Consider the following 71,389-nt stretch of genomic DNA (forward strand, 5'->3'; position numbering starts at 1 on the left):
TTTGTTGGCTAAGGGAAAATCGGTGCGGCGAGGCATGTGAAAAGAGGAAAGTTGGTAGTGGTGGGTTGCGGCGCTGGAAAAAATAAGGTGGACACGTTTTGCATATATTATATTACTGGAAATGACTTGCTTAGCGTTGGACTCTTTCTCTATGTGAGTTGTCTTTCTTTTGCTTCCAACTTTTAAAAAATAAAATATCACTCCTTCCGCTTTTATTTATGGTCTTTAATTTTGTATGTGTGCAAGTAGATATTTAAATTTGTATAAAGTTAAACAAGTAGATATATGAGTATTTATCCTACGTGGCATAATACATATAGAATGTCATATAGGATTCAAAATGTTATATAAGATGTGTGTGTCTATCTGTTCAATTTTATATAAGTTTAAGTGTCTGCTTGTGCACATTCAAAATTGAAGGGTTTAAATGTGAATTGAGACCAAATTAAAGGGTATATTTATGTATTGTGTCTTTTATATAAGTTAGTTTGAAAGGCATATAGTATAAGAGAGAGAAAAAACTTTTGAAATTTGTGGAATAAAATAAGTGATAGAAGTTTGTGTGACTATAAATTATTTCATTAAAGTAGAATAGACATTTTGAGACCGACTAAAAAGGAAAGTGAGTCATGTAAACCGAAATAGAGGGGGAGTACTAGTATCTCCATCCTAATTTGTATGATACTTTATGTTCTTTCGAGTTAACAATATAGTAAAAAATATATCTGAAATATTATTTTTTTTGAATTATTAAGTTAAACTATTAGGTATTTGTATTATGTGGTGGTGCATGATGTACACTCTCTTTTTTTATTTAAAAATATTGACAAATGAAGAAATGATTGTTAGAAACATATTTGAAGCATCATTTTTTGTTTTTGAGTTTTCTACCTAAATTATTTGATATTTGTATATTCTATTTGAAAACATGCCTCAAAAATTAATGAATCAATTTTTATGTGGGCGGAATTCTATGGACAAATTAAAATATCATGTTGGCGATTGTGTTTAAACACTTGATATACTAGTTATTTTCTAAGTATGTCTAAATACTTGATGATAACTCAGATAAAAATACAAACACACATGAGTGGAATTTGTTTGAATAAGCTATAAATTAGAAATTACAATTTACAACTTTTTAAAACTTATTTTTATTATTTTAACAATTAAAACACTTTTTATATTACTCGAATAAAAATACGTAAAAACACAAAATAAATCGATTCAAACCGACTCCAACATATAAAATAAAGGTCCCACATTTACTTTGTAATTCTACTGTCTTTTATTACTTTTTACAAATTACAAATACAAAAGCATAAACAAAAACACCAATCAACTTATTTATACATTACATTAATAACAACAATACAAGCAAATATACTACCAAAATAATACAACAAAATTACATAAAAGTATAGTACTCTCTCAACAAATATATATCCTCACCAACAATTCCCCTCAAAAACATTTTCTTTATTTTTTTCAGTGAAATAAAACAACCAACATTGAGAAAAATACTGAAAAACAAACCATTTCCTCAGAAACGGGCAACCCGAATCCGTTGTTGCCCGTGTCCATGCCGGTTTCCATAGGCGGTGTTGGAGCCACTGCAGTGTCTTGAGCCATCGCGGTTGACGAGAAAAATAAAATAATTATAATCATGGCTATGGCTAGCAAAAAACTCATAGTTGAGTTACCATTTTGTGCCATTTTTTGCAAACTAAGTTTATTTTGCTTTTGTAGTTTTAGAATAGAAAAGGAACTAGATTAGTGGAATAATTGTTGTTAGAATAGCCACAATTTATACTATTTTGGCAAAAGTAACCACTTTTATTCATTTTATGTTTTTTTAATTTGATTGGGTGAAATTTAAGGTATAGTCTTTTTAGTCACGAAATGTGGGAACCACAAATCTGAAATCTCAGGTGAGCAGTAGGCCTCTCATCTTACTGAAAAAATAAAAAGTTTTTGATATTTATATTAGAGTCTTTGATTAATTTGGATTTGTGTCGCGTAACGCTTATTTGGGAGAAGGTTTTCTAACAAACAAAAAAATCATAGTAAACGCTCGAAATTGAGATATTTGATTAAGGAAAGAGGAGTCTCATCCGCGGTTTTACATTCTTTATTAATCTCATAGTATGACAAAATTGCACTCTCATTTATGTATAGAAGGTTCAATTTTCTATTGGAACTTGGTGAGAAGTAATTTTCTTGTAGTCCTCATCACAACAATAGAAATTGACATTTGAATTTCTTCCAATGCATCTGTCTAGAAAAATCTACACTATTTCTATTGTTAAAACAATTTTTTTTTATCTGTATTAAATATGAGCGAGTCAAATATTTCATTCTTTTTATCTAATTTGTGGTCAACCCACACATATTCGATCTGACCCGTCCATTTGCCAACACTAGGTACATTTTCACCTTTGTCTATCAAGACTAGATCAAATAGTTTGCAAAAGGTCTTTAATTCATGTATATATAGATCAAATATGGGGATAATAATAGTTTGATGTATACACACTCTTTTAGGCGTCTTTTAGGCGGGTGAGAATGAAAAGAAAAATAAGACTGCTATAATAACGAGTTAGTTTCTCAAATGGCCACTTAAATGATAGTTATTATTTTAGAAAGTCACTCTTCTTCTTGAGTGTGAGAAAGTGACTTTCTAAAATAATAACTATTAGTTTAGTGATCGTTTGAGAAATTCAACTCCTGTAATAACACAATCATACCTAAGAAGCTGAGGAAATGTGGTAAAATATCATAGAGTAGAAATCAACTAAGAAAGTACATTATAATCTTCACAACTTCATCAACTGTCCTACAACAATAGAATCAAAACTAAGGGAAGCTCAACGTTACGTCGAGTCTCTAGCAATAATTGAGTCCAAGAACACTTGCTGATTTACGTAAAATAGGAGCTCCTTCGATAGGAAAAAAACATATTTTGTGCAACATCATGACCCCTTGGACAATTTTTGTGCAGTCATGAGACTTTTAGTCAACCAGATTGCTGTCTCTCTAGATGACATTCCATCATCTCCGAATGGTTTCAACACACCAGCAAGCTCATCGATTTTTTCCTGCTTAAGTAGTCGTGCACAGACCTCCAAAAGAGACTCTAAAGCTTCAGCTCTTTGTAGAGTAGGATTCCCCCAATCATCTTTGTCCTCCTTACTAGCTAACGCGGCTAGTGACTTGAGCTGTGAAACCTTATCATCCAGTGCTCGAAGAGCATCTTTCTTGGACTGTTTGGTGTCACAAACCATGGTTGTTTTCTTTTCTAGCTCGTCTTTATGTAGAAGTGAACCATCGCTTTCAGTTGACATGCAGTCAATAGCAACTTCTCTACACTCGTTACCATTTTCAGTTTCAGCAGCATAGCATCTTGGTGCTGCCTCTGTATCTAGTTTTGCCGGCTGTGAATTTGATGAAGTGCTTTCTTCATCAAAGGATCGTGTTTTATTGTTGGATCTTCCATTAGACAATGTCATTCTGCTAGACTTTCCGGAGATACATTCTACTATATCTGCTTCCTCATTGTCCAGTGGACTGCTAAACATCTCAAGCTCTTTTGTCTTGCTACTCTTCCTATCATCCTCTTCAAATTGTCTAACATGCTGCGGCGAAGCATGCTCTTGTTCCTCGGACCATATTTTTGCCCTTGAACTTGAAGAGCTTGGAGTAATTGTTGTTTCAGTTTGCGAGATTGTCTCTGGTTGATCATATCCATTGTAAACAGCTGCCTCACTCATCTCCCCACTTTTAGAATCCTCACTATCTTGAGAGATCCTAACTGAGTAGCTTGTTGGATCAACTCTCTTAGTCTCAAGTTTAGCTCGGAATGTGTTATAATTATCTGATAAGTTTCTTGGTTGGATGTTATCACTTTCATCAAAGTAAAGGACAGTTCTTTTCTCTTTTAACTTCAGCTGTCTGTCTCTGCTATCTCTCGGAGTGATAGATTTTCCAGGTGATGGTCGTGTTTTCTCTTTCGTGCTGCTTGGGGACTTCACAGGAAGAAACACAGATGAAGGGTTGTGACACGACAGGAGGTTATCTGATAAGTTTCTTGGCTGGATGTTATCACTTTCGTTGAAGTAAAGGACAGTTCTTTTCTCTTTTAGCTTCAGCTGTCTGTCTCTGCTCTCTCTTGGACTGATAGATTTTCCAGGTGATGATCGTGTTTTCTCTTTCGTGCTGCTCGGTGACTTCACAGGAAGAAACACAGATGAAGGGTTGTGACACAAGAGGAGGTGTGGTTGCAAATGTTGATGCCTTAACAACTCGGCAGCCTATAAGTTGAGGTAAAAAGGATATCAGGATGAATGATGAATCTTAATTTAATAATACCTCCGTTTCAATTTATTTGTCTAGTTTTGACTTGACACAGAGTTCAAGAAAGTAAAGAAGACTTTTGAATCTTGGAGTCTTAAACTACAAATATGTAGAATGTAGCAAATTCCCTTTAATCTTGTCTTTTTAAACATGTCATGTGGAAAGTTGAAATTAAAAAGGAAATGAAGACAAACAAATTGAAATGGAGGGAGTAACACAGTTGAACATATGCAGATTGAACTCACTGTTGGTCTGTGTTCTGGATTTTTCCTTAGCATGCTTTTTATTATCTGTTTCCTGCAAGAAATTAAATCCAGTATGTCAATTGACTGATCAGTTATACTTGTGGCGTGATGAGAAGGAAGATACTTACAAGGTGGAGGAGTATATAATCGGAAGTGGTGAGAACAAACCCCGGTTTATTTTGTTGATAAGTCCAGTCTTGTCCTGTTGGATTTGTATCTTGTCAGTATATCATATAGAAAACATCAGGATAAAGAATATCTCCATTTTTATCGTAACAAGGATAACTTTTCAAGGTATTGTTTTTCAAAGTTCAGATAGCTCAAAATTCAACTTACAGCAGCTCTAAATGGTGGTTGATGTGCAGCAATCTCAAACATGCAGCATCCTAAGATCAGGTTAACGTGTTATACCAGAATTAGGGACATTATGTGAAAAGTGGAAATACATTGCTTCGTGTCGAATTTCTTACCAAGCGACCAGATATCAGATTTGTAGCCATAGGGTATACCGGAAAGGAGCTCAGGGCACATGCCGTTCGGAGTGCCAGGTACCTGTTTGAGCCAACAAAGTTATTGCATGATACTAGTTCCAAAATTAAGGATTAGCTGTACAACTCAACGTCTTTTTCTCAAATGCATTAAGCTAGGTGGTGTGGCGGCGGGAGCTTTGTAATATGATGTCTACCACAGTATTTTTATTTTTTTTTATGTAATGAAAGATGACTACCACAAATTTTAGTCCCTATGACCGAAAATAAAAGCAACTTAGGTTTTCTCAGTCTTGGATCAATTGTTTAGGTGATAGTAGTTGATTGGGAGTAAGTAAAAGGTGCATTTTGCTACTAGAGAAACTCATACCGCGGAAGCAAGGCCTTCTGCATCGAGCAATTTTGCTAAGCCAAAATCACCTATCAAAATCAAGTGAATTTGATTATGGATAATAAAGAAGCAAAGACGCCTCAATCGAGCAATTGCTCCGTCTTTCTTACCTAACCTGATGTCGTTGTCCTTTGTGATGAATATGTTACATAACTGAATTCGAAATAGTTCATGTTAAAAACATTTCATACCAAGAAGGCTTTTCTATTTCACTGATTACAGCATGTTTATACCTTGAGGTCTCTATGCTGAACACGTTTGGAATGCAGATACTCCAAAGCTAACAATAGCTGAGTCAGCCATTTGCAGAGTTTCTACAGAGGCAGGAAAAAACACAAAACGAAAACACATTATCTTTTAAGCTACCAGGAAGGTGCAAAGAAGCTTCGGAGTTATTGAGATTTGAGATTGCATTTAACTACCTCTTCAGGGAAAAATGCTCCTCTAGACTTCTTTATGATCTCTGCCCTGAATAAAAAGAAAACATGCCACTATCCTCAGATTACACCGAAAAGAAATTCTATAATCATCCTATTCATTTCTTATTTTCAACTTCATTACCCCCTCTATTTTTAGTGGCACTATTACTATTTGGAGAGCAAACAGTTAACTCTTTAACAGCCAAAGTTCCGGACATCTTAAAAATAATTTTCACTATAAAAACTCTATATATACTCCCACAAATGGGGTCTGGAGAGGGTCGTGTGTACGCAGACCTTACCCTACCTTGTGAAGGTAGATAGACGTTGTCCGATAGACCCTCGGCTCAAGTAAAGCATATAAGCAGGTTTGAAAAGAAAATATAGTAGTGAAGGGAAATGTTAGCAAAATCAGGGATAATCACTCACACATTTCCATCTTCGCAATAATCGGCTACCACGCATATACAACTTCCCTGAAAGAAAAAGAAAGTCAAGATTTTCTCTGGTGCAGCTTATGTATTAGATAATTGCTCCTATAAAGGCTACTTGTTGCACTTTCAGATCCTATAAGCAAAATCTGAATGATAGGATACCTTGTCCACCCAAGCATCTTTGTACTCAAACATATATGGATGGTTTAGTTTTGCTATCAAATTCATCTGCAACAAAAAACAACTGTCTACCATCAGATAGAAGAATATTTTTCAAGCATATCTTGCCACCAAGTTAAACTTTTCATAGAACCAATCATAAGATGAGTTAAGATTTTGTATCTAAATGTGTTTGGGTTCAAAAGCAAGACTGAAGTAACTATTTGATGACATAACTTCTTCCACTCGACATACAAGCGTGGCCATAGTCTACATTATCCGCTTCTAGAAACTAGAGTTATTCATTAAGGGAAAATCTTGGGTGCAAAGTACTAACTGGTCCTTCTTTTCTGTTTTGTTAAGGCAAAGAAAACTACTTCACTTGTGACTCCCAAAAGAAAGTTCTAAGTTTTTACTTTAGTTCAATCCTACTTGTCAGCTCATGTCATTTTTTTTGGAAGTTCGTTCCAAAAGCTTTTTCCTTCCAAATCAAACCTTGAGTTAATACACTAGGGAACTATATTTTGTCCTGTCGAAATGATCTTCTCCAAAACCTAAGCTCATCGAGTGCAAACTGGCCTTCACACAGAGAAAATGCCGATAAACGGTGTTTAATGTCTACTCTACTGATTATAGGTTTCCACCAACAAACCACATAGGATGCTCCACTTATTTCCTCAATGTATTGGTCAGGACTATCACTCCTTTACATAGTCCAGCATACTAAACACTTGCAGTTTTATCCCATGATTCAACTATTAAGAAAAATTTCTTGAAGAAATAAGGTTTAGCATGGAAAACACCCCTCCATAATACACAATAACATCAAATCGTGAAAATGTTGAAACCAATGGAAGAATGATGTGGTATGAGAGTGATGATCCAGGACGTTTAGACAAACGCACCAATTGAAATAGCAGATTGTCATGCAAATTAAACTGCCAATCTTTGCTTAATATCACTTTGTGTTAGGAGAGATGGGAACACAAATAACTGACCATTGGATTGTCGGTACCATTAGAGAAAGAGACAGAATAAGATTAGTACATCAATAAAAATTAGTTTGTCAAATTCTTTATGATGGAACACCTCAAACAGTGCTCTCTATTCAATTAGACAATCTTACAGTTCAGCAACTTAAAAGAATAATGACCAAAATATTATTGGTTTTCAATTAATCATAGTACTATTTTTTTCACAGAACAAAATTAAGAGAAGCACTTGAAATGACCTCCTGATGTGCAGTGCGCTTGGACTTTTCTGTTTGTTTTGCTAATGGTATCTTCTTCAGAACATACCTATAAGGAAAAGGAAAATCAGAACTCCATAAAATGGGATTTACATTATTCGTCTTAAAGTCAAAGTAATTGTTTTATTGAAAGAATGATAAGTCAAGATAATCTTTTCATCACAATTATAAAAGTCGACAACTTGGATGTTAATAAACAACAGATTTAGTTCTACTTGCTGTGCAACTTTGCATCAGTAAGAAATAGGATCATTTACGGTTTTATTCTCAAGTACACTGCATTTTGTCTGTTCTTTGATGAACACTAACTAACAGAAACAATCAAGCTTTAAGTAGAAGAAAGATTATTGGCACAAAACAAGTTTTCCTCTATTTTCTTTTCATAGATAGGACCAGCCTATATATTTGGCTGAAACAATACTTCATGAGACTGAAGTTCAGAAAAGCAGATGCCAAGTTCAACAAATTTGTAGAAATGCTTATCAGAAACCTTACAGATACAGTAAAAATAGACATCCAGTTCCTACATGAAGCAAAATCCAAACTAAAACATAAAATGGTCTCTCAGACAAATACTTATTAGCTTACTTCTTCTTCTCAGTTCGATGGAGAACAATAAATGCAGTTCCAAAAGTTCTTTTTCCCAACTGTTCTAACACTTCATAATCATCTATCTTGTTATCAGTATCACTCTTCTGAGTCTCCATTCTGCCACTGAAAACACAAACATTACACTGTTTGGTCAAATTACAGTTAATTGAACAAGTTCTTGAACTCACACAACTCAAAACTTAGGCAAACATTACACTTTACAGTAAAATTACAGTTAAAGATTCAATATTTCTGTTAATTGAACTGATTCTTGAACTCACCCAACTCAAAACTTAGGCAAACATTACACTTCTCAACAAAACTACAGCTAAAGAGTCAATCTTTCTGTTAAAAACTGATTCTTGAACTCACCCAACTCAAAACTTAAGCAAACATTACAATTAACAACAAAACTACAGCTAAAGATTCAATCTTTCTTTTAAAAACTGATTCTTGAACTCACGCAACTCAAAATTTAGGCTAACATTACCCTTCACAACAAAACTACAGCTAAAGATTCAATCTTTCTGTCAATTGAACTGATTCTTGAACTCACCCAACTCCAAACTTGAGCAAATCTTTACAGGTTCAACAGTGAAATCCCTGCAACAAGAACAACAAAAGCAAATCTTCACTACATTTCAGCAAAAAAAAAAAAGCAATTTTTTGAGAGTAAACTAAGCAAAGCTGCAACTACTACTTACTGTACGTGTGTTGTGTGAGAGGAAATGAGAGGGCCCTAAGAAGGAGGATCTGTTGTGTAGGGGCTAAGATTTTAGGAAGGCAACAATACTAATTAAAGCAGCATTGGATTCGCCAATATCTATATATTTACTATAGTTTATAATAGAAATTTAATCCACACTGAAAACAGATAAAAATGAAACAAAAAAAAAAAAAAGTTAATTCAAATGCTGACATTAACATAATGCACCAATTCTACAGTGTTTTTTTGTTAGGATGTACTAGAATAGTGTTTAATAGAAGTATTATTGTTAAAATAATTATAATAATAATATATTCAATGAAATATTACAAGTGAAGTTCGGGAGGGTGGTAGACCTTATCATTACCTCGCAGAGATAGAGGGGTTGTTTCCGTAAGATCTTCAATTCAAATGCAATAAATTCAGCTACAAAGAAGAAGGAAACGGTGAAAAGAATATAGCATGTAACAAGATAACCGTGCAAAGTCTATTTATTTTATCTGACCGTGTTTGACAGTATTGATTCTAATCCTGACATTAACATAATGCACCAGGTTGCAATGTTAAATTCAGACAAATAAATTGAAACAGAAGAAGCATTACAAACAATATATAATAATTATTATAAATTGGCAAAAGGTGTGCATGAGGTGAATTATAATTTTATAATATAAAAAAAAACAAAAACTTAACTTTTTGGCAAAAATATTAAATTCATTGCCTTTATTCATTTCACAAGGGGCTTGAGATTGGGGAATGGAATATTTTGTTAGGTCATTGTCATAATGTCACCAATCACCATCCTCAACTACTAGTCTACTATGCTATTATTTCTTTTTAAAATATTAAAAGTAATAAAAATTGGTGTTATCTCTTTAATTATTTTTCTTTATTTAGGCTATTAGCTGCCTATATTTGCATCTAATTGACAATAGTTCTCATTGAACATGTAATATTTCTGGTATGCCTAAATTGCTGTTTTAAGAAGAAAAAAAAAATTAAAGTCAAATTCCAATTACCAAAGTACAAGAAGTCAAATATTTAAACCTAAAAAAAGAAGAAAAGGATAAGTATTAATTGTACTATAATTAAGTGATAAATTGATCACGTGAGATTATATATTAGCTAAATTATTACTTTTTTATCCAAAGAAGATTATATATTAGCTAATCTTGATTACTTACACCAAAAATCTAATTAGAATGTTTTAAACTCATATTATTACAACAACAATCAATCATATATCGAGAGAGTGGTGTGTATACAGTTTTACTTACCATATGAAGATAAAAAAGTTATTTTCAATACACTATCGATTCAAGTATGTAATTTTATTTTATATTAACGAACAAATAGTATGATGATCGAAATCAAGGAAATAATAAAAACAAAAAATACAATAACAAAAAAATAAATAATATTAATAATAAAAATTATGCAACGCTCGACTATCTAATTACTTCGTTCTCAAAGTTATTGTCCACGTTAATTGTGGATTAGTTTTGCATTGTAAGGATTATGTACTTAAATTTTGTCGGTGGAATAGATAAAAGGGCAATTTCCTTTAAAAGGTGACATTGAAATATGAAAATATTGTGATTGGATTTTGTGACCCACCACTTGATGATAATGCTAGAAAAAAGAATAAATTATTTAAGAAATCAAATGTTGGACACTATTCATAAAAATAAAAGAAAAATGACATAAATGACTTTGTTTCTTTTTTTCCGGAATAATTTGATATTTGAAATTTAATGATCGACTTATTTAGATTCATGATTTTATGATATATAAAGCTTATTTGAAATAGAAGCATTACACGATAAAGCTTTGATCATTCTAAGAATTTGAATTTTTATTCACGCAATCTAGTACTCATTTTTAAGAGAAAATATTTACGAAAATTGAAAAGGTTCATATAACTAAAATAACATTTGTGTGCAAATAAAATTGTTATGTTATCAAGTCATCTGGTTAATTATTACTTACAAGTTACAACTAGTTATCATTAAAATTAAGATATACAATTTGATACAAATTATATAAACAGTTCTAAAAAATTACACTATAAGCATGTGTAAGACTAGTTTTTATATGATGTTTGACGATTCTTATAGCTCATGAGTTAGTTTTTAAGTTAAGTTTAGTTAGATTCAAGATTTATTTTTCATATCATGATCAATAACTAAAATGTAGACTCCTCTCAACTTTTAATAACTCAATATAAAGTATCGTATTCTATTATTCACGCTTTAATTATCAGGCATCAATGTACGAAATGTTAGATATCCACAATTACCACATCATAGTAATAAGTATATAAGATACTTATTGGTCTCCTTGTATTCATGAGTGGTGTAGTTACCTGTAGTGAAGGGTGGTCAGTCAAATATTCTTTGTCAAAAAATTATATCATGTATATAAAAAATAATACAAAGTACATATATTAAATTTTTGACTCAATCATATTTGGATGAAGCGTGAAAAAAGCAAGAAAATATATACATCATGCATGGGTCTGATTGCTTACAATAGACACAAACAAATGCATCTTAGGTAGCCCATTTGCACTTATGTTTACCATGTTGCTTGAAACTTGTTTTCTTGTTATGGTGTCATGGTTCATATGTTCCCTAAAGATATTTATAACAATGGAGATTCATGACAAGTTCATTCATCAAATCAATAAGAGTTGTGATGACATGAATAGGGTGCAGACTTCAGAGGCAAATCTACATGGAAGGGTGGAGGTGTACGTACACAAATATCTTTTATTTGAGCTTTGAGTATGAAAAGAATTTTGATAGGAAGCGCTTAATATTTTTTGTTTAAGAAATAAGGATGAGCACTGGTCCTAAGAATATATATATAGAATTTATTTAATTTTTTCTTTTCTTTTTTAGAAGAGCATTTAATTTTCAAATTGTGGATGGGGTTAAAAAGGAAATGAACATAATATTTTATTTTATTTTTTTAAGAAAAACAAAAGATACAACTAGCAATATACTAGTCATGGTTCTTTTAATGGAATCTCCTTGCATGCGTTGTTATTTGAGGCTACTAAGGCAGGCGGTGAACGCTTTTATTAAATAATGAAAAAGGGGTCTAAGCACGACAGATGTCCTATTTACTTGTGTAGTTGATTTTGTCTGTTTAGTGTAAAAGTGCATAAAATAAGTCTATCGTTGATTTATAATAAAGATCTTGATTTTTAGCTATCTTAAATAAAAAGCCTGCCTACCCTGCCCAATTTACCTATGCCTTGCCCTCCCCCCGCACCCGCCTCAATTGTCATCCCTATATTTATAAAGGCTTACACCAAATGTATGGTAGTCGGGACTTTGATTTAGTGGTAAGAGTCCAATCCATGGGGTAATTAGTCTATTAGTGCAATATTGGTCACTGTTGAATTAGTCTAACAATAAAAACATAACACATGATGTGTGGATTATGCATGTCATGATGGAGTTAGTCTAATAGTAAAAACATAACATATGATGTGTAGATTACGTATCTCACATATTCAAATCATGCCATATATAAAAGTTTAGTGGCCGATCCAGCAAAATAGTAAAAAAACAAATACTCGTAGTAGAAATTTAGTAGTTAGAAGTATTAATTAATTAATTACGAACTTATAATCAAGAAGATAATTCACAAGAACTAAAGATAAAAAAATTGACAAATTCCTTATACATTATTAAAATCCTAGGCCGGCATAGCCTGCTGTGACCTGAGCTCCATTCTAAACAATAAAAATATCAAAAATTGACTGCGTATATAATAGCGATTTAGAATTTTCACTAAAAGAGTTTGAAAAAATAAAAACATAAGCTTGAGTTTTGAACTTAAAATCTCAATTAGTCCCTTAACCACTTAGTTAACTTCTAATCTTAAGAAATATAATCATAATACCGTTATATATATATATATATATATATTGTAATTCTTTACTGAGGGGACCCCTCACCAATGTCGCAGCCACATATAGCCCAAGGTAGCCAAATGGATACCTTCATTGAAAAATTATATTATATATAGAAAATTGTACTTAATACACATAAAGGTCAAAAATTATTTTTCATACATAAATATTAAAATTGGATTCCCTCAACGAAATTTTTAACTTTACTGTTGTCTGGATCCACCCATATTTGTGTGTATATATATTGCAAAAGAATCAACAAGTATTATAGAAGAAAAAAAAAAGCTATGGCTAAGAGCTTGCCAATAATAGACATGCAAGATATATCAAGTGATAAAAAAATAGTGAAATCACTTGAACGTTGGGGTTGTTTTAGGCTTGTTAATCATGGCATTCCACCACAACTCTTGTTGGAAATAATGGCGATTGGCCGGACGTTAATGGAACTTCCGGTGGAAATAAAGGGGCTAAATGTTCATAAAGATACAAGTTTTGGTTATATTCCGGTAAATATGACTAGTTCCATGTTTGAATCTTTAGGGGTTTATGATGCAACTTTATATGAGGATTTAGATTATTTTTCCTCTCAATTCAATCTATCTCCTCATCAAAGGTATGTAGTTTGTTTGTCTCGATTTACGTGACATTTTTTATTTTTACGATATTCAAGTTACTTAAACTTTGATTGACATTTTAAAAGGTACTTTTTTTAAAAAAATATACTTTGAAATGAGAATAGTTGCAAATTATATTCTATAGCAGTGCTTATCGTATAATTTTAAAATATTGAGTTGATGTGGTTCAATTTAACTTTTAAACTTAGCTAAATTGACTTTCGAGAGGCAAAGGACTATATAAATTAAGACGGAAGGAGTAATTCCTAAATTTAGTTATTTTAAGCCATGGGAATTATGGGTCAGATTTATAGTGTGTTTGACCAAATTAATTTTCACAATTTGCTTATTTTAGAATGTTATTTTTCTCATCATACTATAGTGTTTATTTTGTCGTTTGGAGACTAGTCGTTTGTATTTGACTACTCAATTTGAAAAATACTTTTGTCGATATTAGAGCAATAATTTGTGCTTGATCAAAATTCCAAAAATGTTTCCGAAGAATTTTACTTTTTTTCAGCTTTCAAAAAATATTTTTTTCTACTACTTGTAATTTTTATTTTATTTTTCTAAATACTCCCCAAACACCTTAACTCTCTGAAACAAATAAAAAAAATTGTCTCCTTAGAAACTTAATCAAACAGGCTATAGACTCATAGATACTATTATTAACACTGACATATTTTTTGCTCTAATTTTACTATTTTTAACTACTTATAAGATTAAATTATTTAATTTAGTATAAATATCGAATCAGACAATTTTTTTAACCATTTCAGACCTCACTTATAAGATTACACTGAATACGTATTATTGTTGTTGTTGACTAGCCTTTCATTTTTTTTTTTTGTTGTAGGGAGGTAATGATGAAGTATTCAAAAGCAATTTATGATTTAACAAAGAAACTTGGGATTAAGCTCATGGAAGGTCTTGGTTTAGAAAGTGGAGATTTGTTTAAGGATTGGCCTTGCTTAATGAAGTTTAATAAATATAATAATAATCCTGAAACAATTGGATTAACAGGAGCTATAACACATTCTGATAAAGGATTTTTCACTATTTTATTGGATGATGAATTAGTTAATGGACTTGAAATGCTTGATGACCAAACTAATGAATTTATTCCTGCTAATCCAATTCCAGGATCATTTCTTGTTAATGCTGGGGATATTGCTAAGGTTAGATAAATAATTATGTTTTATTAGTTATTTTCTTTTTTTTAGAAAAAATATTTATTTCTTCTTTACTAATTGATTGTTACTAGAAAATTCGTTTTAAGTAGTTTGTGGACAAGATTTTCTAATTGTTTATGATGTTACGAAGTTCTACTTTAATTTAATCTCCGAAATAAAAGATGAGGAACATGTTTTTTGTTCGAATTGGGGTGGAAGCAAAAAAAGAGGCAAATTTCTTAACCTACACGAGCCTAAAGCAAAGAGAGTTCAGTTAGCTACGGATTTTATTATTTAGCAACAAAAAATTGTTCGTCAATACTTTAATACTACTTTTTATTTTATAGTAATAGAATCAAAACTAGAATATAGGCAACTATAACTTTGCTAGGAAGGGAATTATATGAATATTTTTAACACGAATTTTTTTTTTTTTTATCTTTGAAATTGTTACACATTTAAAATAATAAAAAACATAAATAGTGATCCTTCTCTAACCGTTTTAATTGTTAGATAAGATGGTTTAAGTAGTTGAATATATTATTAGAGTAGTAATTTCATGATTCGAGTCTTATCATTATTTGATGATATAATATCTAAATATGTTTAGCTCATACATCAAAGCTCACATGTAAAATAATGTGTCACAAGTCAAATACAATAAACAATAATGTCATCGCTCGATGTTTGATATATGTACTTGTATTTGTGTTTAGGCATGGAGCAATGGAAGAATTTGCAATGTGAAGCATAGAGTACAATGCCATGAGCCAAGAGTACGATACTCCATTACATTCTTTGTGTTAGGACCAAGAAATGCAAAAGTGGAAATACCTTCTAAATTGGTGGATTCTCAACATCCTCCTCTCTATGTTCCTTTTCATTTTGAAGAATATTTTGCCCTAAGAACTTCTACTAAATTCATACAGGGTGAAGCTCTTGATTTGTTTCGTGAAAAAGTTGACTTAGTTGTTGCAGATGTTTCTGACGAAACTTCAGTTGATAATTAGGTTTTAGAAAGGGACGTTTGTGAGGGATTCACATCTTTTGGTCAAGTGTACGTTTTAATTATAGTTTTGATTTTAAGCAAAGTCAACTTAATTTGTTACACTAGCTTTCTTGGTGGATGCATTAGCGAGCCTTTTGTTTATGCATCAATCGACCAATATCATGATATGCTTTATAAATTGTGTTCTATCATGTACTTTTATAATTATGAAGGAAAAACTACGACATACATCACTATCATATATACTAATCTTACCTCTAGTTTCAAATAATTACATACATTATCACTTTTAATATTTTATACCATGTATTTTAAAAGATACAGTCAGATAGATAAATCCCTTTAAAATGGGATTAATTATCTTTACATTTAAACACCTAAATTAATGGTCAATTAACAATTTGAATTTTTTCTCTCTCTCCAGCAATCTACCTCTGCCAATCACCTTACCCAACCGTAACTCTCGTCACCCCCCACGTCCTCCATCACTTAGCTCCACCATCTCTCTCATCCTTCAACTATCAAAACTGAATCTTGGTAATCAACATTATATCTAGAGGTTTTTAACTATTGTAACATTATTATCTTGTATCTGATATATGGTTCTTCCTTTTCATGAATATAAGTTGTTAAGCCTCAATTAATTCGGTATTTTATACATGTACTTGAATATTCAAACCGACGGATACATGTATCTGATGAGTAATTATACATGTATCTAAATGACAAAATATGGCATAGAAACTAATATGGTGATATTGGTCATTGTTGAAAAACTCACAATCGCAAGGAACAAAAAAAGAACAAATTAATGCCAAGAATATGGAGTTTACAATTAGAGAATTATTTCAGTCTTATGATTTCGTTATTTTAGGATGATTTGTTAAAGCTGATACACTAAGAAATATGTAGATATGTTAGAGTTGTTAATTAAGCATCAATTACTCCTCTAATTAAGGAAATTAGTTACATACATTTAATTCAAAATTAATGAAATGTGTATCTCCAATATTCAAACCGGTGGATACATATATCTGGCGAGTAATGTTACATGTATCCAAAAGATAAAATATAATATAGGAAGTAATATTCAAAACTATCGGGAATCATATATAGTAATTATGACCTAAACTAGTGGAATTTATGTGCATTGCTCAATTATGAATCACACTAAACATTCATTTAAGAAACGTGAATTGCTTATGAGATTTTTAAAATCGTTTATAAATCTTGTGTTTGTCGATACATTTTATAAAATATATTCTCTAAATATGAGTTCAAGTTTGGATGAAAAAAAAAAGTTCAATAGTTCATTTATAAAACATATTCTACCCCAAAACATTTTATAAATCATATTGATGATTGCAATTTCTAGTTAAGTTCTTTGATAAATCGTATTCGAAAGAAGAAAATGATTCGATAAAGTTATAACTAGGCCCACTTAACTTCAACAAGCTAGGAATTATATTGTTGTGGATATATCGCTTTTTTTAGCTGAGTATATATTGAAAACAACCTTATTATCTAACAAAGATCGGAATAATTCTAAACCTGCACAAACCTCACTTGTGGAATCATGCTGACAACATGCTTAACAAATACAAATCGAACGTGAAACCCGTAAAATCATATTTTTAATGGCGAACAAGTGAGTATGCGTAAGAATCTCCTCTTGGAAGGGGAACAACAACTCAAAAATTTTGTTAACAGCCCATAGGCTAACTGCCAATGATGGGTTGGATCACTCACGTTTGATTAGCTAGTAGATAAGACAATAACTTACTAATGCAATGATAAATAGCTAATTTGAGAGAATGACCAACCAAACTAAGACTAAGACACAACCCTAACTCTTACAAGGCACAATAATGAGAAATTTTCGCAATAGGTGAAGGGGAATATTACATATAGCCACTCAAAAATAACTTAATTACGCTTCATAGCTATAATTTGCTAATTATGATTCGTAGCTACATGTTATAGGAAGGAGAGTGACGAGCGAGATTGGGAGAGGGAGGGGAGAAGCGAGCGAGAGAGGGCAGAGAGTGGGAGAGAGGTGAATTGTATATGTATATCGGTTAGATAATTGTATCTAGCGAGCGAGATCGGGAGAGGGAGGAAAGAACCGAGCGAGACTGGGAGAGAGAGGAGAGAGACAAGCGAGAGAGGGCAATAATTTGTATAATTCACATCTCGTTTGTATAATTCACAGGTACGTTTGTATAATTAGCGTGTTTTTGTATAATTGAGTAATATAAAGTCTGAAATTATACAAATATGATAAACCCAAAATAACGAATTGATACAAACATAAACACATGAACTTTAAATAGTTATACAAGTTACATTATATAAATCATATTATACAAAATTCAAAAACTACAAGTTTATACAAACCTTAAAAAGCTATACACAAAAAGATTGAATGTATATGGTGACAAAATAAAGAATTGTTAGTTGCGAATTATACAAACGTGACTAATTATACAAATTCGAAGTCAGTCCACATAATTAATGATTAATGTTAGTCGCGAGTGATAATTATAATAAATTATAGTTATGATGACTAATTAAATAGTATAAATTTATTTAACCGCGTAATTTTCCCATAGGCGAAAACCTAACAAAGCAATGCCGCGTAAAGGTAGAAGGCCCAAGAAGCCCATTTGACAATTAAAACGGTTTTCGAATTTGAAAATTTGAATCTAATACACATCACGTGCTTCCCATTAAATTTGTACCCTTTTTTAAATTTTAAATTCAAATAATTAATAGACGTCACGTGCTCACCATTTTCAAATTTTTTCAAAATTTTCAGTTTGTGAAAATTTTCATTTTCATTTTGTTATAAAGAACCGCCCAAATCAAATTTTGAAAATTTGCCAATGTGCCTATCTCTCTCTAAGCTTTCTATCTCTTCATTTTCCACTACTACAGAGCCTCCTCAAGAACCCTAATACAAACCCAGAAGATTTTTTCAAGGTAATTTTCGTTTTCTTTACTTCTTTTAGATCGTTGGAAGATTCGTTGTTTACTGTTTGATGTTCAGTTAGCTGCATTTTCCGGTTGAAATGGTGTTATGGGTCATCGGAAATTTTCTTTATTTTTGTGTTAGAGATTTAACATGGTAGTTGTAATTATGTGTTTGCTATCAGTTAGCTATATTTTCCGGTTAAAATGGTGTTATGGGTCATCGGATTTTTTTTGTGTCTGTTAGAGATTCAATCTGGTAGTTGTAATTGACGTATTTGCTATGAGTTTGCTATATTTCCGATCGTAGGAAGATTCGCTGTTTACTGTTTGATGTTCAGTTAGCTACATTTTCCGGTTGAAATGGTGTTATGGGTCTTCGGAAATTTCTTTCTTTTATGTTAGAGATTCAATCTGGTAGTTGTAATTGATGTATTTGCCAGTTGACTACATGTCCGATCGTTGGAAGATTTTCTGTTTACTGTTTGATGTTTAGTTAGCTACATTTTCCGGTTGAAATAGTGTTACGGGTCATCGGAAATTTTCTTTCTTTTAAACAAGAGATTCCATCTAGTTGTTGAGATTGATTTTATTGTTATCAGTTAGATATATTTCTGGCTTAATTGATCTTATGGGTCATCGGTTTTTTTTTGTTTCTTTTAGATAAGAGATTCAGTCTGGTAGTTGAAATTGATGTATTTGCTAGCACTTGTCTTCATTTCTGGCTAAAATGATCTTCTGGGTCATAGGATTTTTTGTTACTTTTGCGAAAGATTCAATAGGGTAGTTGAAATTGATGCATTTGGTATCAGATATACACATTTTCCAGATAAAATGGTCTTCTGGGTCATCGGGGTTTTCTTTACTTTGCATAGAAGATTCAATCAGGTAGTTTGGGAATGAAATGGGTTTAGATAACATTTCTTTATTTGCTTTTTGGTTCAGTTGAATATTTTAGAAAAATGGCCGAAGGAAGAGACAGACTATCTAGGCAAGAAGACCCAATAAACATCTACAGTCGTCGGCGGAGGTCAATGGGCAGAGGTGGCATTGAGATCTTCGAGGATGAATCACCAGAAAGCTCTTCCAGAGCTCCAGTACAGGCTACAGCGGAAACAGGGAGAATGGCAGGCACCAGCGGTGGTCGTGGTGGCATTGGAAGGATTGGTTTTGGGTCGCCAAGGAATAGGCGTGGACGAAACTCACTTCGAACTCCAACCAGGGTGATTGGTCGTCAGAACATTTCACCAGCAGGCCAGGGGAGAAATCGAGGGCGTCACAGTGTCCTTCCAGCTTGGTATCCAAGAACTCCTCTCCGTGACATTACTTCCATTGTCAGGGTAACTACTTTCTTGCCTATTTAGAGACTGAGCTTCTTTTGCATAATCTTGATTTGCTATTCATACTTAATTTCTCATACATATGGTCCAATGAACTACAAGAGTAACTGGTTATAATGAGAGATGGATTTAGAATTTAGAAATAGTGCCTGCACATTTCAATATGCAGCTAAGAGATGGATCTGCATGATGATATGAACATAAACTTAGGTTGCTTATCTTACATTTGTGTTTGTAAGTCAACATTTGGTTGCCTGATAGAGGTTTGATTCATCTAGCATTAATAGTTCTAACAAGAATATGTTTTGATCCTTCCGGGATTAAAGTAAAGCTCAATTGTTGGCTGCTATCACTGTTTGTTTGTTTGGTGAGGAGACAACAGCAACAATATAACGAGTGTAATACAACAAGTGAGGTCTGGGGGGTTAGTGTGCATGCTGTCCTTACCCCTATCTTGTGAGGTAGATAGTCTGTTTTCCAATAGACTCTCAGCTCTAGCAAATGTTTGGTGAGCATATAAGTGATCAGTAGTTGAGCAAGCTGTTTACAGTTCAACCTTCTCAAAAAAGCTGTTTACAGTTCAAGCTTTCTCAACTTGTTTGCCACAGCCTATGTGGATTAAGATGTCTAAGCTCAATGCAGGAAGTTCCACTACTTGCATTAGCCTGTACCCAATTTGAATTAGTGTGCCTACACATTCCTAAAAGAATTTTTATCTTAAACAAGTAGTGCATACTGCGTGTATTATGCTCAAAGATTAAGTTACTTTTTTATTCCCTATCTATTTAACATTTATGATGTAGTTAAGAATTTTATAGTAGTCCAGAGTTGCATCGATACATCACTTCGATCATGGTTTAGGAATTCCATTAGTGAAAGGATGGATTGAGAATATAGGTGTCATTATCATTGAGCGTGGTGGGTGCAGGGGAAAAGTAGCTACGCCAAAATTATATCTCTGTGACCTTTGAAGTTTGAAGAGAGGCAAAAGAAATTTCCTCCATAACATAGAGTTTAAGTTGGCCTTTGAAAAGAGGTTAAAGAAGTTTCCTCCAGAACATATAGTTTGCTAAATCAATGAACATCAATAACAAGATCTTTGATGTATTGAGAAGTGGTAGAATGAGATGTGCAAATGATAAAGAATCTAACACTTGAGCCATATCAGACTGGAAGAAGATGATAAAGTTGAAAAGAATAGGATAGAGGAAGACAAAAGAACGAGAAGAAGCTAACCTGATAGGCTGATACCATGAAATAAATTAAATTTCACCTTATAATTGTGAATGGGCTCATGAAATACATATAAAGTTTGCATTTCTGTATAAAGATTAAGTTATGCTCACATATAAGAACTAATCCAATAGTTATCAATTACCTCTTAATTGATTTTGTTTCTTTTTATTTTTCCCTTTTGCAGTTATATGACTTTTCATCTATGCATTTTATTGGCCCAGCATGTCTCTCATTACCTCCACTGTTCAGCTACTTAACTTAAGTAAAACAAAATAAATCAATCTATATCAGTTGCTGAATAATGCTATCAATTCTAGTTTCTATTTTAACTACAATCAGAAACTAGAAAGAGACGGGAGAAATTCTTTGCTTCTCTTAATAAAGGTTTGATATGCTTGTGGTACTGTTATGCCAGTTAAGTAACTTAAAATCCTTAACACTGCAAGTGTGGTAAGAGCTCACCTCGAGCTCTCCCAGTCGCAGGTATTACTATAAGCTAGAAACTATTTGGGCTTGACTTCAATGCACTTGCACTTTTTGTGTATCAAGATACATGTCAGGATTTGAAATTTTATTACATCTTAACACAGCTGAATACCATCAAATTAAGTTTTGCTTTATATAGTTCTGGATGAGCCTGATTGTAATTGGATTTCCTCCATAGGCCATTGAAAGAACAAGAGCTCGCTTGAGAGAAAGTGAAGGCGAACAACTTGAGAGTGTTGTACCCCAGGACCATACTGATCTTGGTCCTTCTGAATCAACATCAGGTGCTCAACTTGAGCACACTAATTCTTTGATCACCCCACGTCCAAAAACCAGAAGCAGATATCATACCAGATCTGTTGGTAAAGTGCCAAAGATTTTGCTTGATATCACCAATCAAAGTACTTCAGAAGACTCTGAATGCCTCACACCACAAAGAAAGCTGCTGAACTCAATTGACACTGTTGAGAAAGATGTTATGGAAGAGCTGCATAAATTGAAGAGGACCCCAGGTGCCAGGAAAGAAGAGAGGGACAAAAGAGTTAAAACTTTAATGTCAATGCGCTGATTTTCCATTTTGATGTTCAACTCAATCAAGGTTGAGGCTCACATACTCGGTTATTTTGGAGAAAGGAGGTAGAGCTGCTGAACAGGGAGGTAATGTAGATCATCTTCTGATGATCAAACACTTAGTTGAATTAGGATATCTTTCGATATCTTTCTGTTCCTTGTTAGAATGTACCTTTACATCCTGCTGAAGTTTTTGCTTTGGAATGCATTTGAATATGTATTCACCATACATTGTGGAGATATGCATTTAAATATGTACATAGTGTTTGATGCTGGTTTCATACTTGAATTGTGTTTAATAAGGAGATGCAGTTCTATGTTTCATGCACTTCTTTTTTTACCCTCATAAATAGTATCTGTGAATTGTTAGGTTTCAGTTTGATGCTGTTCATTTTAAGCCTCATTTGCCAATTATCTTGAGGTTAGAAGAACACAATTTGATCATTTCAAGAATGATCCTTCCCTTTGTGCAGGGTTTAGAGAAGATATGATGAACCTCACTTTTCATTGTTGTGAGAGATTGTTTTCACGTCGTGAACTTGTTACCTCATCATAGAAGTTATGATTAATTAATAAGAGTATTGAGATAAATGATCGTGTTACTATGCAAAGTCCAAACTGGACAAGTAAATATGAACACATGGAGTAATTAATTTGTATTGTTTGACTTTGTGTTGGGATGTTATACATTATCAATTTAGATCACCTAATCTCTTCTTAATGGTCTCAATTGTCTCCATGACTATTGAGAAAACAATGCCATCTTGAAAAGGACAATACAACATTTTCATGCTCAATTCAATTATAAGTTTGACATTGTTTTTAATAATAATTACTTCTAGATGTCTCATAGTCTAATAGTCAACTAACTTGAATTTTAGTTGAGAGAAATATCTATAAAAAAAATCATATATTCTTTTTTTGGGTAGGTAGGGAAAGCTAGGTAAAAGAGAGATGATATTTGATAATTAGAACTTAAATCAAGTAAAACTGAAGTTGTAACACCTAAAGAGCAACTCTCCTTATTAGCGGCGAAGTCGAGATTTTTGTTATCATATGCTATAAATATAAACACAAAGAATTTAAAAAGAGTCTACGCTGAGTGAGTTGATTTATAGTCGTATAAATTCTGAAGACTTGTTTTAGATTACATATTTTTTAAGGTCTTTTTTTTTTAAGCGTTGTGTTCAACCAAACATCGTTATATAAATTAAAATTGATAAAGTACTAATTTTATCATTTTACCTATAACTATGTTTCATCTATATCAACACAAAAAAAAGTAATAGAAACATTTAGGGGGAAAATATAGGTGAAGAAATTAAGATTACAAAAGGCTAATTATTAACTAGCTAATTAATTATTCGTGACGAGGACGCGCCAGCCATAGCGAGCTGAGGGCTCGAAGCCGATGGAAATAATCGCCGATTGCTATAAAACACCTCGCGGCTTGACGAGTAGTTAAGATTTGAAGCAGCCGATGAATTGTTTGGTGCCTCAAATTATCGGCCTGGAAAAAATAAATCATTTATTTCTTCATTTGTTAAAAAATTGTACTATATATATTTTTTAATTAGAGTCAATAATAAATATAAATAAACAATATGCTTGATAAATAATTTGTAGTATATTTCATTCGATATGTTTAAAATTATAAGATTTAAAATTTTATGTCTAGTTAAATTGATACACGTAAATTGAAAAGGAGAAAGTTGTTAAATAAATCTTTGGCCTAACTCTCACTTAAAAAACAAGTTCCATAAGAGAGAAAGATTGCTCAAGCGATATATATAAGGAGTTCTGAGATCTTGTCCTGATCTTGTGTGGGACATTTCTTTGCCACACCCCCTCACATGCAAACACATTTCGGACTAGCGCATACACAATCATAGATTGGGATATAGTCACACCCACGAAGGACCCAATGAACCTGACCCGATATTAAATTAAATCGATTTTAGGTCTAATTCATACTCCAAAAGTTAGTTCAAACGGAGTATAATTTCCCAAATATCAAAGCCAAACCCATTGAGTTCAATGTTCCTCACACAAGAGTGCTTGTGAATAAACCTAATCCATGATTGTGCACGTTCCCGTCCAAAAAGTGTCTGAGTGTGAAGGGGTTGTTGGAAGAGAATGTCTCATATTGAGTCGGGACTTTTTTTATGTCTTGAACAATTTTCCTCCATTTAAACTAGTTTTTAAAATTAAATTAAATTCAAAATTCATTTAATAAAAATAACTTTTTCTTTAAACAAACTAAAAAGAAAATCACATAATCTATAGACAAATGAACTACTACGTACTATGATATAATATAACATAATATAATATACCTGTCTAAGGAAGGCTTCAACAGTGGAGAGTTGGTTAATAGCAAGAGCCATGTAGTTTCCCATATTTTCATTATTATTACCCAATATTAATGCATCTGAGGCAATTATTGTATCTGATAATGACTGATTCAAAGCTTCTAATCCTTGTGACAAAGCATCCTCAGCTTCTTGTGTTGATTTTTGTAATCCACACATTCCCAACAATTGGTTTTCTGTTAATGCCTCTATTTGACACATTATAATCTGTTTAACCAGAGACGGATCAAGAATTTTTAGTAAATAAGAATTTTGAATGAATTGTTTATGCATATTCAATGTTAACACAAATACAGGATTTTAGTCAAAATTATTTAGCCTAGCTCTGTTTCTACAAGACCATCATCCAATGTAATTTCATAAATGGGGTCTAAGAAGTATAGGAAGTACGAAAACCTTACTTCTCATATTGTGAGGTAGAGAGGTTGGTTTTGCTAGGCCATCGTCTCAAAAGAAAAGTCATCGAAGAAAGATATCAAAAAAATATAACAATAAAATAGCAGAATACAAAGAAAATTAAATAAAAAATATTGAATATGAGACTACGCTATTAAGAATAACTATAATTTTATAATTGTTCATATTAAGCCAAACAAATTACCTAGAAAATAAAGTAAGACAACTATTGTACTATAACAAATTGAATTACACTGACTTTATATAAGTTAAGTCCATTCATAAAATACCAAACAAGGTTAGTTAGCTATCTATCTAGCTAATCCAAATATAAACCTCCACAATAATATCAAAATGACCTAATTAATTAAATTATAAAAGCAAATAGTGTGGTAGTTGGAGATAAAATATAAAGTACAAGAGTCCTTTAATTTTGTTTCTTGTTAATTAATTAGTACTTAATAGGAGTACCAACTAAAGTTAATATATAGATCTAGAAGAAATCATGACTGTTTAAAAATAGTAAGAAACATATATAGCTTTTTGGTTGAGTAGGTAAATATATCTAACAGGGTTCTATAAGGGAAAGTCTTGTAATCCATCTCTCTCATAATTTTACACAAAAGTCACACAACATCATGCTCTATGCCTACAATATATCGAGATAGGTAACTCTGTCCACCAAGATTAAGACAGATGAAAAGAATTACCTAGTGATTTTTTTTTTTTATCTTGGCTAAATTTTATTCACACTGAACATTTGGTATGTGGACAATTTAATTAACATGATGGTCCAACATATCAATACACAATAATTGAGATGGATTTTGCTCAAATACTATATATAACCCTCATGAAAACTAGGGTTTGAACCATAACTCTTTTTGTGTTATGGGGTTCATGATACATTAATGTACATATTAATTACTCAATTTTTTTAAAATATAAATGAAAAGTTTGAGTTTAAGTAATTGGAATACAAATCCACGCTAGAATATCCTCTCATGTAAAAGTAAAGCGCTCTTTATCAAAAAGTTCTGATGACTTAAGTGACAATTATACTTATTCATTATTAACTAAAGTCTCGTATTATAATTTTGAACATGAAAAGATAACAACATATAACCGTTCAGTACTTACTTTGAGAAGTTCGGATGGACGAAAATCACCGATCCACAAGAAGCAACGTTCAGCCGGAGACTTCCACAAGCCAGAAACCAAATGAAAAACATCAGATTTTGCAAGCATGCCCTTCAAGTTCATTATATTGTCATAATGTAACACACAATTTTCGACGTAAATACGAAGTTCATCCTCTTGCAATTGTTCTTCATGTACTGCATTTCTAAGTTCACATATGAGTCGATGATGTTCTTCCAGCCATCTTGCATACTCCAAATCGAATACCGCAGCATCTAAATTCATGCAAAAAATAATTTAACTTATATATAAGTCGATCGTATAAAAAAATACGATTTTAGTTTGACATACTAGAGAAAAAATAGAAATGTATATACCTTACGTATATATTAGTCCACTTGTTATGATTAATTTTATGTATATATCTATCTTTCTAAAGTGATATGATAGTAATGTTCGGATGGACTTCATTATTCTTTCACAATTAAAATCGAAAGGATTGTATCAGATCGAGAATTGGAATATAAATAGTACCTGAGCTGATATTGGTCCTATTAATAAGTTGAAAGCCTTGGTCTCCTCCTAGAAGAACATTTCCTCCAACATGAAATCCCTTTTAACACATAAACACACATAATTATTGAAGATTATTAATTACCAAAATATCTTGCTAGTAATATGTTAAGAATCACTATAAAAATTATTATTTTTCCATTGAAATTTCCCATTAAAAAATATTCAGTAATTATTTTTATAGATATTTTGATTGAATTCGTTGGGAAAAGAAAAGAAAAAGTAATGTCTTTATACAGAAAAAATATTTCAGTGAAAATTTATTTTTAATCATATATTTTTCAATGAGTTGATTCAGTGAGTAGAAAATAAGAGAAATCAAAGTGAATTACTTGAGATCTGGCTCTTTGTATTTCATGCTCCAATTGAGTGAGCCTTATTCTACTTGTCTCTAGCTGTTGAACATAAGCCTGTATAATTTAAAAAAAAAGGTTACCATAAAATAAAATAATTCTCAAGCATATATGAAGCCATTATTTAATTTCAACATTTACACTAAAAACTATATAGTAAAATTAAAGAGTTATAATAATTAATTAATGAACCTTTTTCCTAATTCTGCTTTTCCTTGCTGCCTCTCTATTCTGAGCAAGTCTCCTTAATGTCTGCATGCAACAAAAAAACAAAATTAATATTATCAAGTTTAACTTTAACTTTAATATATTCACCATTTTTTACACTATTTGATCATATAAAAATATTTAAATGACTCAACACAGAATTTAAAAAATAAAAAAAATATTTTTGAAATTTGTAATTTTACAAAAAATTACGTCCCACCTTGGGATCTGATGTTTTAGGTGCGTCTTGCTCAGAACTTGAAGTTGGAACCTTACGACTTCCCTCTCCCTAAAAAAAGTATGAAGAAATGACGTTATTATTTTTTTAAAACAAATAAAAATTGGCGATGAACAATTTTTTGTCTAGCAAAATTTTATCGCTAATTTTATTTGATTATGATTTAGTGATGGTTTATCGAGAAATCATGTACAAACTATATATAAACTATTTAGTGACAGATTAACGACGAATTTATAATACGAAAATGAGAATTAATGATACCTTAGTAACTTTAGGTGGTTCACTTTTGTCGATTGATGGTTGAGATGATTTTTTGGAACCATTTGTAGCTTGAGAAACTAGTGCATTATTATTTGCCTACCAAACAAATTAAAACATATATAGTTAATTAACTGCAAGAAAATGAAACATTATTAGCTATATATATATTTATACACATACATATACGTACGCATACATTTATGATTGTTTGAGTAAATATCGTAAGGTGTTATTTTATTTTCGAGATTATCATGTCAGATTTGGGAAATTACTTTGTCGTTGGTACGTTGGTCAAATTTAACCTGATGATATAAAAAGTATATATACTTCGAGTGTATCGAGAAGTTAACACTCTTACTCCACTAATTATCGATTTATGTTATATACATTATCATGTAAAAAAGTTATATGTATATATTATTTTTGTCGTTCAACTTAATCTGATGGTGTAAGACAAATATCAACAACAATCGTGAAGAGGATAAGATGTACTATGCAAATTTTATCATATCTTTGTATAGGTAGAAAGACTGTTTTTGATAGACTCTTGACTCGAAAAAGAAGTTATTAAGAGAAAGTTTATCGCAAGAAAAAAAAGAAATGACAGTAGAATAACAACATACAGAGCAAAATAAAGCAACTGATAACTTGAACGAAAAATTACGAAAAATAAAAAACTACCCGATTACTAAATAAATATACCTTTGTTGAAGATGGCTCAATATGCATTGGTTGTGATGGAAAAATGTTGAGAGTTGGTGGCCTCATTCCATAATTATTCTCTGCAAAATATATCACAAAAAAAAATGCCTTTATGAATGGTCATGCATACAAATAATTTACAGAAAAAAAAAAGACAAATTAATTGAACAATAAAAGCTAAACTTGCAAAAAAAAGAGAAGAAGCAGAAAATCTTTTAATTTGTACACTTTGGATTAAAATCAGAAATGGAATTTTTTTCTTATTTTCTTGTGAATTGTGAGAAGATCTGGTCAAAGTAAGTATATAGTACTATATATTCCATCAGATTTTAATTTGTCCAAAAAAACATGCTTTTCTCATGACCAAAATTACAACTATTCCTCATAGAGAATCTCAATAGATTATTTCAGAGAGATAGTTTCCACCGTTCAAACTTATGATCTATGAATTACACGAAGATAATTTTACTGTTGATCGGAGAAAAATGAATTAAAAAGAAAGTTAACATACGTCTTTGATCTTGAATTGATGAAGAAGAAGGATCTTGTCCATCTAGATATAGAAAAAGTGCTTGATCTAGTTCACCTAAATCATAAGCTCCACCATTATTCTCTTTGCTTCTGTTCATACAAAACAAAATCAAATTAATTACATAAAATAAAAATAAAAATATTAAAAACGCATGATTTAGTAATCAATAAAGTAAATTAATAAGAATCACTAGATCTCAGTTTCAAATTTTAATAAAAACAAAAATACTATTTTTTTTGCTTATTCAATTTACACTTCTAATTATCCTCAACCCTAATAAATGGTCTATGAAGGGGATACTCAAGTCACTCGAGTTTTCTCTCCCTTCATAGCCCATTAGTCGATAGGATGATCAACTTAGAGGTAGGTAGAGACGTATGTCCTTGACAATTATTTCTCATTTCTTCAAACTTTGATAAACAAAATTATCGATATTTGTGCTAGTGGGAGCTGCACATAAGCTAACTCGACGGTTATAAAAAAAATCAAGAAAAATTAACAAAAAATAAAGAGGAAAAAAAGAATTACATGAAGTTCTCTGGATTAGTAGATGATAATCCAAAAGAAATCTGATGATTCTTATGATTTTCCATTTGTTGTTGTTGTTGTTGTTGAGGATCATGAAAAAACTGGTGTTGATTGATGAAAGAAATTTGATTTTTAGACGAATCCATTCGTCTTTTTTTCTTCTTTTGGGGTGTAAATTGCGCTTGTGAGAGCTCGTTTACATGATGAATGACTAGTTATATAATAAAAATAAAGACAGATAAACCGGAGTCGGTGTTGTTATTGATAAAGAAACGGAAGAAGAAGAAGGAGAAGAAGAAGACGGAGTTGTATTCAACCAAAAGTAAATTGGACTGAGGGAAACCACCCAACGATTTTGCAGAAATCTATAGAAACCGCTTTTGAGCTTACTTGTTACACCATCTTTCTCAATCTTATGTGATTATTAAATGACCTTAATGCCCTTCTTTCTTCATCATTATTCCTATTGACATTTTCTTTTTACATGATGACCATGGTGTTGTCATTAATCTGTTTGCGTGTATTTCGATTATTTTATTGAGTATACGCGCTAATTGTTATAACTGTTGAGATAGTTTTTGAGTTTGAGTTATGTTCAATTCTAGTGTATGGGGTGTAGAGTCTTGTATATATCGATGGATCAAAGTTATAATGTATCTCTTTGATTATATGATTATGGATTTAGAAACTAGCTCATGATTAAGAGGTGAGGATTATTCAAGATCATGATATGAAAAGATATCGATAATATCAATTATTTTCCATCGATGTAGGGAGTCGAGTATCACGCGCTGCTCCCTAATACGTCTAAGACTGAATATCTAGACTATGAACAAAATAAGATAAGGATCCACTTTAGGTAGATTATGAATTGAGATATCTCTCCCTTTTAATTTTGACTAAAGTTAAGCAAAACAAAAATACCTAAGTATGTAATTTTTGGTGGTTTTAACACATAAATAGCTCATAATTTATTTATTATTATAAAGAAAAGTAATTTTAATAGATAAAAATAGATAAGTTAAATGTCCATTTGGAGAATATTATTATAGTTTTAACTTAAAACAATATAGAAAATAGCATTATTGTTTTTTTTTTATAAAAGGAATTAAAAAACTTGTTTGACTTTTAAGAGTCAAACAATCTCTAGACATTAGACCTAATCAGGGGGTTCAGAATTAAATTAGTTTGTTTGTCTAATTTGTTTAACACTATTTTTGTCTAAAAAATTCAGTAAATATTTTTTTTCATATATTAAAATTATGTATAATTAAAAAGATATAACTTTTTTTTTTAAAAAAATTCTAGGTTCAATCAAACTATACAAAACAATTGAAATTTGAGCTGAAGGTAAGCAATAATTTTCTCAACTCAAATACAATATAAATAATTATTTATATTTGATATTTGAAAATGTTTGTTGTTCAAAGTTAAGGGAAGAATTTAATTTTTAAAATAAAATTAAATTAAAAATATCGTATATTTAGACGGTCATTATCAAGATGTTTTAGCTTTTAAAATAATGAAATCGATTGGAAGGAGGAGAAGAAAGGAATATCATTTCTCTTAATTCGTTAAAAAAATAAAAATAGTATCTAAGTTTTCAATTAATATATATATTGACTTGTTTAATTTGGATTAGGTATATCAACAAAATCCTTAAGGATTATATACTTAAATTAATTTACTTTTAAGTCGCTTTTAAGACAAATAAATAAAATAGTTTTATTTCAACCAACTCCTCTAATTGGACAAGTCTAACACTTCCAAGCACAAGATGAACAACTATAATGAATCAATAACAATATATTCCGTGTAATCTCACAAAGTATGATTTAGAGAGGATAAAGTATACACAAATTTTATTTGTAATTATTGTCTTAAAGGTAGAGATGTTATTTTCGATAGACCCTCGATTAAAACAAAACAATCCAAAGTAGTATAGGGAGAAATAACGACAAAGAAGACAGTCATAACAAAATACTATTGACAAATCATCCTAAACAATACAATAATAATCAAAGTCTAAAAAAAACACAAATATGATAACGCCATGACATTTATCTTTTGCATATATATTTTTTCACTTACTATAACTAATAATTGATATATATTTTCATCTTATTTATTACTTTAACTATATATAGTAAAATACATTAACTAAATATCAACACCAAATATGTATAAATTTTTACTGGACCTTATATATGTCACCTGAAAGAATGGAGGAATATGAAAATTAGGAATTTGATATTCCAACAATATAGTTTATTTAATTTCTCTTCTTTATTTCTTATATTTCATATTGAAAATAATAGTGGGAATACTAATTGATAAATGATAAAGCCTAGAATTCTCGTAGAAATTTCACTTCATTATATAAATAATATTAACTCTTTTAAATTACTTAATTTTAGCTGCTCATTGAAAATTAGGTCACCCAACCTTGTCAATTTCATCATTTAAAAAAAGCAAGACTTTTTATTAAAATGGTGAATATAATGTATATCTTCTCTCTCTCAATTTGAAGTTGCAAGAGTCGTTGTTCTGTTGATGTAAATTCGAATTAGTCAAATTTCAAAACGAATATGGAATGAATAACCAAAAATAAAACTTGATCAAAAGAATTTTATACAAATATAATGATTTAATGAGAAGAAAAAAAACAGTTATATATATGGATAAACATTTTTAAATTGTTAATAGATAGTTAATGTATTTAGTAAAAATGTATTGATAAATAATATTTTTACTATTAAAATGATAGTAATGTAAGCAACATGAGATTAAATAAATTTACCGATGTTATATTGAAAATGACAGCCAAAGTAAATTATGTTTCTATTTTCAGTTCTTCTAGATTATTTCTTTCTTTTATATATATATAAAAAAAAAATATTAAGACAGTATTAGATTCAATGTATCACTAATATTTACATTATTCTAATTGTTTTCTTCTCATGTTTTGACAATCCACGATAATATATAAGTATAACAAAGATTTTCAATTTTTTTTTTTGGTTAGACTTGTTGAGCTTGATTTTTTAAACAGTGGTGGAACAAGAACATTTATTAAAGAAATTCATAATATGAAAAAGTAAACATATATATTAGTGCCTTTATTGTTAAGTAATTTATCTAGTATTTTTTTTGAATAATTGACTCCCTATGAACAGGGATAGTAGCGCCCCTCTATTGTTAAGTAAAACCTTGTTTGTGTTTAAATTTCATCGAAGACAAAAATAGTATAAGATAATTTATTTCTATTTGGTTAAGTTTTAATGGATAAAGTGATAAATAGTTGTGTTAGTGGTAGGTAACTTTTTAGGTACTAATAGAATCAGTTAAGATATCAATAAAGATTGTCATAGAGTGATAAATACTTCTTCATTCTTAATTAGAGGTGTCTCGGGTTCGAGTCCTCCTGTGTATAAAATCGCCTTTGTTAGGGAGCGTTTTACTCCTAAGGTGAGACTTCCAGCGGAAAAAAATCAACAATATAAGAAAAAATATTTAAAAAGAAAGGAAGTTCATTTGTTTCCATTTCAAATGTCTAATTTTTATTAATTAGGCACCTTTGAGGAAAGTATAACACGCCGTATACCCTTTACCAACTTGCATTTAATCAAGGTCAGCATCATATAATATAACAAATAATTAAATGATTAATTATGATTAGTTCATACATCCAATCTTTCATATATTAAAACATCATTCTGAAAAAAAAAATCCCTTTTTTCTAAGCTTTGAAAATAATTTAATTCAAACTTTTCAAAAATAAAAAAAGTTTAAACTTCAAAAATCACGAATTTCAAAAATATCCATTTTATTGAAACTTCGTATCTATTTAAATTTTGACACCTAAATTGTAACAGATGGAGTAGAGGAACTAAAAATTCCATAAATAGTAATTTTCCAAGTTCCCAAGTGAGGCAAAATTAGTTATGCTAAACGACTTTAAATATTAAAGATAAATATAAAGGGTTTAGGTAAGTATAAGACTTTACTTGTTTGACCGATAAGAATCGTAGTTGAGTAATAAGTATTTTTTATTCTTAATTAGAATTTTTTAAATCGAATTTTGAGTACAAAACTATCTTTATTAGAGAGTACTCTACTTCCAATATGATATTTCCTTTGAATTTAATCTGACACTAATATAATTATCAGATACCAAATGATAAAACAAATGACTTTGCTTGTGGGTTAGAAACCTCAGACAATTTTGTCAAGAGTGTTTATTTATCTTCTTTTTTTTTTTATGTTGAATTAATGGTAGGAGGAGATAAGGTTTTTTAAGGCTAATATAAATATAAAATATGTTCTCTCACTCTTATACTATAGATTTTTAGGTTCGAGCTCTATAAATAAAAAAATATTTTTATATAGAGCGATCTCACCTTCAATGGGTCTTATGAGGCGTGACACAAATTCAAATTAATCAAAAATTCAAAGTAAATAGTGTCAATCATCGAACGAAATCAACAAAATAAAGCTAAATATAGCAAAACGTTTTCATGGACCCCACTCCCTCAAGAAAAAAAACTTGCATTTGATATTTATTCAAAGAATATAAATTTACAATAATTAAGTAACAAAATTACGTAATAATATATAGTCTTAATTAACTATCGTTAACCAATAAAAACGTATATAAAATTCATGTTTTTATATATTTATTAAAATTCATATTTTATATATTTTTTAATGAATAATTTTTTTTTCATGAGCCATGAGCAAGAGCCCTCTTTTTCTGCATTCCAAAAATAGAAAAATGGTGATCATGTTGGAAAGACCTAAGTATGAAAAGTTCAATGTCTAAATTTGGTTTCAAGACAAATGACTTGTTCTTGAGTTTTATTGTTTAGTCTAACGTTTTACACTATTTCTTTGTTTTTTTTCGTTCAGTCTAATTTATGATGATCATGTAATTCTAATAAGAGGCTAGAAGCATACACCTCTTCATTGATGTATCTGCTTGTTATATTAAGGATATCTTTAAAATTTTAAACCTTGTCAACATATTTGTTTCATGTTGTATTATTGGAATTTCAATATCTATATTTCAAAGGCTCTTTATAGATGTTTTTCCACTGATAATTTGGTTCCATCAATAAAGTTTTTTTTTTTTTTTTTGGGTCAAATAAGTGAAACTTAATATGGGTAAAATATTGGTAACATAATCAAACATTTATAAGATAAAGAAATGTGTCATTTTTGAAACGGACTAAAAAAAACATATCACATAAATTGAGCTTACGTAAGACCACTTTTAATGTGATTTATTGAACTCGTGTTAACACGAAATTTTGCTAGATTTGTGGACCTCAGAATGTCATCTCTTTGGGCCTAAAAAGAGGCCTTCCACAAGTTCTTTGGGCTCAAGCCTTACTGTCTGTTTGTAATAGCTAGCTATTTAGTAAATGATCTTTTGTATTATGTTTTTCGTAATATGTGAACCTTTTAGATTATGTTCTAAGGATTTCTTTGAGAAAATAATTATTTTTATGAGAAAACGTTAGAACGGTCTAAAATTTTGTAGTTATTACAAATGTTAGACGATAGTTTAATTTTTTATCCACAAGGTTTAGAAATATATGAAACAAACAATAAATTTGAGTATGAAAAAGGGACATTTGCATAACTTAGCACAAAAGGATTTGTGGACCTTAGAGTGCTATTTTTTTGGGCCGAGAAATTGGGCCTTCCGGGGCTCAAGTCCTTGCTTTCATTTGTGAAAGTCGCATTAGAGCTTCGATTAAGAATCATTATGGGGGTGAGTGGTGACGCTCGTAATAGGATTTTCTCCATATTCAGGGCTCGAACCGAGACCTCTAATTAAGGGTGAAGCAATCCCACCATTACACCACAATTCATGTTGATTCTTTTCTAATTTACCAATTCACTCCTCAATCTTGTAACATAACAACATTGACTAATAATATGTATTTTTTTATAATCGTGGTGTTTAGATCAATTTTTATATATCTCAACTAATTTACAAAATATCTATTACCTCTCATCAACAACAATATCAGATAGCTTAATTTATTAAAATTAAGACATAAGAAAAGAAACTACCAAACTAATATGAATGCATGATGAAATAGTTGGAATGTTGAATTTTCTATTGTATCCTACAAAAGATCATCATAACATAATAATTATTAATTTTTGGCATTTAATGCATATTTTCTCTCTTATTATTGAAGATATGTCTTACCTACCTATTGAAACTATTATATTACCAACAATTTGAATTTTATTAAATGCAATGCTGGACTACACATTCTTGCAATATCTCTCAAAATGGTCACAATATTTTTATAAACTTCAATTGAGAAATTATCTGAGAGCATAAGCAAATATAAGATTTCGAAGTTTATGAATTGTTATAACGATTTTAAATTAATATTATAATATTAAGTGTGTTTGTAATTAAATATTTATAAGGATTTTATTAAATATCATTATTTGCATAAAAAAAGATGACAAAGACCCACACGAAAAAAAGATATTCGCTTGACGCAAGCACATGGATATATATATATATATATCTATGATCTCATAAAGATAGTGATTAATTAAGTTATTTTTATTTTTAATTAGAATTTTTGAATTTAAACATAGTTAATGATGTGCTAGTGTTGGCTTTTCTCTTAAAGGGGCACAAATTTAAATTGATCGGTCTTATTCAAAATAAATCTGAATTAGTTAGACTCTAGAAGCATTGGATCATGAATTTTTTTTTAATTAGAGTTAAACTTAAAAAAAAGATGTGTTTGTTTATAAAATCTTGAAATAATTTCAGAATATCTTACAAAAATAAAAAAATGTTTCTCGCTTCAAATTACGCTTAAAAAAAACTCTAATTTTTATTCATGATCAAATACAATTTCAATTTCAAATATTTTTTTCACTTTTGAAAGTGGATGCGGTGGCTCCTTCTTTAACTAGAGGTCTCGGATTCAAGCTCTGGGCATGAAAAAATTTCTTAGTAGGGACGTTTCGTTCCTTCCGAATAGGTCCTTACGCTTTGCGAGTAGTCAGACTCCAATGCGGAAACCAAATACTGAATAAACAACCAATTTTTACTCAAATGTCACAATGAAACCAGCCAAACGCCACTACTACTTGAGATTTTTCGTTGTGAATCTCAATTAGTCGAGCTTTAACATGATTATACACCGCACAAAAATGCAGTTTATATATCTATATATCAGGTTTAGTTGTAATACTAAAATTGTAGCACCAATAAAAGTTAGGGTAGAGTGGTAAATACTCTTTTACTCTTAATTAAAAATTTCAGATTCAAAAACACCTTTAATAAGAAATATTTTATCCTCAATATAAATCTAATTTCGATATGAATACCGAACCCCAAATAGAATACGGAAAAAGAAAGAAGAAATCTCAGCATATTCATCCCGCACCCCCACCTCCCCCACTATGTCCCCTCCATTGATGAACACAACAAAACAGAGTACTGCTCATCCCCACCACCCTGCTCTGTCTTTTTCTATTCTTTTCTCTCTCTAACTTTACTCTTTTCTCTCTCTATATTTCTTTACCCTTGTTGTTGTCTCTTCACTTTTTCCATCTACACCTCACTATACCATTCTCCATCACTTTGATACCCAAAAGCAACCAAACCCCTTTTGCTTTTTCTCCTCAAAATTCCAATCTTTACAACCTTATCACCAAAATTCCCATCTTTCACTCTCATCTCCCACGAACCCTTCAAGGTATATTCATTTCTCTTTCTGAATATTTTTTATTTCATGTTGAAAAGTTTAATAAATGTCTTCTTGAAAAATCCATTTTTTTTACATTCTTGGTAGTTGTTGAGCTGTAATATTGTTGTAATCTTGATATTAGAAGTTTTAATTATTTTTTTCCTTTTTTTTTTATGGGTAAGGGAGAAGGGTATTTTTTTTATTGAGTTTGTGGATATTTTTTAAATTTATTTATATGGATTTTAAGCTTAGTTTTTCATATATAAAAATGGGTTTTGCAGGGTTAAGCATTCAGGTGAACCAGATCTGAGGTTGTGAATGATTTTGAGAGTTTTGGGGTTATCCTTCATGAGGTTCTTTTTAAACCTTAAGTTAGAATTAGGGTAAAACAAACTTAGATTGTATTGTATATGAAGTTTCTTGAGTATTAGTGTAGTTTTGAGTTGTTTCTCAGAGATATAATTTAGGACATTTGGCTTAATTGTGGTGGAGAAGTAGAAAGGTTCGAAAATGCAGAGACCACCTCAAGAAGAATTTTTACTAAAGGAGACCAAACCCCACCTTGGTGGAGGGAAGGTCACGGGTGATAAGCTTACTAGCACCTATGACTTGGTTGAGCAAATGCAGTATCTTTATGTCCGGGTGGTGAAAGCAAAGGATTTACCAGCGAAGGATGTTACGGGAAGTCTTGATCCTTATGTTGAGGTTAGGCTAGGAAACTATCGGGGTACAACTCGTCATTTCGAGAAGAAATCGAATCCTGAATGGAATCAGGTGTTTGCTTTTTCCAAGGAGCGGATTCAGGCTTCTGTGCTGGAGGTGAATGTGAAAGATAAGGATTTTATTAAGGATGATTTTGTTGGTCGTGTTACGTTTGATTTGAATGATATCCCTAAAAGAGTTCCCCCGGATAGTCCTCTTGCTCCGCAGTGGTATAGGTTGGAGGATAGAAGTGGTAACAAAGTGAAAGGAGAGTTGATGTTGGCTGTTTGGATGGGTACTCAAGCTGATGAAGCGTTTCCTGAATCTTGGCATTCGGATGCGGCTACTGTTAGTGGTGCTGACGCTCTTGCAAATATAAGGTCTAAGGTGTACCTCTCACCAAAGCTGTGGTACCTTAGAGTTAATGTGATTGAGGCTCAGGACTTGATTCCTGGTGACAGAAGTAGGTTTCCAGAGGTTTACGTGAAGGCCATCCTGGGAAATCAGGCATTGAGAACCAGAGTTTCCATGAGCAAGACTATTAATCCCATGTGGAATGAGGATCTGATGTTTGTAGCAGCAGAACCATTCGAGGAGCCATTAATTTTGAGTGTAGAAGATAGAGTTGCACCAAACAATGATGAAGTACTTGGAAGATGTGCTATTCCTTTGCAGTACATTGAAAGGAGGTTGGACCACAGACCTATTAACAGTAAGTGGTATAATCTTGAAAAGCACATTATCGTTGAGGGAGAAAAGAAGAAGGAAATCAAATTCGCAAGCAGGATTCACATGAGGCTATATTTGGAAGGAGGGTACCATGTGCTGGATGAATCAACACACTACAGCAGTGATCTTAGACCAACTGCAAAGCAGCTGTGGAAGTCCAGTATAGGTGTCCTAGAATTAGGTATTCTGAATGCTCAGGGCCTTTCGCCGATGAAAACAAAGGATAATCGGGCAACAACAGATGCCTATTGTGTTGCGAAATATGGGCAGAAGTGGGTCCGAACGAGGACCATTATAGATAGCTTTGCTCCCAAGTGGAATGAGCAATACACTTGGGAAGTATTTGATCCTTGCACTGTCATAACTATTGGTGTATTTGATAATTGTCATCTGCATGGAGGAGATAAACCTGGAGGGGCTAGGGACTCGAGGATTGGAAAGGTCAGGATCCGTCTTTCAACTCTCGAAACAGATCGTGTTTACACACATTCTTATCCGCTACTGGTCTTGCATCATACTGGGGTAAAGAAGATGGGTGAAATTCAGTTGGCAGTAAGATTTACTTGCTCATCGTTAATGAATATGATGCATATGTACTCTCAGCCGCTGTTACCCAAAATGCACTATATTCATCCTTTAACTGTTACTCAGCTTGACAGCTTGAGACATCAGGCCACTCAGATTGTCTCTATGAGGCTGAATCGTGCTGAGCCACCTTTGAGGAAAGAAATAGTGGAGTATATGTTAGATGTTGGTTCTCACATGTGGAGTATGAGGAGAAGCAAAGCTAATTTTTTTAGGATTATGGGTGTTTTAGGTGGATTAATAGCTATTGGAAGATGGTTTGATCAAATATGCAATTGGAAAAATCCCATCACAACTGTTCTGATCCATATCTTGTTCTTGATACTGGTTCTATATCCGGAGCTTATTCTGCCAACCATTTTCCTTTATCTCTTCCTAATTGGAGTTTGGTACTACAGATGGAGGCCTAGGCATCCTCCTCACATGGATACTCGTCTTTCTTGTGCTGATAATGCTAATCCGGACGAACTGGATGAGGAATTTGATACTTTCCCTACTTCACGTCCTCCTGATATTGTTCGGATGAGGTATGACCGTTTGAGAAGTATTGCTGGAAGGATTCAGACTGTGGTTGGTGATTTGGCTACTCAAGGGGAGAGGCTGCAGTCTTTGTTGAGCTGGAGAGACCCTAGAGCAACCGCGCTGTTTGTCCTTTTCTGCTTGATTGCTGCCATTGTGCTCTACGTGACACCCTTCCAAGTTGTGGCACTCTTGTCAGGATTTTATGTACTGAGACATCCAAGGTTCCGTCACAAGCTACCATCTGCGCCACTTAATTTCTTCAGAAGACTGCCCGCAAGAACAGACTGTATGCTATGAGAACCGTACCTTTGCCTTATGTTATCTTTATCATACTGTGTGCGTCTCTCTGTGTCTCGAATTGATGTAAATGTGTCTGGCTCTTTTTGTCCTGCACCTACTGGTGAATGTTAGGTCCTGCTTTTGTGTGTAAGATCTCCTTGAACTGTTTAGATCTAGTAGATTTACTGTTTAATTCATTCTAAGTTTGTTGAAAGTTTGCTGCTTTGATGCAAATCTATATTTGTTGTCTTGTGGATGTTTTCTTTTTGAAAAACATCCTCCATGATTAATTCGAAGTACTCTCTTTATTCAAGTTACTGTTTCGATTTTTATTGACTTGATATTGGATGCATCTTCGCTACTGTATTCCTATGCATACCTGCTTTGAAACGCTTTACTTGAGTTGAGGGTTTATCGAAAACAACTTCTCTATCTTCTCAAGGTAGGAGTAAGGTATGCGTATACACCACCCTCTTTAGACCCCTCTCATGAGATTACATCAGATATGTTGTTATCGGAATGGAGGTGCAAGCATTCAAGATCAGTTTCATTTCTTGATAAATTGGTTTTTCCTTAAGGATGAAGCATTTTTTGTGTTTTTGGAGTGTCTGACAGTGATGTTTCTACAAATATTCAATGTAAAGAGAGAATTATTGTACCTAGTATTGTTTGTATATTGCAAGTTGACATTATTTAAACTGGTGATGTTTTGTGTGCTTACGAAGACAACAATATAAAGATCCTGCAACTATGTTTTTGTTTTTATTTTTTATAATGCTGTTGGATCTGGAAAATTAGTGCACCTACACAACCCTATAAATGGGGAAGTTGGTAAAGGTAAAATAAGAAAATACTTGGGTAATCGCACAAGTGGAGTCTATACACTTCCCTTTCTGTATATCGTGAAGGTAGAAAAGTTATTTTCGCACAAGTGGAGTTTATATGCATTCTTTTTCGTATATTGTGAAGGTAGAGAGGTTGTTTTCAATAGATCTTTCACTCAAATAAAGCAACATTTCAAGTTTCAAAGGTTTTGAATTGTATCTTTTGTTCTTTGGATACACTAACTTTGAATTTCTCTCATTTAAAATTGTTGTATGTAAATGATAACTCTAGTGATGCGGGTAAATATTAGGCGATTTCTTCCTACCTACTTAAATATTGGTGGAAAAAATTATCCGATGGAAAATGTAAGTACTTGGCGGAATAATTAAATATGCAACAAGTTTGTCTTAACATCACGATTATTCTTTAATATGTTAAGTCTTTCGCATTCACGTTGGATTTGAGAAATGGTTGCATTCCTAAGGAGTGTGATTGTAGGCTGCCTATCTTGATGCAAATATCATTGTCGATTCCATAATTTGAATTTGTGACTTATAGATTATACAGAGACAAATTTACCATTGTTTCAAGATTAAAGGTAGAGTCTATATATAAAAAATATATTTTTATATTTTACATTTTTTTTACAGGAAGTTATTTGCTTTGATAGGTGAGTATTATTATACTAATATTCCAGATCCAACATTCATATATAAAGCATAACAAAAGGTTGCAGGAATCTTTATATTGTTTTGTTATCAAGTTGTATATACAAATATTACCAACTTCATTATACTACAATGGTAAACACAATTATTCCTCCTTAAATTAATAATGATACAATAATTACAAATCTAAAACATCAATGTCTTGACATTCTCAACACCAAGTCTAGTAAAATAATGAGAACACATAAAATATCAACATGTCCTTTCACCTACCCTAAGAAATTGTGAATAAATAATATTAATCTTCACAAAAGAAGCTAATAGGTCGTCAAACGGTATCTAATTTTCCTTTTCAGTATTATTATTATTACTCTCCTCCTATCTTTTTCTTCGATTTGATTGTTACGTATTGTTCTTTTTGCTTCTGTTATCGTATTATTTGTTGTTATTACTGTTTTTTTCTCTATTATTTTCAACTTGGCCTCTACATTAGTGTATTTCTTTTTCGAATCTGTTTTGATATGCTTTACTTAAGCCAACAAAGGTCTATCGAAAACAACTTCTTTACCTTCACAATGTAAGAGTAAAGTCCGCGTACACACTACTTTCCTCAGATCCCACTTGTGAAATTACACGAGAATGTTATTATTGTACACTTCACCAAAAAAACAATAAATTTATGACTAATGAAAAGAGCAATACATTGATTAATCATTGAGAAAGTTCAGAAAAAGAAAGAAACAGAAGATTAGTACTAGTAATATGGAATTGCATCTAACAGCCAACTTTCAACAGAAAATTCACTACATCTAAGCAGTTTCATAGAAGAAAAAAACCCAAAGCCTTGCTCATTTCTACATCAATTTCATCAACTGGAGACACAAAAGGGAAAATGGATAATAGCAGCTGAAGTACTCCAGCTCATAGCATACAGTCTGTTCTGGCAGGCAATCTTCTGAAGAAATTCACTGGAGTAGATGGTAGCTTATGGCGAAATCGCGGATGTCTCAACACGTAAAATCCAGTCACGAGAGCCACAACTTGGAAGGGCGTGACATACAGCGCAATGGCAGCAATCAAGCAGAAAATAACAAACAGCGCGGTTGCTCTAGGGTCTCTCCAGCTCAACAAAGACTGCAGCCTCTCCCCTTGAGTAGCCAAGTCACCAACAACAGTTTGTATCCGTCCAGCAATACTTCTCAAACGGTCATACCTCATCCGAACAATATCAGGAGGACGTGAAGTAGGGAAAGTATCAAATTCCTCATCCCGTTCGTCAGGATTAACATTATCAGCACAAGAAAGACGAGTATCCATGTGAGGAGGATGCCTAGGCCTCCATCTGTAGTACCAAACTCCAATTAGGAAGAGATAAAGGAAAATGGTTGGCAGAATAAGCTCCGGATATAGAACCAGTATCAAGAACAAGATATGGATCAGAACAGTTGTGATGGGATTTTTCCAATTGCATATTTGATCAAACCATCTTCCAATAGCAATTAATCCACCTAAAACACCCATGATTCTAAAAACATTAGCTTTGCTTCTCCTCATACTCCACATGTGAGAACCAACATCTAACATATACTCCACTATCTCTTTCCTCAAAGGCGGCTCAGCACGACTCAGCCTCATAGAGACAATCTGAGTGGCCTGATGCCTCAAGCTGTCCAGCTGAGTAACAGTTAAAGGATAAATATAGTGCATTTTGGGTAGCAGTGGCTGAGAGTACATATGCATCATATTCAATAACGATGAGCAAGTAAATCTTACAGCCAAGTGAATTTCACCCATCTTCTTCACCCCAGTTGGATGCAAGACCAGTAGTGGATAAGAATGTGTGTAAACACGACCCGTTTCGAGAGTTGAAAGACGGATCCTGACCTTCCCAATCCTCGAGTCCTTTGCCCCACCAGACTTATCTCCTCCATGCAGATGACAATTATCAAATACACCAATATTTATGACAGTGCAGGGATCAAATACTTCCCAAGTGTATTGCTCGTTCCACTTGGGAGCAAAGCTATCAATAATTGTCCTTGTTCTAACCCACTTCTGCCCATACTTGGCAACACAATAGGCATCTGTCGTAGCCCGTCCATCTTTTGTTTTCATCGGCGAAATGCCGTGAGCGTTTAGTATACCCAACTCTAGGACACCAATACTGGACTTCCACAATTGCTTTGCAGTTGGTCTTAGATCACTGCTGTAGTGTGTTGATTCATCCAGCACGTGGTAGCCTCCTTCCAAATACAGCCTCATGTGAATCCTGCTTGCAAATTTGATTTCCTTCTTTTCTCCCTCGACAATAATGTGCTTTTCAAGATTATACCACTTGCTATTAATAGGTCTGTGGTCCAACCTCCTATCTATATACTGCAAAGGAATAGCACATCTTCCAAGTACTTCATCCTTGTTTGGTGCAACTCTATCTTCTACACTCAAAATCAATGGCTCCTCAAATGGTTCTGCTGCTACAAACATCAGATCCTCGTTCCACATGGGATTAATAGTCTTGTTCATGGAAACTCTGGTTCTCAACGCCTGATTTCCAAGGATGGCCTTCACGTAAACTTCTGGAAACCTACTTCTGTCACCGGGAATCAAGTCCTGAGCCTCAATCACATTAACTCTAAGGTACCACAGCTTTGGTGAGAGGTACACCTTAGACCTTATATTTGCAAGAGCGTCAGCACCACTAACAGTAGCCGCATCCGAATGCCAAGATTCAGGAAACGCTTCATCAGCTTGAGTACCCATCCAAACAGCCAACATCAACTCTCCTTTCACTTTGTTACCACTTCTATCCTCCAACCTATACCACTGCGGAGCAAGAGGACTATCCGGGGGAACTCTTTTAGGGATTTCATTCAAATCAAACGTAACACGACCAACAAAATCATCCTTAATAAAATCCTTATCTTTCACATTCACCTCAAGTACAGAAGCCTGAATCCTATCCTTGGAAAAAGCAAACACCTGACTCCATTCCGGATTCGATTTCTTCTCGAAATGACGAGTTGTACCCTTATAGTTTCCAAGCCTAACCTCAACATAAGGATCAAGACTACCCGTAACATCCTTCCCTGGCAAATCCTTTGCTTTCACCACCCTCACATAAAGATACTGCATTTGCTCAACCAAGTCATAGGTACTAGTAAGCTTATCACCCATGACCTTCCCTCCACCAAGGTGGGGTTTGGTCTCCTTTAGTAAAAAATCTTCTTGTGGGGGTCTCTGCATTTTCAAGACTACTTCTCCACTACAGATCAACAAATCTCAGCAGAGACAACTCAAACTACTCTAATGCTAAACAATCTTCTAATACAACAGTCTTAAGCAAGCCTAAAAGATGAAATCAAGAAAAAACTAAAGCTTTTCACCCTGCATAACATCAAAAATCAGAAACAAAAAGTTGAGAAACCACACAAATCAAATCAAAGGCAAAATAACAATAGCAACAATACAAACAAAGAAGTTTATACGAAAATGGTCTAACTAACTCAATCAAGAAAGACCCTTTTCACTTCCTCACAAAAAGATAGAATCTTTAATGCAGAAAAATACAACTACATTACAGCTAAACAAACACCATGAAAGTAATACCAGACAAGCATTGAGCAAAAACCCAAAAACAGCAATTTTTAAAGGCACATTTATATTAGAAAGAAACAAACAAAGAACCCAACTTTATATGATAAATAAATGAATATACCATGTGGGTTCAGGGATGCTGACGATGAAAAGATTCTGAAAACTGGGAGCTTTGAAGAGAAAAATGAAATGGGGTTTTGGTTTCTTTTGGTATAAAATGAAAATGATGGAGAATGTAGCATATAGTGACTATAGAGAGAAAAAAAAAAGAATCGAATAAAAAAACTGCAAAGACTAATCACAGTTTTAGAGAAAAACAGAGCAGGTGGCACAACTGCTTTTTCTGTGTGGTTTCAGCGTGGTTGGCGGAGGTAGCATTTTTTTTATTTTTTATTGCTCGGTATCTGTATTAAAGTTTGATCAATCTAAATTGATCGTTGCGTAACTATTTCTAAGACAACATTCTCACTATGATATTTTCTCTATAAGGGTTTGAATCAAAACTTTCTATTAAAGGTGAAGAGATCCAAATCATTTTGTCTTCTTTTAATTTTTTAAAAAATATTTTAAAGAGTAAGTTATAAAAATCTCACTAGTTTAGGAGATAATTACTTAAATTGCATAATAATGTGTAATGCTATGAATTTTAGCAATTTTGGCCTGGCTAGATATATGTATCTCGAGATATATGAGATCAAAAATAGGTGTAGTTTGTTTTACATACATTATATCTAATTGGATTCGCATACATCAGATATACATAGACAAATTTGACTTGCTTCCCTCCTATTTCGCTTGCAACTCTCATATCTTTTATATCTAGTATTCTAGATACATGTATATGATGTTTATCTGTGTGTTCACATATATTTGGGATATATAAACAAATCTCACTTGTCATTTTCGTATCTCGTTCGTGTATTTGATATCTCAGTTATATGCAAATCACACAAGCAAAGGCGTATGTAGAGGGGGTGCCGTGGGTTCACGTGAACCCATGCTCCCCTCTCTAGATCATATATAGTATTGTTATATTTTTTAAAAAATATTTAAATATAGATGTGTGAACCCATGTTCAAAGTATCATATAATAATACGATGATGATTAGGTGCACATCTCTAACTGAGGATAGAAATTTAAATCTTATATCTATCTTGTCTTTTTGAGTAACACCACTCCAAGTGGTTATTGGTGAGACTTTTGACGTTTCAACTAGTTTTTTTTTTGTATTTTTGCCTTTAATCTTTCAAAGTTTTTAAGTGTCTTACATTGAAAATTCCTAGAAAATTAAGCACTGTAAATTTTTTATATAATTAAATCAATTGTGTATATTAAAATTTAAAACTAATAGTATTATATATTTTGAATCTATAGTTTTTAAAATTTAATGGTTCATATTTAGAACCTAAAAGTCAAATGATCAAATTTATATTTAAGATACATTTCTTCGTAATCGCGCACCCATCTAGCCGAAATTCTGGATACGCCTCTGCACACAAGATACATGTATATAATGTATATCTAGTGTGATTTACATCTATCTGACTTGAAATTTAAATATAATATAATTATTATAAATCATAGATAATTAATAAATACCATAAAAATATATGTATAATTAGATACTTCCTCCTTTTTGGTTTTAATTGGCAATTTGGGTAGTACTTATCTATCCTATATTGTTTGACCATACAACACGAGTCGCGGTGGAGGATACTGTTGGGACTTGCTTGCATGTGTGAGTTTTATTAAAAAAATATTTTAATAATAATAATATATATATATATATATATATATATATATATATATATAACTAGTTATTATTTTTTTAATGTAATCATTTTGTACAGTATGAATAATTTCTTCACACTAAACACAACTTTATCTTCTTTATTTTTAAAAATAAAATTTGTAACGATGAATTCTTCTCAAAGCATTCATCGTTATATATATTCATCGTTACAAATTTTATTTTTAAAAATAAAGAAGATAAAGTTATGTTTAGTGTGAAGAAATTATTCATACTATACAAAATGATTACATTAAAAAAATAACTAGTTATATATTAATATTATTGACTAGTAAATTATTATAAAATTATAATTTTATTTAAAAATTTATAATCATAAACGTTTACTTATAAAAAAACATGATGGCATATAAATGTGGCAAGTTATGCTAGAATATATTGTAATTTGTGACACGAACGTGACATACAAGTATAATTTGATATTATTTTCATTTTAAGTCTATTTTGTTAAATTATTTACAAGTAACTGAAATGGTGCTATTTTTGTTACACTTAATTTGTTAAAATTATTTACAAGTCATATCAGAATAATACTATCTTCATTTTGCTAATTTTGTTCAATTGGTCGCAAGCCATGCTAGATTGGATGATTTATGTTTTCTTTTTATGAACTATTAAATTAAGTCTAAAGCCAACAAGGTCACATTCTGGAACTGTTTGGCAAGATTAAAAATATCTTAAAATAACTATATAATAGCTTTAAAATAAAAATTAAAAATCAAAAGTAGGCATTTTCTTACTTTTTAAAAAAAAAATATATTTAAAAGTCATTTGAGTTTATCTTTTTATTTTTAACTTAAAAACTATTTTTTTAAAGCCAATTCAAAGGGGCTCTTAGATTATTTTTCTGAAAAAAAATTACCGTGAGAACGAATACACACGACAATGAAACAACAAATAACATTATTAATTTGCATACCGAATGAAGTGAGGACTTAAAATAAAGCATAGGCCACATTTGTTTTTATTTAGATTAACAAATCTGAATCTGAATGCACATTTAAATAATTAAAATGTTATTGAACACTGAATGATTAAAACTGTTTCTTTTTTCAACATCTGAATATATATAATTTACTTGTTTATAAAGATAACAAATATACAATTCAAATAGAATAATAATTAAATATTTTAAAAAGTAAAAGTTCAATAAAATAAGTTTATTATTTGATAAGAAAAATAATAACATAATCAATATAATTTCACATAATAAAGTTTAAACAATATGTTAATAATAAATATTATATCAATAATATATTTTTAAAATATTAATATAATATGTTAAGATCACTAAGCTAATAAAATATGTTAGTTATTGCTGCTAATGTATCTATATTATAGCAAGCATTGTATCATTTGTTGTTTAAAACATTTATTTAATATTTCCTCTGTTCAATACTTGTCCACGGTTGACTTTGTACCTTTCTTAAGAAATTATAAATAAAAGAGTAATTTTACTACATCACATTTTGACAATAATAAATTCACTATCTTGAAAAATATAATAGAAAATAATTATAATTAATAATAAGAATAAATTAGAAATTAAATGTAAAATTGTCCATTGATTTATAAAGTGAACATCTCAAAATAATATAATGTACAATTATTATTAGATGAAGGAAATAGTTGAATAAATAGCATTGAATGATTTTAAGACTAAAGTTTAGATCTAATCAAATTGTACCTCTTTTCAAACTTTCATTAACTGCAAACAAGTGAGACATTAAATATTTTTATCTTTTCAATTAATAAAATGATACAAAAAAACAAAAAATATTTACTTTAATTTGATTAATTTGTTTTAATAATAAATATTAGAAGTAGAATTTATGGTCATTAGGCCGGGTCAGGCTGGATCTGGCCCGTAAGTGAACCCGAACCGGGTAAATTATTCCTCTTTCACTGACATTTGATCTCTCCCATTTTCTCAACCTCATTTTCCGTCGATTCACTCACAAAGCCATGCCGGAATCCGACGAACAACCACCGCCGTCGACGCCGTCAACGGCGTCCACTCCACCTGTTTACATACATCCGCGAAGAGAACCTTTCGAACACGGACTTCTCCCTATCCCTAAACTTATCTTCACCGATGGAGCCCAAACTCTTATTCCAATTCGTGATAAGCTCTTATCCTTATCATCTGGATCGACACATCGAGTTAATTTTGAAGCAATTGCTGAAGCATTTCAGATCTCTCATGACCATGCTCGTCTTGTCATTGAGACAATCGCATCGGTTCTTCATTCCGATTCTGATCCCAGCGTCACTGCTAAGCCGTCAGAGATCGATTCCGTTGGTGTAAACGTGTTTGATTTGATGATGTTTTTGTACATTCAGAGTTATAAAAGGTTGCTTCCTAAAGGACATAAGGATTCCGCTGCAGTAGCTGATGTTTGGCCTTCTACTTCTGCATTCGACGGTTTCTTATCGGCTCTTTCGCCGTTGCAGGTTAGGCTTCTGTGTTTTGTAAATCCGATTCTATTTTATGATTCTGTAGATTCGAATTGGGAAGTGAATGGATTTATCATTTGTATTTTAGTGTTTTAGGTGATAATTAGTTATTGGATACTCTTTTGTTCTTAAAGATGCTTTCTTTAATAAGTAGGTTTTAAACATGTAATGAAGTTGGAATTGAATTGTTTTACTGGGTTGAGTCGGAATTTGAGAATGAAGTTTCTATGCCTGCTGCCAAGTTTAGTTGTATAAGTTTGTGGTCTTTTGATGCTAACTTCCGATGGAGGTTGCTTTATCAGGAAAAGGCATTATATTAGTTCATTATTCCTTGTTTTGTGATGGTAACTTTGAAGTTGCGCAATAATGTATGCTAGTAATTCATGGAATTACCTCCCATGCTCCTCCAGTGTTTTATTTGAGTAGTTTCTGGAGGCACTTTGAATATTTGATTCCAAAGCCTGATTCATATATGTGATAAAATCACTGTTTTTTCTTCAGCTATCTTTAGTACTTATCGACATGGTGCTTAGTTTTAAGGACGAGAATGTTCTAGCAGTTGAATCTTTAACTTTTAGTTCAGAAGCAGGGACCAGATGAACTTGGATTAACCAAAGTCTTTCAACTGCATTATTTGTCTATTATCGAGTCCATTACAGATCTTAATAGTGTTTAGTTTTTCTAATCCTTCTTATATTTTTCCTTTTGACAAGCCCCTCCCGTCTCTCTGTTATTGGTTTTAAGATCTTGTCATCTTATTTATCTAATCAAAGTATTACCTTTTCCATGATGCTATCTAGAAAACTATTATCTTTTTTATTTCTACAAGTGCAGAGTATGATGAGAATTTAGGTGAAAATAGCTTCTGTATTATAATCAATTACTGTATAATGTAATGATTTATAAGTAATACTTCTAAAATCTGATGGTATTTTTTGGGGCTCCAAGATGTTAATTAACTATCTTAATCAAAGATAATAAGTAACCACAAGAGTCAAATGTATGAAGGCGGGCCTTGGAGCAATGGAGAAGCCCTCTGCATTTAGGGTAACCAGAATTCCAAGGCACCAATCTCTCGAATGAGGAGGTAAGGCTGTCTACAATTCCCTTTACCTGAGCCACTTGGACTGGAGCTTGTGGCAGTGGAATCACTCCATTGACAGTTAAAGGCATATGAAAGTTGGAAGGCTGAATTTTGGTTTTGTTGGACGAAAGAAATGGTAAATTGTTTCAGAATGGTGAGAATGATGTAGAAAGTTGCGTTACCTGTTCAAAAAAGAAAAGAAAAGAATGAAGTAGAAAGCATTTAAAGATCTTTCATTTGTCTTTTTGGTATAACCTTATTGTGTTGATAGCTGATCGAGCTTGAGCTCGAGGATGACTAGAAATTTTGTACATACTTTTTGACACCTCTTTTTCCTTTTTTATTTTGGAAAAAAACTGGAACTGTCTGATCAATAAAAGTTTTTCGATCTTACTGGTTCAGCAATTTTTCACAGGTCATGGTTTGTTGAAATCAAGATTTATTATGTTGATCTCAATTAACTATTCATCACTGACAATTAGTTTCAGTTTTAACAATTTCACTGAGCATGTGTTGTTTGTTGCTGTTAATGGATTATAATTTAATTGTCAATTTCTCATGTTCTTCTGTAATGTATTATCCTAAAGCTTTGTTTTGAAATTGCAGCTTGTGCGCAGCAATAGTCGTCGGTCTATGCCATCACAGGCTGATGAAGAGGCTCATCAATTATCCTATTTACAGAAACACTTGGGAAACATTCTGTCTCTTTTGGCAGAGTCAGTGGAAGGAGATGGTGAAGAGTCACTGGTTTGTGGATTTAATACTCTGATATACTTCCATTGTTGTTGTTTTATATGTTTAGGATAGTTGCCTACCAAATTTAGTCAAATTTGATTCGTGTGAACTTCACGAGACATGCTACTCAATATGTATTCTTTCTGCAAATAAAATTTTTTCTCACACAAAATGTACTAAGATAGTGCACAAGAAACTGAAACGTGCTAGAACACTTGTTGCTTGACTAATGAGGATGCCTAATGACAGACCCGCATCCATGGTGTGCCGTTGTTTGTTTTCATACAGTTTTGGCTTAAAGGTATGCTGAGAAGCTAATCTAGTTGCTTACCACATAGGTCTTGTCTATGGAGAAATTGGAGCATCTTGGCTTCCTAATCTATTTTGGTGAAAAAGGATCTGAGAGAATCCCATTGAGTCAGAATGCCCCATTTTTTGCCAATTCAGATCCAGAGATGCCTGCTGTTCCTGTTCCTGCAGCTCAAGTACATGACTGGCTTATAGAAAATATAGCCTCTGCTTTGACTCGAATTACCGAGAGGGCTTCAGCAAAGGAAAATGGACCAACTAGTGCCTCTGATCAGGATGTGCCAATGGCTGATGTCTCTGCAAGTTCAGTTAAGAGTTCACCAGGTCCTAGAGGTCCAAGTTCCATTGAAGGAATTTCTAAATCATCATATGTAAGGCTGCCAAATGATATTAAAGGCTCCTCTGTAAAGGTAACTTCCAACTTTGTGATGTGTGTTCTTTTTCTGGGAAATGTGAGTTGAATGATTCATTTTAGGATTCTATGGAGCTTTTGTAAATGGGTCTTTTTTCAAGCCATCCGATCTGATCGGATTAGGAATGTGAAGATCTCTCCTTCGAAAGGAGACCGGGAATTCGTTGTGTATGGATGATGAGATTCCATCAATACAGAGCCTCCAATAGACTTATTGGAGGGTCCCATTGGCGTTGTGTGTGCTAAGCTTTCTTAGTGTTCTACAAGATCTTAATGACATCAGTTGGAAGGGGTCTGCAGGAATGGGCTTATGCTGGGTGTGCTCCTTTAGGTCATTTGACTGTAATACGTTTTCTGTAGTCTTTAAATTGTATCAGAGTAAACTTGCTCATGGTTTGGTAGAGTCTGAACAGTGTTCTCCCTAGAAATAGTTAGCATGCTGTTGCACCCATTGTGAAGTTATTGACAACTAGTAACTCGTTATTTGTGATGATTGCAGTGCTGAACCATCAATAGATACACCATCCTCAGAAGCTACTGCTCTGTAATTTGGTGTGTGCAGTGTAATGAGTAGGCTGAAAGCATAACTTGTTTTTTTTTTTTTTTTTGTGTGTGTGTGTGTGTGTGGATAAAGCAGAAACTGTTAAACTTGTTGAATCCTGATCGTAAGATCCAGTTTATCTTTGTAAAATACCTGAAGCATATTTAACATTTATATGATATTTAGTGGGACAATAAAACATATGTCGCTGGCACGGGATGCTAAAGTAGCAATATATTATAAATAACTTCTAAATCTGAATTTGACTTGAAGTATGGTGGAACTATGTATGGAGAAAACAATGGTTGCTCACTTAAAGCCTCCTATGTGGTAATTCAGATATCTGATATGTGATATATGGGAAACGAATTTAGGATAAGTAGATGTTAAGACTGAAAATATGTACTACAAGTTTAGTCAACATGAGAAGAGTGAAGTTGAGGTGAGACTAGACATGATTGTTGTGCTTAAGTACAAACAATTCAGATGTTTAGGCTCGTTGTTCCACGGAAAAGGGAATGATAGATAAAGATGTTGCTGATAGAATTAAAACTGGATGGGTGAAATGAGATGCTACTGGGGTGTTATGGGATAGATAGATGTCTACCAAAGTGAAAAGTAAGTTTGGTAAAACAGTTATTAGGGCTGAATTGTTATATGGTATGAATGTTGGGCCACTATAGTACACCATATCCACTGGATGAGTGTTGTAGAGATGTGATGCTAAGATGGATGTTTGGTCAAACAATAAAAGATGAGATATATAATGATGACATTCACCAGAAGGTGCAAGTATTACATATTGAGGATAAAGTGAGAGAAGGTCGCTTGAAATGGTTTGATCATATCCTGCGCAGACCTTCCAATGTACTGTTACACAAGGTGTGAAACCATGGTGAGTGAAGATGCTAAAAGGGGATGAGGCAGATCTAATAACACGTGGAAGGAATTTAGATGTACAATTTCATAAATACAATTAGACTTGGCATTAAATGAAGGGGGAGGTTATACCATTTGCAACCTATAAATTATCTTCACATTTTACATAGTTTTATTGAATAGTTGATACTTCTGTCTATCATTTCTTACTCCAGAGAATAAAATTACCATTCATACAATATGCATAATGCAAACTTCTCTCCTTCATATTTAATACCTTCTCGTGTACTACTTCATTGCCTTTTATGCTATGGAATATTTCGTACTCATTTGGAATTCACGAATCATGTACAAATTACTCACCCATTATCGTCCGAGCAATATGCCATCCTACATTCTCCTGTATATGCATTCGGTACTTTTTATCCGAGAAATTGGCCATGAGATCAACTTGCGGCCCCACAACATGCGAGTTCACAAAGAAATGATAGCATTGTTATTGAAACACCTCCCAAATTTATTTCATGTTGGTGTAGCCTTACATGTCCTTTGAGCCTAAATCTGGGAGGTGTTACAATAACAACACTATCATTTCTTTGTGAGCTCGCATGTTGAGCTGATGGCAGATTTCCTGGCAAAAAAGTATTGGATGTATATATAGGAGAACGTAGGATGGTATTTTGCTCGAATGATGGTGAGTAATTTGTACGTGATTCGTGAATTCCAAATGAGTACGAAATATACCATAGCATAAAGGACAATGAAGTAGTACATGATTCGTGAAGTAGTACTCGAGAAGGTTTTAAAAATGAAGAAGAAAAGTTTTGCATATTTGAAGTATGAATGACAATTTTTTTCTCTAAAGTAAGAAATGTTAGAGAGAAGTACCAACTATGCAATATAATTATGTAAAATATGAAAACTTATAGGCTGCTCATGGTATAACCTTACCCCTTCTTACGTCAAAATTTTGCTCGACACTTCCGATCGTATCTGTTGTGATCATATTTGAATGATGTCGCTGGAAAGAACATTTGGTTTGGAACATGTAAATTGAAGTTCTAGATGCATGTTTTACCTTTTAAAAAAAAGGTTCTAGATGCAGGACATGGATAATATGGCATTGCATGATGAGCTATAGCACACCATTTATGGAAGAAGTTGGATGTAAATTGACATTTACGTGTTGTGTATAGGCAGGCTTCTTTTTATGTTATGAAACTCACTCCGTGCCAAATTATTTCAGAAGTTGACAATGTGGTCAAACTTCTTTTAATGCCTTTACGCTTTTGGAATTCTAACCATTTTATTGTAGTTTTATCTGTGTTTAGTAAGTGCTCATCTAAACTCTGGCAAGTGGTGGGCAAATATTACTACATAATTGTCCCAACTGATTTTTAAACTCAACTTAGGTCCTTATGATCGTGTGGAGTTTTTATGGTCATAATTTTATATATATAGAAAGGAATGTAATTCTACAAATTTTTGAATGGAGTGTCTTTACATGCAAAACTGTTGATTGTGGAAACTGACTTTCAAACTCAACTTAGGTTCTTTGCGATCGTGTTGAGGAGTTTTTATGGTCATAATTTTATTTATATTGGAAGGATGCAAATCTATGAATAGAATGGAGCATCTTTTTATGCAAAACTGTTGATATAATACGATTTAGACGGTTATAGCAGTATTATGTCTGTTCCAACTCACTTAAATCATAGAGTTACTATATTGACATTGGCTATGCTATATAGGTCGAGATGGTAAGACATTTTTGATCAATTAAAGTGTAGTTTCATTAATAATGGGAGTCGAGATGGTAAGATTTTAGGTTAACTTTTTTTAATAAGTGGTAAGACTTTAAAGTTATTAGCAAGGAGAATTTATCACGTTGCATCATCTTTTGTGAAACCTCATCTCTTGCAGAATTCGTTAGAGGATTTTATGAACTTATGTGGTTTTATTATTGCCTCTGTGTTGTGTCTGTTTAGTCTCTAACCTATTGATGTGAACAACCAAATCTCTTGAATTCTAACCGTTCTTTTATGTATTTACTGACAGCTTTAAAGCAGAATCACACATTTGGTCAAGGAGAGTCAAGGACTCTAGAAATTTGTTCGTCTTAGACTCATAGTATAGGCGATTCTCAAGAGTGTCTGAGACTACGATTAAAGAGTATTCCATAAGAATGTGAAAATGAAAGGAAGCAATATTGGATAAGTGGTCAGAATAAGGTTCTCTATAGTGTCTAATTGAAAGCTAGTCTTGTCTGGAAGAAGGACATGTCCATTACTTGCAACTGGTTGATCAGTTTGTTTGCACCTTTTCTGTAGCATGCTGAGATGTTTATGTCTTTGAATATCTTAATACTCTCAACTTCCAAGAGCTTTTCAAGTCCTTAAAGTTGGGCACTTAGAATTTTGGGTTATGCATGAGATGATTTTGCACTGTTAGAATTCACCTTTCTTTTAAAAGTGGTATTAATGAATGTGATTTCTTCTTTCGCTTTGTCTTGATTTACCTTGTACCCCGACAAATTATTGGCTGGACAGATTTAAATTTGGTGAAACAAACTTCCTACAGGATTCTTGATATTGAATCCTTTTTCTTTTTGGCAGGTTATCAATTGCCATGAATCAGTCATTTATATTTTAGCTCCTTTGAAATATGCGACAGTATATGGATGCTCTGATGCAACTATTGTCCTGGGAGCTGTAGGCAAGGTAGGTACTAACCTTTAGGAAGATTTTGCTTGTTTCTTCTCAAGGGTCGGTTAGTTGTGAAATTGTAGAAATTCTAGTATGACGTAAATTTAATTCCACATTACCTGTTACTTATTGTAGATGTCTCATGTACTATATATGAATGAAATGTGTTCTTATTTCTTTGCTTCTCAAAAACAGCCTGCACTGTACCTTAGTATGGGGCTTTGCTGTTTAGCAATTTCAAGGCACAATCTAGTTAAAGGTACATGTTTGGCCAAATGCCATCTTCAAAACGTACATAATCTAGCATTTGCACATTATTCATCTCATGTACTTGGAGACAAAGATTTGCAGGCTTCTGAACTTGAATATCTGAATTGTCGGGAGATGGGGAAACAATATCTTTTGTAGGAAAATCATTACTGTTAAAGGTTGAGCTTATTTGTATCTGAAATTTGGTTTTATCTAAGATTTGATCCTGTTGGGGCTGTTTGGTTTGAAAATTTCACTTAGGCTGTGCTGGCATCAGCTACAGTTATGTAAGCATTTTGAACTTTGTGATTCTGGATGGTATTTAGACTCTTCATGTTACTTGGCAATATAAAGACAAATTACTTAGTACTAAATTGACGTGGTCACGAAAGGAGCTGAATGAGTACATAGGATTCATATAGCCAACTCCAATTTATATAGAACTGAGGCATATTTGGTGGAATAATTGATATTGATTTTCTTCTATAGTTATGGCTTAAATGCTGTACACAAAAAGGTGACCAATATTTGCATGGACTCCGAAGATGATAAGGAAGAAACTTATGCTTTATGAAACTGATATTTGCTGCTTTCTACGGCCACTAGAAAGACTTTTGATTTCAAAATATAATGGCATTAAAAGTAGAGAGTTCCTTGAGCTATTTTTTGAGATGGAGTTGCTCAAGCAATTATTTTATTTACATCAGGGCTTACCACATAACGCATGAACTACAGGTTGCCACTAGTTTTGTATTAATTGATCCATTTTACAAATGGTTTACCATCGTCTGTTTGATCCTCTAAATTAATTATTTGATTTGACCTTTAATTGTATAATTTCTTTTACAGGCTGTCAGAATTGAGCACTGTGAACGTGTTCACGTGATTGCAGCAGCTAAACGTATTTGTATTGCCAATTGTCGTGAATGCGTATTCTTCTTGGGAGTTAACCAAACACCACTTCTTGTTGGTGATAACCATAAATTGCAAGTATGTCACTTTTGTGCTGCTGATCAAAAGTTCAGCTTACTCCTTGGATCTCCAAAATCCTTATTTGACTCATACATGCATGGTTTGCCATTATCACTCTGCATCAAATGTCATTGCAATCTCATATGGCTTTAGAAGTGAAATTATTCATTCAGCTTTTACCCTTTTCCTTATTTATCTTTCTCAAAGCCCTTCATTGAATACACACAATGAAGATAAGACGGTGCTAAGTTTATAGGATGGACAATTTTCAGTGCAATTGAGAAGTTTGATATACTAAGTAAACTTTAGTTGGTACTCTTGGTGCAATTGAGTGCTAGATATGTAACTTTTGGGTTTTGGGACTCTTGGTGTACTTTTTTTCATGTGATAAATGGGATTGTTGGTGTAGTTTATATCACTTAATTGACTGGCATGTTGTTTTCCAGTGGCTATATAATTTGTATCCATCATCTAATATATGCTGTGAAATACCTCGTGCTTCTTAAGAAGTAGTGCATTCTCTTTGTAGTAATGTTTATTCTGTCAAGATTGCTTGCCACTTGGTGGCTTTCTTTTCTTCTTAGAATAGTTTGTCAATTATGAACTAAACGTTTTGCTTTGTGACTAGGGCTTGGTAATACATTCCTTTTATAATGTTAATTGGATATAAGAAATGAAGGTATTCTGCATTTCCTAATAATGTGCATTCTATTTAGTAGTATTTACTTGATTTTATCGTGCTGGATAGACAGTATATATATGATGTTCGACTTCTTTTTCTGGGGAAATTTTTGACTTCCCCCCTCCATCTTTTTTTGTTGATTTTTCAGGTGGCTCCATACAATACTTTTTACTCGCTACTGGAGGAACACCTGAAGCAAGTTGGTGTTGACCCAACCATCAACAGATGGGATGCACCTGTAGCACTTGGTGTCGTTGACCCACATGATTCACTGTCACATCCTGCTGGTGTGTCTGAAGTTCAAACGGAGTCTGCTAGTCCTGTGGACCCTGATCAGTTCACTAACTTTTTGGTATGTCTATAGAAGTAGGAACAAGGACCTTAGAGTTTAACTAATCAATCACTTATGATGTGTTCAGAATGGAGGAAAACAATTTCCAGAGAATGTTTTCCGATCTGTTGTTAAAATATTTTTCTAAATTATATATAAATGTTTTTAGGACAACATTTTTTGCTTATGTACTGAAACAAGAAAATGAGTAAAAACCCACTTATTTTCATAGAGAACATTTTCCTTCATACCAAGCACACCCTTAGTACCCATTCTTTTTCCTAATGTCGTCAGTTCTGGAAAGTGTCTATAGCTGAGCTCTATTATTTACTAATGGAATATCTGCTCAAGATCTGTTGGTAAAACAACTCTTTTTCCTCACTGGATTCCTTTTAGATGCTAATATGTACGTCTCTAATGGTCACAGATTCCAAACTGGTTTGAAGGGCAGCAATCTGGGTCCACAAAAGATAATCCATTCCCCTTACCGGAAGCTTATTTGGCATCCCAGCAGAGAAATGTGCGTTAAGACTCCAACTTAAACTTGTATCATTTTGCGTCACATTTTGTGCGACTATGATTATTGATCTTCCCTTTATGTAGTATAGCCCATACATGTTCAATATTTTTGGTTGAATCATAAAACTTTTGGAAAACCATATTTCATACTTGTTTACCCTTTCAGCTCAAGAACTTGGAGGAGACTAAGAATAGTTTGAAGGACATCGACCTTGACGAGAGCCGGAAGCGGGAAGTAGCAGCTGCTCTCCATGTGTGCTTTAAAGACTGGTTATATGGTAATGGTGACAGTTTATATCTCATTTCTTGATATTTCTGCTTGAACCTTTTGTTCTCAACCCCCGTTCTGCCAATATTTGACAGCTTCAGGAAATATACGGCAACTATACTGTCTTCAAGGCGAATAGTGTTCTGCACGATGTTTCAGCAAATGTAGTAAGGATGGTATTGGTAATTTTCCCCTTCTGTTGTAGATTTCAGTTTCATCTGCCACAGGTTCCTCCCTACCATTTTTGTTGGTGCTGAAAGCAGCCGAGAGTTTGATGGTATCGCAATATTTGGCCATGCAGCTTACAGACAAGTTACCCTCTAAAACTCTTGTGCAGTTTATAACCAGAATGCATCATGACTTGAAACCGTGTTACATTTTTTTTCGAAATTGAACTGTCTTGTACTAATATGGAAGTCAAAATATTTATAGTTTCCAGTTTCCCCTTTTTCTTCATTCGTCTTACTAGGGTCCGAACTGTAGCTGAGGATTAAACTGTTGTTATTTGCTTTGTCTGGGTTCCTGTATACAAATAAGAGATGCAGAATACCTTGCTGGGTAAATTAGGGAACAGTATTTCATAGAATTGGTGATTGGTTTTTGCCTAGCAGCTAAAAACTCTTTGATACTGGCAGTGCTACAATTCTATTTACGGGTTCAATAGAGCTCGGTAGCTTTGACTCAAATTTTGTATTTGTGATCTCGTGTTTAAAAGATCCTTTTTAGAATTCGAAACTCATAAATCAAAATTCTAGCTTCGTATCTGTTAACATGTTATATGCACTATGTTACGTATCACCATCCATTTGGAATCAAAAACTTAAAAAGTCAAGGAACATCATTTTGTGGAAAACCATATTACCCATGGGACAATATCCAACATCTTGTTCCATTTTCTTGTATCAAATTCAATGAAGATTCACATTTCATAGAAACAAAATATAGACCATGGTGGTGAAGTTAGAAAATTCACGGACATTCATTAACTTATATTTTTATGTATAGAGTATAAATATCCAACAAAAAATGTTCAACTGACCATCCTTCTACGCTATATTACTCAGTTTGGTAGACCTTTATGGACATAAAGAATCAATAGATTAGTTCTATTATCCATTATCCCAACCAAGGAATTATATCCCTGTCTGTAATATTGTTACCTTTTAGACAAACAGGATTGAATGTTTTCACACAAATAATATTGTTACCTTTTAGACAAACAGGATTGAATGTTTTCACACAAACAAAAGAAAAGGCATTTGTTCCTTTGGAATAATCTTAAATTCAATAGTATATGATCCCTATATTTATTTGATTTTTGCAACTTACAAACCTTTCAGATTACAACAACAACATATCCAGTGAAATTTCACATATAGAATTTGGGAAGGTAAAATGTACGCAGACCTTATCACTATCCCATGAAAGTAGAGACCGAAACGATCTTTCAAATTATGTTCTAAATATCTTTTTTGAACAAACAAAAGAATCTTACTTAGTAAATATAGTTTGGGAAAAAAGTGAAACTGGTGCTGGGGTCCCAAAGCTTCAATATTTCACAGTTAATGAAACTTATTTAAACTATTAATTTGACAATATTATATCTTTGAAGAAATTGTATCATTCAAACAACGTGACTTTCCTTTAATGAAAGGTCACATCTACTTAAAGACAACTTTTTTAAAAATTTATTTTGTTTCCCACTTTGATGTTCCTGTAGTATGAAGCAGCACTAAAATTGTCTCTGCTATTTATGCATAACGGATTCAAGCCCTGAAATCAATTATTGATGTTTGTGTCTAATTGACTATCTACATCATACCCCTGTTTCGTGCACCGTGCTGCCCTTTTTTCGTACTTGGTAGCCATACCTACCTACTTTTGGACTTGAATTTCATTATCTCTAGTACCAGAATGCTTTGAGGCTCCACTAATTCTAATTCGTTCCAAAATTTTTTACTTTAAGAGAGAGATCTCCCACCAAACGCGACTTTTTTTTCAAGATTCAAACCCAAGACTTCACGTACTACCCCACCACAACCTTAGATGATAAAGACAAACCTTCACAAAAGATGATCATTCATGAATGAGTGTCTTTATTGGTGAGTTTGCATAAATTCTTTGGTATTAAACCAACAATCTGTAATGAGAACATCTTAATCATCTTGAAAACCTACTGGGTCTGAGGAAGGTAGAGTGTACGCAGACCTTACCCCTACTTCGTAGAGGTGGAGAGACGGTTTCCAAAAGACTCTCAACACACGTGCAAAAAAATGGCAACATAAACAGGCAAACAAATTAAATCCCCTTTGGCTTTCTTCTTAAGTACACAAGGACCAGTTTCCTTCAGAAATTTCTTATTATTCAGAAGAAATCGAAATAGTACTAGTATAAGCTAGTATACTGCATTGAACATGTAAGAAGCAAGATGCATTGTATCTTCAGGCTACCTTTTTCCAGTTATGCAAAATCACCACACAAAAAATAACAGAAATAACACGATATCACATGTCATATCCGATGAGCTGAGAAACAAAGACGAGTGATAAACACTAAAGAACGCAAGATGTGAAATGTCTAAATGCAGAAAGGAGCCATATTTCAAAGAGAGTAAGATCAACATGATATCACTTGTCTCACAAATATTCGTCCCTCTAAACGATTTTGACTGTACATATACTGAGAAGAACTTTAAATCCACAAGTTCAAGTGCTTTCATGTAAGGTGTAAACCAAATCAAAATCCTTAATTGACAGATTTCAGAAGTATAAAGCAACATCCACATTTCTTTTTGATGACAAGGGAAACCCGCAGCCGCTACCCTTTGGGTGCGCACAGGGTAAAACCCCCGCTCCTATGCAATAGCTCGCAAACCACATAGGAGAGGTAACCCGCACTAGGCAAGCTTGGTGCGACGAGCTCGACCCAGAAGGCAAACCCCTTGCTTTCGCTGGCAAGGGGTTTCGAACTTGAGACCTCCAACGTGGAAGTCTCAAGCTCAAACCACTGGACCACCCCGAAGGGTTAAAGCAACATCCACATTTCACTAGCACAATATCATGTTAGACCATTTAAAACGAATAATTAGAAGTGTCAAAGGATTAAATCAGTCAAAACAAAGCAAATGAGAGCATGATACTGACTCTAACCTCCAATGAGCATGTTCCCTTCATTCAGCAGAGCAACATTGAGCCTTCATGTAGCTTCACTCACCATCTTAGCCGGTCAGTAGGGAGTTGTTCCGTTGACAGTTGAAGTAATTAAACAAGAGCTAAGTCATGTTTCTAAAGTATTTATCATTCGATTAATACATCTCAAAGAAAACATAATACAGATTCAAAACCAAAGAAGGGCATCATACATATAAAAGCAAAGGCGACAAGGATTAGAGCACACGGGAAAATATTGCTTAGTTTTCCATGACATATGCAAAACAAGGGAACCTGCTAAGTGATTAGCAGCAGCAGCACATTGAAGTCTACTAGAATTTGAACAGAATTCAGTTCTTCAGGAAGTTTTAGCTAAATTTCAAAAAAACAAGAAACAATAACAAGGGGCAAAATGAAAAGCAGATATAAATCAGTATAGAATCAGTCCTCAATAGCAAAGAGAGCTGTTCATCTGCATTCAACGCCAACTTCAGCAGCTCGCCTAGGCTTGTTTTTCCTTCTACTCCCGTTTTGTCTAAATCCAACAGACTTTATTAACTCATTAGAGTTAGTTTTGTTCCCAACACCATTTTCCACTTTCGTCGAATCTACTTCCTTGACTTGTGAAGTTCTCTTCCTCTTCTTTCCATTCACAACAGCTTGGTTCTTGACATCTTTATTAAAGACAGAACCTTTTGTATTCTCACTGTCATTTTCTTCTTCTTTCACTTTCATTGCTTCTTCTTCTTCTTCTTCTTCCCCTATTTCATCCTTTGATGGCTTCAGTGGTCTTCCCCTTCTCCGGATTGGTATCTTATCTTCTTCACCACTTCCGAGATCCTCACGAACAGATTGCTTCTTTCCCTTTCCTCTTCCTCTACCCATTGTACAAAGCTCGAAATGCTGCTGGTGATAACTTCAAGAAATCCAAATCTCAGAAGCCTTAAACCAGTATGTGACACTCCAAAAAATTGAAAAAATCCTATAAATTATATGAAAACAGCAGATTAGAGTTAGACAGAACCTCACAATTTTAAGGATCAAATATCAACATGAACAGTAAATATAAAAATGTTATCTTTGATTGAAGTCTATCCTCAGACTCAAACTGATATCAAATAAATACAAACAAAAATTTAAGAACTTTTCTTCACAAACAAACAAACTTATGACTTCCAACTTGACTATAATTCATACCAGGACAAGAAATACAGATAAGGATTCAAACGAAACACGAATCCGTCATAAACTATACAATACTAGAGCTTAAACATACTAAATCCAGTGGGCTTTAGAAGATTCAGGACAAAATATGCAACAACAAAAAAGAATTTTTTTTTAAAGATTAGTTCAAAACACAACTTTCTCATATCCAACATTCATCAGACAACAATAAACACAGATACTTTCAGCCATATCTAATAAAAATCAAATCAAGAACATCAACAACACAAGACAGAAACACACAGTAGCTTTTTACATTCAAACTCAAACAGGATGACAAAAAATCTAATGTAACTTTTCAGTACAACAAAACACAACATAACCTCATCCATATCTATAAAAGCCAAATCAAGAACATCAACAACACAAGATAAAAACATACAGTACCTTTTTTTACATTCAAACTCAAACAGGATGACAAAAAAATTGAAAATGAAACTTATCAGTACAATAAATCATAAAGATTCAATCTTTTCAAAAACCCCACAAAGAATCTATCATCAAACATCAGTTTAATGATGTTTTTGAAATTAAAACCAGGAGAAACATACCCAAAAAAAAAAAATCAAACTTTTCAAGAATCATCCACCATTTTGCATCTTTAAGCAAAACCCCATTTCTTAAAATCTCATAAAACCAATCCAAACAAAAGGAAATCTCAAGACTCTGATGGGTTGACAAGTAGAGAAGCTAAATATTATTTTTATAAGTGATGAAATGAAAGAAGAATTTTTTTTGACAAGAATGAAAAATATAGGGAGAAAACAGATCAAAATGAAAACTTTAACATGTGAGTGAAGTTTTGAGGAATATGAATCTTTGCCATTAGAGAGTTGAGAGGTGTGATAATAAGCTAAAGGCAGAGAGGCAAAGCCAAAGAAGACTACACAAATGAAAAAAAAGTGAAGAAAAATGGGACAAATAGTAGAAGTAGTAGTAGTTGTAGAAATTGTTGAAGAGATAATTTATTTATCTCAATGGGCTATTTTTGGCAAAATTAGGGTAAAAATATTTATATATGTGAAAAAAAGAAAAGGAAAGGGAGTGTGGGAATTGAGAGTTATTAGAAAAAGAAAAGAAGAAAAATATATTTTAAATGGGGAAAGATTGAATTTATAGGGTTGAATTAAAGTTTATAAGTTTTGATAAGGACTTTAAATTAATATTATAATAATAACGAGGTTTGCAGTTCAAAATATGTAAATATTTAGTGAATTATATACGTATATGAACAAAAATTAATGAGTTCACGTAAATTTGTAATCAACTTAATTAGTAATCGTCAGAGTTGTTTTATGTGAATTTCTCAGGTGATTTTTTATCAATATCCTCAATCCTCGTGACTTATAGTGAAGTTCTTGATACATAAACTAAATTAATATAGATTGATTAATTGATATTTAATAGATGTTGTATATTATTTTTGTTTAAGAAAAAATAATTTGTAGTAAATGTGGGACTTTTCGATGTGAATTCAAATTTAATCGGGCTTCAATGTGGATAAGCAGAAACCGGGTGGGAAATCAATTATGTGTCCTATCATGAAAAATAAGCAACAAAATACAATTTGGATGAGTTGAATAAGAAAAAGTATTTCCAAAAATAAGGAAAATAATGATTTTTAACCTTATAATAATTTCACTTCTCATGATTATCTTATTAATTTTATTTATATAAATTATCATGAAATCAAAGGGTACTTTGTCTTTAAATATTAGCAATAAATAGTCTTTACATATTTGAATCCTTTTAGAACCCAATTAGTATGTACTATGGCTAAATTATTAAATTCTACAAGGAAATGACTAAAAAGCCCTTCTTTTTGTTGGGCTGTCTGCTTCACACATGTCCATGGGTCCCACATGTTGAGTTGGTTACTGTTAAGCTTGATGACTTGGTCCTGTCAAAAGGCAGATACTTGAGTAAGTTGGTTGATATGGGCCTATTACTAAGCCCAATTTAGTAATTGGGCCTATTAATAGGCCCAACAATGAAATCGCGGTTAAACCCAGTCCAGTTTACGATTGGCCCAACTCGTTGATCCGAGATAATAGGGGTGTGCATACTTTGGTAAATATCAAACAACCACCGAAATAGTCAACCTTGCATTATTCAACCCAATGTTGTAGTCAGGTCGGGAAACCTAGACTATAACAAGGGTGTTGTCTTGAGGTGAGTGAGTGAGATAGTCCGTAATCCTTCACCTCATGAGTTTAATCCAGGTCCAGTTTACGCTTGACTCAACTTGTTAATCCGCGATAATAGGGGTGTGCATACTTTGGTAAATATTGAACTACTACCAAAATAGTCAACCTTGCATTATTCGACCCAATGTTGTAGTCAGGTCAGGCAACCTAGACTACAACAAGGGTGTTGTCTCGAGGTGAAAGAGCAGTCTGTAATCCTTCACCCCATGAGTCAATTGAATACTTGGGACCTTATATGAATCATTTCATTTCATTACATTACATTTTTACCTATGCAGTCAACATAATCATTGACATATACTAGTTTGATAATAAACAACCTAATTTTCAGCATAACTTCATACTGTATTTTACATTTGTTACAGGTTGCTTGACAAGCTAATTATCAGTGTCTTCTACAACCAAAATTTCTACACCAGAAGATGAAATGTTTGAATTCCGCGTCTCCAATAGAGTCCTGTTTGTTTTTTGTTGTTGATCAAGTATCATCTTCAACTTCTTTGCTTGTTCTTCGATCCTCATTTGTAACGTTCGTTGTGTCTATATAACAACATGAGGAGAACATGATTCCGAAAGACTGGTTGGACATGTTATTTTGTTCTAGCAAAGTACAATGTTTAGTTAAGTATGTTAGAAATGACATACCTCTAGTTGCTCATGAAGACACCTTTGTACTTCTAGTTGCATTTTCAGTGCTTCCTTGATTTCTCTTCCACTGCAAACAAGTTGGACATCAACTAAAGTGATCGACGAATTGACTTGACATGGAGTTTAAGAAAAAAAAAGACTTTTGGATCTTGTGTCTTAAACTAAACATAGGAACAATGTATGAAAACGTCTTTTAATCTTGTCATCTAAAACATGTCATGTGAAAAGTTGAAACTAAAGAGTTGTCGAAAAAGGAAAGGAACATTCTTTTTGAAACGGACTAAAAAGGAAAACATGACAGTATACGTTTTGCTCTCTATATCTGTCATAGCATCCGGGGTGTTTCTCTTTTCGGATTTCCCTGCAGATTCTGGATGCTTTGCATTCCGATATTTCTGTAAAAAGGGAAATAGTTATACAAGGAGAACATTTCATCTAGTAATCTGAAATGCACTTGTGGAATAAGTACCTGTAAATGGCTTTTAACATGATCAAGAGTTAAGCAATCTGAGTCCATCAGATTTAGTATTTGCTTTGGCGTAGCCTCTGAATGACGAATGTAATGACTGTCAACAGCAAAACAATCGATTCTAGAGGAAGTAAGATAGTTTGGAATTTACTTACTGTCAGCTCCTCCAAGGCGATTTACACACTCAAGAAATCGATCGTGGAGATCTTCATTCCATCTGATTCTTGTCTTACTAGGCTTATGAGATACTCCAGAAGATGCAGAGTTATGACAAGTAAATGAAGGACTCGCGAATTGCTGCCTCGTATTTGCCAATTGAGAGCAACACAAATCATGAGATAGCTGTCGGACAAATATAAGAAGACTCAGAATAGTACGCAGTCAGACATCTCTATAACAATCATGTTTTCATAGGAACCAATCTTTCATATTATGTTATGACAAAGTAAGTGAAAGACTCGCGGATTGTTGCCTCATATTTGCCAATCGAGAGCAACACAAACCAAGAGAGAGTTGTGGGACAAATATACGAAGACTCATAATGGTATACAGTTAGATATCTCTATAACAGTCATCCTCTATAACAACATTTCACTAAAACAACCGTGTTTTCTGTGGAACCAATCTTATTATATGTTCTTTATAACAACATTTTGCTATAGAAGCCAAAAATATATCAGAAGAAATTACGTTGTTAGAGAGAGGTTTGACTAAATATTGAGATAGTACTCACACAACAATCTTGATTTCCATCAAAAGGCAACGAAGGATGCCTTCGATATGAACTACCGAATTCTCCCAGCAACTCATTTTTCAGATGCAACAAACTCTCTTTCTCTGCTTCTGATACATCAGAAAATGGACTAGTTGAGAATTCTGTCCTGATGAATGATGGCAGAGAAATCTCGTGTCGAAAATCTGCCTCACCTTGTGCTAATGAATCTTCCAAGATTCCATTTTTACATTGTTGAGGATCAAATGATGACATTTGAACATCACAATTCTTGATCAATTCAGAAGTATCATATTGATTATCATATTGTGTCAACCCAAGGCAACGTTCTGTAGCGAAAAACGCTGAAGAAGGGGAACCAATACAGTTGATTATGCTACTTGAAGATGAACTAACAACAGGCAAACAAGTTTCCATGTATGATGAATATTGTAACTCTTTATCAACTAAATCCTGAGCTGAATTTTTCGAAACTCCTAAACTATAATCACTCGAAAAGTACTCATTCCCCTGAGTACTAATAAACCCCTGGATACTCATTTTGATCAAGAACCAACTGTGGATTTGCTTGAACTTTTCAAGATTCAAGGGGTATTTCAATTGAAATTTTTGTGTCTCAATGAATCCGATAAGGTTAACAGGAGACGCGGAATCAAGAAAACGAGTATGAATATTCAGTAAACTCAAAATGCAGCAGTATTATATTTCAGATTGACAGCTCCTGAATACATATTTTCATATTTTATACATCTAGATGTCTTTAAAAACAAGATATACAAATATGTCAACGACTCGAAAAATGCCAGCTTTATTGATTATTCTGTATTGTATAATACTGATAAGGACTAATAAACAATCTCTTTGACAAAACCAAAGCCAGAACATTATAATTTAGTAATAGAAGAAAACAAATGCCAACTTGGTAAACCATAGGTGAAATGTTACTTGTTCATTCCACAGCTCGAACCTGTGACCTATAGATCAAGCATCAGCTGTTGATTCCACAGCTCGAACCTGTGACCTATAGATCAAGCATCAATTGTTGATTCCACAACTCGAACTGTGACCTATAGATCAAGCATCAGTTGTTGATTCCACAGCTCGAACCTGTGACCTATAGATGACAGATAGATAATGTTATTGTTGATCCAATGCTTCTAGAGACCTATAATGACATTTGTTGTACTAATAAACAAATTAAAAATGGGAATCTTGAATGAGCTAGACTATGTTCCAACCTAATTTTATATTTCAGAGTTCATGTACTTGTTATAGAAAATAAGATCTAATTTGATTCTCTAATCATTCCTATTTTTATTGTTTATTTTTCTATCATTAGAAACATTCCCACCTCAATATCCCTTCTTCATATTATATTTTGGACCAGTTATTTTCAGTAAGCACGACAATTAAAATGGACCGGAGAAAATATGTGAATTGTTATAGGTCTACATCAGGCATATGCAAAAGTCATATACCATGTAATTGGTACAAAATAAATTGAGCCTAAAATTAGCTTGAATCTCTTTGTAAAAATCAGCATGTGAAGGTGACAGCAGATTCTTTCACAAGGCTTTTGGACATTATTGAATATTCAAAGATTTGTTTTTTTTTTTTATAAATAAAATCAATTCAGAATAGTATAATATATAGTATTATATTTAAATAGTATAAGCATGAAGCCTTTGGAAGTTCCACTAAGCATAACATCTCATTAATCATTATTTATCTGGATAGATTGGGGAGATTCCTTATTAAGGACGTGAATTTAGATAAAAGAGCTTGAAGGTCGAAGATTATGGTAGATATTTAGTATGTAGATGAGCGATTTCTCGCTTCTCAATGGTGGAGCTTGGTTTTAGCTTAGAGCACATATTTATTTGATTCCTTGCCAATATTTTTACTAGTATGCTAGTGTTATCTTATTCGTCAATCTTATTAGTATTGTTATTTTTTTACATTGGTTACCTTTACTATTTTTTATGTTAGTACCTTTTTGTCTTCAATAATTTCATCATAATTTTTTCTTTACTATGGGATTTTTTAAAAAACTTTTGTAAACGCTTTTCTTAAACCAAGTGTCTATTAGAAACTCTCTCTGCCCCCAAAGGTATGTAACGATATGGACGTAAAATCTAAAATCTGCATACACCCCACCTCCTCCAAATTTCACCTATGAGACCACACTAGATGTGTTATTGTTGTTATAAAGGATTTATAAAAATTGGAGGATAATTCTTTAATGAAGGTCAATAGGAAATGGTCTAATGTGTACTTGTGGCCTCCAACTTTATAAATCTAAGAATAAATTGTTTAAGATTATAGTAATGGAAAATATTAAAGTCAAAATATGATTTACACGTATAAAATTGCACGACCTTCCCCTTGTTTGATTAAATTTGCCAAATTCCATAAATGATACTCACCAAAAAGGTTTGCATATGTGTGTGCACAAAATAATTTAATTATATTCATTTTGAACGCACGCTTTAAATTATAGTTTTTATCTTTTGACGTAATATGTAAATAAGAAAAAAAAACAATCAAATATCTTGTATATGTACAATATATACTAATTTTTGCCTTCTAAATTGTTGAAAGGACAATTAAAGTATAAAATCTTCAAGTCGTTGGCCAATTTGTATATATTTAAAAAGGCAAGTCAAAGCATGCAATTTTATGATACATTTATTTTTTTAATCTTTGATAATAAGAAAACTATTTTTATCCGTGTATAATTAGATTTCCAAAAGATCTTGTCATTTTTGGATAATATGTATTAATTCGATCATATAAATGATGTTTTCCAAAGTAAAATTTATAAATTCTTATCTAAGATCAATAATGCCTCAAGAATGAATATGTCACCTCCCCGCATCAAACAAAATTTTAGCAACTTTAAAATCACACATTTGAAATTATCTCAAATGGCTAAACTTTTAAAATTTTCACATACGAAAAATATGACTTAAATAGTGGTTCCAAATCGGCTAAAAGTGCAATTTTAGATAGACCAGTTTTGTACATATTGACTAGACCCATTGATCAATGTCCATAACTGATAATCCAACTCAATTGATAAATTGGATACGCATATTGGGCCTCATTAACGGACTTCGTTATTCTATGCTTCTCCACTTAAATATCAAGTTTTTGAGATATATTAGAAATGTTGTGTCTTTTAGTTCAGCCTAACCTTAGTATAATTAATAATCGAGAAATCCCGAGGGTCAGTGCTACGATTCAAATTTCAATGAATAACCCTTTACCTTGACAGAGTTGAACTCATAATATGTGTATGAGTCAGACCTATCTCATTGTTTAGCTTGTTTTTGATTGGGTCATATTTATCTAGACCCGTCTGAGGGTCCGTACTACGATTCAAATTTCAATGAATAGCCCTTTACCTTACCAGAGTTTGAACTTGTGATATGCATGAGTCAGATCCATATCATTGTTTAACTCGTTTTCGATTGCCTCATATTTAACTCGATCGGCCCGAGGGTCCGTGCTACGATTCAAATTTCAATGAATAACCCTTTACCTTACTAGAGTTTGAACTCATGATGATATATGTATGAGTCAGATCCATATCAATGTTTAACTCCTTTTTGATCGGCTTATATTCGACTCGACCCACTCGTTTACCACTAGTTATCTGACCTACACTTACGCGCTCACTAGACTAAAGCCACGAGACAAG

General features: G+C 32.7%; 8 protein-coding genes across 10 annotated transcripts; 3 read left to right on the plus strand and 5 right to left on the minus strand.

Annotated features, from left to right (window-relative positions):
* Positions 1–2,770: 2,770 nt before the first annotated feature.
* On the minus strand, positions 2,771–9,151 carry LOC125866054 (serine/threonine-protein kinase Nek6-like). Of its 3 annotated transcripts, none has more exons than XM_049546339.1 (15): positions 9,034–9,151; positions 8,886–8,932; positions 8,327–8,452; positions 7,721–7,787; positions 6,493–6,558; positions 6,326–6,372; positions 5,900–5,945; positions 5,711–5,791; positions 5,588–5,630; positions 5,457–5,506; positions 5,069–5,150; positions 4,935–4,984; positions 4,727–4,800; positions 4,599–4,650; positions 2,771–4,310 (listed from the first exon to the last, which is right to left on the minus strand). In XM_049546339.1, exons 3-15 carry the CDS (start codon positions 8,443–8,445, stop codon positions 2,973–2,975), a joined length of 2,115 nt encoding a protein of 704 aa, XP_049402296.1. In that variant the 5' UTR covers positions 8,446–8,452; positions 8,886–8,932; positions 9,034–9,151; the 3' UTR covers positions 2,771–2,972. The 3 variants fall into 3 exon arrangements, with proteins under 3 accessions (XP_049402296.1, XP_049402298.1, XP_049402299.1); XM_049546341.1 differs by having other exon boundaries at positions 8,327–8,446; positions 9,034–9,148; XM_049546342.1 differs by having other exon boundaries at positions 8,793–8,932; positions 9,034–9,148.
* Positions 9,152–18,618: 9,467 nt separating this feature from the next.
* On the plus strand, positions 18,619–22,681 carry LOC125866076 (protein POLYCHOME). Its single transcript, XM_049546367.1, has 3 exons — positions 18,619–18,737; positions 19,671–20,065; positions 21,966–22,681. The coding sequence occupies exons 2-3, from the start codon at positions 19,688–19,690 to the stop codon at positions 22,353–22,355; spliced, it is 768 nt and encodes a 255-aa protein (XP_049402324.1). The 5' UTR covers positions 18,619–18,737; positions 19,671–19,687; the 3' UTR covers positions 22,356–22,681.
* Positions 22,682–23,586: 905 nt separating this feature from the next.
* Positions 23,587–30,021, minus strand: LOC125866064 (bZIP transcription factor TGA10-like). Its single transcript, XM_049546354.1, has 11 exons — positions 29,663–30,021; positions 29,114–29,223; positions 28,603–28,682; positions 27,901–27,996; positions 27,619–27,687; positions 27,384–27,443; positions 27,171–27,248; positions 26,800–26,878; positions 26,266–26,540; positions 24,694–24,936; positions 23,587–23,867 (listed from the first exon to the last, which is right to left on the minus strand). The coding sequence occupies exons 1-11, from the start codon at positions 29,806–29,808 to the stop codon at positions 23,718–23,720; spliced, it is 1,386 nt and encodes a 461-aa protein (XP_049402311.1). The 5' UTR covers positions 29,809–30,021; the 3' UTR covers positions 23,587–23,717.
* A 7,169-nt stretch (positions 30,022–37,190) lies between these two features.
* Positions 37,191–40,444, plus strand: LOC125866052 (FT-interacting protein 3-like). The gene is made up of 2 exons (XM_049546337.1): positions 37,191–37,407; positions 37,680–40,444. The coding sequence occupies exon 2, from the start codon at positions 37,909–37,911 to the stop codon at positions 40,231–40,233; it is 2,325 nt and encodes a 774-aa protein (XP_049402294.1). The 5' UTR covers positions 37,191–37,407; positions 37,680–37,908; the 3' UTR covers positions 40,234–40,444.
* Positions 40,445–42,600: 2,156 nt separating this feature from the next.
* LOC125866053 (FT-interacting protein 3-like) lies at positions 42,601–45,087 on the minus strand. Its single transcript, XM_049546338.1, has one exon. It carries the CDS (start codon positions 44,949–44,951, stop codon positions 42,630–42,632), a length of 2,322 nt encoding a protein of 773 aa, XP_049402295.1. The 5' UTR covers positions 44,952–45,087; the 3' UTR covers positions 42,601–42,629.
* Positions 45,088–48,976: 3,889 nt separating this feature from the next.
* LOC125866056 (uncharacterized) lies at positions 48,977–59,707 on the plus strand. Its single transcript, XM_049546344.1, has 9 exons — positions 48,977–49,567; positions 51,261–51,401; positions 51,728–52,108; positions 56,146–56,250; positions 57,334–57,474; positions 58,287–58,490; positions 58,897–58,989; positions 59,155–59,266; positions 59,352–59,707. The coding sequence occupies exons 1-9, from the start codon at positions 49,079–49,081 to the stop codon at positions 59,393–59,395; spliced, it is 1,710 nt and encodes a 569-aa protein (XP_049402301.1). The 5' UTR covers positions 48,977–49,078; the 3' UTR covers positions 59,396–59,707.
* Positions 59,708–62,591: 2,884 nt separating this feature from the next.
* On the minus strand, positions 62,592–63,440 carry LOC125866078 (uncharacterized). The gene has a single exon (XM_049546369.1). The coding sequence runs from the start codon at positions 63,288–63,290 to the stop codon at positions 62,874–62,876; it is 417 nt and encodes a 138-aa protein (XP_049402326.1). The 5' UTR covers positions 63,291–63,440; the 3' UTR covers positions 62,592–62,873.
* A 2,754-nt stretch (positions 63,441–66,194) lies between these two features.
* On the minus strand, positions 66,195–68,326 carry LOC125866082 (protein PHOSPHATE STARVATION RESPONSE 3-like). Its single transcript, XM_049546374.1, has 6 exons — positions 67,687–68,326; positions 67,109–67,295; positions 66,954–67,030; positions 66,791–66,879; positions 66,482–66,551; positions 66,195–66,376 (listed from the first exon to the last, which is right to left on the minus strand). Exons 1-6 carry the CDS (start codon positions 68,224–68,226, stop codon positions 66,215–66,217), a joined length of 1,125 nt encoding a protein of 374 aa, XP_049402331.1. The 5' UTR covers positions 68,227–68,326; the 3' UTR covers positions 66,195–66,214.
* Positions 68,327–71,389: the final 3,063 nt, after the last annotated feature.

Source organism: Solanum stenotomum, chromosome 5 (genome assembly GCF_019186545.1).
Source record: "Solanum stenotomum isolate F172 chromosome 5, ASM1918654v1, whole genome shotgun sequence".
NCBI classification, from domain to species: Eukaryota; Viridiplantae; Streptophyta; class Magnoliopsida; order Solanales; family Solanaceae; genus Solanum; species Solanum stenotomum.

Coding starts and splice junctions, on each gene's coding strand:
- LOC125866053 (XM_049546338.1), bottom strand. CDS start 44,951: ATGCAGAGACCCCCACAAGAAGATTTTTTACTAAAGGAGACCAAACCC.
- LOC125866078 (XM_049546369.1), bottom strand. CDS start 63,290: ATGGGTAGAGGAAGAGGAAAGGGAAAGAAGCAATCTGTTCGTGAGGAT.
- LOC125866052 (XM_049546337.1), top strand. CDS start 37,909: ATGCAGAGACCACCTCAAGAAGAATTTTTACTAAAGGAGACCAAACCC.
- LOC125866064 (XM_049546354.1), bottom strand. CDS start 29,808: ATGGATTCGTCTAAAAATCAAATTTCTTTCATCAATCAACACCAGTTT. Junction 27,688..27,900: donor AACCACCTAAAGTTACTAAG/GTATCATTAATT, acceptor TACTTTTTTTAG/GGAGAGGGAAGTCGTAAGGT. Junction 27,249..27,383: donor AAAGCAGAATTAGGAAAAAG/GTTCATTAATTA, acceptor TAAATTATACAG/GCTTATGTTCAACAGCTAGA.
- LOC125866054 (XM_049546339.1), bottom strand. CDS start 8,445: ATGGAGACTCAGAAGAGTGATACTGATAACAAGATAGATGATTATGAA. Junction 7,788..8,326: donor CATCGAACTGAGAAGAAGAA/GTAAGCTAATAA, acceptor TTTTCCTTATAG/GTATGTTCTGAAGAAGATAC. Junction 4,801..4,934: donor AACCACCATTTAGAGCTGCT/GTAAGTTGAATT, acceptor CAAATCCAACAG/GACAAGACTGGACTTATCAA.
- LOC125866076 (XM_049546367.1), top strand. CDS start 19,688: ATGGCCGAAGGAAGAGACAGACTATCTAGGCAAGAAGACCCAATAAAC. Junction 20,066..21,965: donor ACATTACTTCCATTGTCAGG/GTAACTACTTTC, acceptor TTTCCTCCATAG/GCCATTGAAAGAACAAGAGC.
- LOC125866082 (XM_049546374.1), bottom strand. CDS start 68,226: ATGAGTATCCAGGGGTTTATTAGTACTCAGGGGAATGAGTACTTTTCG. Junction 66,880..66,953: donor ATGTTAAAAGCCATTTACAG/GTACTTATTCCA, acceptor CCCTTTTTACAG/AAATATCGGAATGCAAAGCA. Junction 66,377..66,481: donor GTCTTCATGAGCAACTAGAG/GTATGTCATTTC, acceptor GTTGTTATATAG/ACACAACGAACGTTACAAAT.
- LOC125866056 (XM_049546344.1), top strand. CDS start 49,079: ATGCCGGAATCCGACGAACAACCACCGCCGTCGACGCCGTCAACGGCG. Junction 49,568..51,260: donor CGGCTCTTTCGCCGTTGCAG/GTTAGGCTTCTG, acceptor TTGAAATTGCAG/CTTGTGCGCAGCAATAGTCG. Junction 56,251..57,333: donor TCCTGGGAGCTGTAGGCAAG/GTAGGTACTAAC, acceptor TTTCTTTTACAG/GCTGTCAGAATTGAGCACTG.